The 69,552-nt window shown below is 46.7% G+C and overlaps 4 protein-coding genes across 4 annotated transcripts; 3 read left to right on the forward strand and 1 right to left on the reverse strand.

Moving 5' to 3' along the window:
- Window positions 1–1,598: 1,598 nt before the first annotated feature.
- EFCAB14 (EF-hand calcium binding domain 14) lies at window positions 1,599–17,902 on the reverse strand. The gene is made up of 11 exons (XM_088536533.1): window positions 17,632–17,902; window positions 17,146–17,294; window positions 13,702–13,847; window positions 11,354–11,452; window positions 8,313–8,423; window positions 7,340–7,420; window positions 6,247–6,438; window positions 5,502–5,579; window positions 4,668–4,782; window positions 3,593–3,721; window positions 1,599–2,801 (listed from the first exon to the last, which is right to left on the reverse strand). The coding sequence occupies exons 1-11, from the start codon at window positions 17,805–17,807 to the stop codon at window positions 2,626–2,628; spliced, it is 1,452 nt and encodes a 483-aa protein (XP_088392659.1). The 5' UTR covers window positions 17,808–17,902; the 3' UTR covers window positions 1,599–2,625.
- An 878-nt stretch (window positions 17,903–18,780) lies between these two features.
- On the forward strand, window positions 18,781–31,377 carry LOC148595949 (cytochrome P450 4B1-like). The gene is made up of 12 exons (XM_088536875.1): window positions 18,781–18,993; window positions 22,484–22,628; window positions 23,364–23,408; window positions 24,019–24,146; window positions 25,152–25,276; window positions 25,670–25,821; window positions 26,896–27,002; window positions 27,467–27,657; window positions 27,858–27,991; window positions 28,547–28,611; window positions 30,690–30,772; window positions 31,196–31,377. The coding sequence occupies exons 1-12, from the start codon at window positions 18,790–18,792 to the stop codon at window positions 31,362–31,364; spliced, it is 1,548 nt and encodes a 515-aa protein (XP_088393001.1). The 5' UTR covers window positions 18,781–18,789; the 3' UTR covers window positions 31,365–31,377.
- Window positions 31,378–33,642: 2,265 nt separating this feature from the next.
- On the forward strand, window positions 33,643–44,511 carry LOC148595950 (cytochrome P450 4B1-like). Its single transcript, XM_088536445.1, has 11 exons — window positions 33,643–33,855; window positions 37,053–37,197; window positions 38,630–38,757; window positions 39,765–39,889; window positions 40,283–40,434; window positions 41,498–41,604; window positions 42,067–42,257; window positions 42,458–42,591; window positions 43,147–43,211; window positions 43,815–43,897; window positions 44,321–44,511. The coding sequence occupies exons 1-11, from the start codon at window positions 33,652–33,654 to the stop codon at window positions 44,487–44,489; spliced, it is 1,503 nt and encodes a 500-aa protein (XP_088392571.1). The 5' UTR covers window positions 33,643–33,651; the 3' UTR covers window positions 44,490–44,511.
- Window positions 44,512–53,791: 9,280 nt separating this feature from the next.
- Window positions 53,792–67,053, forward strand: LOC148595951 (cytochrome P450 4B1-like). The gene is made up of 12 exons (XM_088536535.1): window positions 53,792–54,004; window positions 58,026–58,170; window positions 58,933–58,977; window positions 59,590–59,717; window positions 62,155–62,279; window positions 62,675–62,826; window positions 63,900–64,006; window positions 64,471–64,661; window positions 64,860–64,993; window positions 65,549–65,613; window positions 66,204–66,286; window positions 66,710–67,053. The coding sequence occupies exons 1-12, from the start codon at window positions 53,801–53,803 to the stop codon at window positions 66,876–66,878; spliced, it is 1,548 nt and encodes a 515-aa protein (XP_088392661.1). The 5' UTR covers window positions 53,792–53,800; the 3' UTR covers window positions 66,879–67,053.
- The last annotated feature ends 2,499 nt before the right edge of the window (window positions 67,054–69,552 follow it).

Below are 69,552 nucleotides of genomic sequence, written 5' to 3' on the forward strand. Positions count from 1 at the left end.
CCAGCCCATCTGGGGGCTCAAGAGCCCGTGTGCAGGTGGGGGAAGCACAGGGAGGAGAGCAGGAGGCCTCTCCTGCTTCACCTCCCATGACACGGCCCTTGGGCTCCCAGTGCAGAGCTCCCCCGTGTGAGCACCAGCACCTTCCTGCTGTAGATCCCCACAGGTATTTAGTGCATCTGCAACTTTTGTACCTCTGCAGTGCTGGATAAAAACAAACAGCAAAAGCCTGCTAGTGTCCAGCACCAAGACTTTGGAAGGAAAGTATGGGAGAACATGACAGCAAGCACAGCAGAGCAACATGTACAAGCAAAAGAGCTGGCTGGGGAGCAACATTTTAAGGTTGCAAAGTGCTACCAGAAAGTCTAGGTCAAGCAAAAGCTATTGGTGTACTTAACACGATCTGATTTTTTTTAGATTCGTAGCACAAGCCCATCCTACCTTTGCAGTGACAAGGGCAGCTGGCAGTTGAACAGAAACCCCACGACTCACTTGCCATGCCAGTTCAGCAGCACTGCAGGACAGCAGCGTCCTAGTGCCCCATGACAGAGCAGCTCGGTTCCCTGGCCGCACACAGGGCAGCAAAGCAGCGGCAGGAGCAGCACCAGTCCCAAAAGGAGCTCAGCTGGTAACTCCACTGCTGCTGTTGAAGAGCCTTGGCAACGTAAAGCAGACTGCAACAAACACACTAGTAGATTTACATGGCAATACAAGAATTCTTTAAATTTTAAGATATGTTAAATTTTATACAAATCAAACTTTCAAAAATACTTTGCAAACTCTGAAATATGGCTATGATACAGTATGTACAAATAATATAATGGTTACATTTTATTGCTAGTTTTATTATTTGGTTAGAGAATCACACAGAAGTGTATAAAAGTGTGTGGAGAAATGGCAAGAAGCACATGTTGGCTTCTTGTCCTTTTAAAGCCAAGGTTGCTTGTTCGTCATCTTTGTTGTTGTTTAAATACTGTGTTTTAAAATGTCAACAAAGCATCTTCTTATTGGGTAACCTCTGCATTACCCAAAGAGGATAGAAGAGCAACAGTGAGAGAAGCCTAGGCAATGGATAAGTGTTTCATTTTGTAAAATCTTTCACTGATTTATACTTCCAGTATACGATTATTCATAAAGCTACAAACATCCAGTCTGAAGTTACATCAAATTCAATAACTATGAACAGACTGCCCTACATATTGATAATTCAGTGAGGTGAACACTCTCAATTCCCTAATTATGCAAGACTCACAATGCGATCAGTGATATTTGTGGGCAAAGTCACACGATTTGTTCCTGATCGGGCCCTGCAAGAGAATCTCTTCTGCAAAAGTCATTTTTTATGTTTCAGAAGGAATCCCTGGGTTATAAAATGCTCTGCATTTACATCTGTTAGTATGAATACACTCAAGCTCCTCTGCAGATATAGCTAACAGGCCATGAATGTAACTATACTAATGAAACCTCACTAAGATGCATTTATCAGCAGCAAATGCTTACATGACTGCACACTATCCTGCCTTTTATATCCTCTTGCCAACAAGAACACACGGGTTTAGGTATCAAGCAATTAGCCCAGGAAACAGCATGAAGTTCTCTGCAGAGCTTCCCCAGCTGCTCACAAAAGGACAAGGAGCTTTACTCAGAGTGACACAAAGAACAACGAGTGGAAGAAACCAGCAGCATCGGCAGCGCAGCAGAAAGATCTGCAGGGACCAGTGAGCAAACCAAGAGCACTCCTGATCCTGCCTCTGCACAGCGGAGACGAGAACTATTTGGGGGACATTCAGCAAGCCACTCTGCAAACTTCTACCTCTTAAACATTTGTTAAAGTTCTCCAATATTTTTGATTATCATCTCCATCTCAAAAAGCAACAACCACAAAAAGGCAATCTGAATGCAATACAGCAAAGCTAAAAGAAATGCTGAAGTGAAAACCCAAGTGCTGGGTAGGTAATTGCTCCTATAGACTCATGATATAAAAATTTTCACCCCTTCTCTAAAAATAAGTTCTGCTATAGGTGGGCATAATTTACCAGCCCCACCTTCCTCCACCTGAGTCCAAACTCATTCAAGGACATACTTAAACAAAATTAAAACTTTAGCTGAAGCTCTCAATGACCCAGTTTAGGTTCAGTCTATCTAATAAACATGTTTACTAGCAACAAGTCCCAATAGAAACTTCTCCTTAAATATGCATAATTTACTCTATTTCAAATATTTACAAGCAGAAAAAGCCCATCTTTACAAGACAGATTTCTTTCTGCTCTACATAAAGTGCAGCTCTCTAATTTAAGGCAAATTTCAGTGAAATAGAAAACCATGGGTTTGTTTTTATATGTACACATTCTAAATTAAAAACCTAGAGCTCCTTTGGAAAGGAAAAGTGACAGGAAAATGTTTCTGGTAAGTTTGGGATATTTCTGGATTTTGACACAGTCCCAATATCATATCCTATCTACTTTAAATTAGTAAATTTCTTTTTATCAAACACAAATGAAGGAGTGGCAATGTGTACAGTAATTCAGCTCAAAAAAATGAGAAAGTGCAGACAATGTTTTTATCTCCTGTAGTTTCCTTCAGCTACAGTAGCATCCATCAGTATTACATTTCTTAATACTCTATACTCTATACACCTAAAGCTAATCTCAGTTCTTGTAATGAGTATTTTTCATCTCCATCTGCATCAAATTTCTTAAAGCTCTGCAACTCTTCGACTGTAAAATCAAGTAGCTTTTGAAGATCTTCATAGGATAGTTTTCCATCAGCATCACCAGTTGCTTTTTCAAACCAATTTTGAAGATCTGCAAAGAGAACAATGCCTTAAAAGTAATTTTTGAAGCACACAAGAATATCCTGTATGCTGCTCTTCCAGTTTTACTGCATTAGGTGTTAAGTTATATAAAGCATCTCCAAGTATGTTGCTTTCCTTCTGTGTTGTGTCAAGCTGCAAGTAAAAGTTTAGGAGAAAAAGCACAAAGATTTATGTATTAAATTATAGTTATTCTGGAAAAATAATCTCCATTTCAAGCCCACAACTAATAACCCACTCTATAACCACTAGCTGCATAAAGATGCAGTTGTCTTCCACAAAAGCAAGCTCTGAGTGACTGTTGCTATACCAACAGAGCAGATCATGTAAGGGAAAAGTGTCTATTCATTTCCTGGTGCAAAGCATTGCCCTTTTAGCAGCTGAAAAGGCTGAACAGCAAGATCCAGAAGCCATTCATTCCAGGCAGTTCTCAAAAAAAAAAAAGTTACTGCACACCCACACCTACTTCATTTTTCTTCAGCACTAATTCAACTCTTAATTACTCCTCCAATCTTTGCTTTAACACTTGGCACAATAGTTCCGAACTAGAAACATTTAAAATTCACCTTAGTGCACACTCGTCTGTAAATTATAATTTCTTCTATTTTACAGGCTAGGGTCCATTTCCTCCGCTCCTTTTTCACAAGACCAAGCTTCTCAAAAGTTTTGATTTTTTTTTTTTAATCTGTACTGACACGTTTCCATAATTCCCCATGCACTTACCTCCTCCTAAGCATTTAGGCAAACTATTTAGGAAAGAAAAGGATAGGTTAGAAGACAAACCTTGTATGCTTGATACTCCTGGTAAGGACAGACGTCTCAGCTGTTGGTTCTCTCTGTTGTCATCAGCTGACCTTGAAGTCAGCCTTGGAAGGTCTGTGGGCTTTGCTGTAGCAGTCGTACTACTTCCAACTGTTGCAAAACAATTTCTATTAGTCTTACTAATGCCACAGAATTCAAGTAATAGAAACAAAAAGCCAGTAAAATTAAGAAACTTTGCATTGTGGATACAACATTGTATGGGATAAGAATGGTGTGAAAACGTTTAGCAGAAATATAGCAGGATGCCACCCAGTCTCATCAACAGCATGAAGAGCAGAAGGAAAGAACATATGCTTGTACACCTCATACACAGAATAGTTGTTTGGAAAATGGCACCTCCCAGTCAGAAAGTCTTCAACAAGCTTTACTAATTTAATGTGCATCTGTCCACCTGGGGCTGCTTTTATCTTCTCCCCCCTCTATGAGGGAAAAAATACTTGTCTATACCTCAAACAAGCAATTATTATAGACAAACAGTAAGAGTAATTTTGCAAAAGGAATTCTAACATTAACTATCCTTCCAGTGAGGTGCAAACTTCTGATTTTGGTAATTAATGAAAGAACAGCAGAATTCTAATGCAGCAAACTGCTTTGAGTCTTCTCATCCTCAGCACTGTCCAAATACAGACAGCAGAATGTGCAGAATTGAGGTAAGTTAATGCAAAGTTAGACTTTTCCTCTGTTACACTAAGCTTTTGAAAAAGTAAAATAGATAACAGTACCAGGGACAAACTTTCACAAATGGCCTGACATATTTTGATGAGTCTGACAATCGAGCATTTAATCACCATATGCCTTCAAATACGTTCAGTTAAATACAAGTAATAACACACATCAATCCTACTACGCAACGGAAAGCCGTCTTCAAACTACAGAGTTTTCAGTTTTAGAGGCGCTACATTCCTACCACTTTGAATTAATGAATCCTCACCAAATTCCTAAGAAAACATTCTGAATTATTTACCTTCATTAAATATTCTTTGAATTACATAATGAAACTTCAGCTTTAGGGATTACTGTTACATTTGGTTCTTACCATTCGTTGATGCCTCAGCAGATCCGTCATTTGCTGACTTGCTGACTGAGAGAGCAGTGATCATCTGAAGCTCCTCTTTTAGTTTTAATACCTGAGAATTTCTAATTCCTGTTTCCTGCATATGTAGAGAATATTTTTCTTAAGAACAACCCTTCATGTAAATCAGAAAGAATTCATTTTAGGCATGTCTGTACTTTTCAATGGGTTTCTAATTTCCAGGCTGATCAAGTTTTAAATAACTAAAAATTAAAAAGAAAAACAACAACAAAACAACCTCACAAACACACTATGGAAAGAACAAATTCACACAGTTCGTAAGACGACGACAGAATCAGAACCTCAACCTGAAAAGGTACAGTAATTCTTTAGAATTTGCTGAATTTTGCACATACATGAGATTGTGACATTTTATTAGGATTCTGGAAACTCCTAATAAATCCATCACCATGAATGTACATGGAATGAGCAGTCAAAACATTAACTGAATTACATAGTTGTTACAAACGTTTGCCTGCAACACTGAATACACTGACGTAGGAGCTACCGCATGCCCAAAGCAAACCTACCATATTCTGCATCTGGACTGATGTTTTGCTCATTCTCTGAGTGGGTTCCAGATTATAGTTCGAGTTAAGAACTCCTAAAGCCCTCTGAGCTTGTCTTATTACGTAGTCACATTAACCTAAGCCTAGAACTGATAGTGCAACTAGTTCACTCACCTGCCTAAGCAGGCTTAGCTTGCTTACAGGTTACTCCCCAATTAATTCCTATTTGAAATAATTATAAAGACAATGGCAGGGTCTACTAATCCAGCAGAATTTTCCCTTATTTTACCTTCAATTCTTTATCTGAATGAATTCCGTTGTTGAGCTGATCTTCCTTTTCCACATTTAGAGAGGTAGTTACATCATTCTACAAAAAAGATGAAGAGCAGAGTTTATTCATTTGCTTACTGTTTTATAGTTTTCCTTCAATTTTGGCAGGCATGATGCAAGAACAAAGCAGAGCAAATGCAAACTAGAAAAAAATACTATGAAAGAGTTGGTTATGTAGTTTACCATAGCAACATCAGCATATTTCTTGTTGCTATACCTGCAGAATGAATGTTCAGTGATTAATCCCAGTAGGGCATACAGAAAACACTGGAAGGACCCAAAAGAATATTTAAATCCTTTTTGAGCTTTTAAGTACTGATTGCTGAAAAATCCAGAGGCCCATTGAACGCCTCACTGGCGTTAACAGACTCTTCACATGTCAAAGTGCTTTTCCCCAACATAGTTCAACAGGTTTGTGAATCCTCTCCCATTGCAAAGTTTAAGACTTGGGCAACTGTGCAGTGTTTTGCGCATTTTTCTGTAACTTCTGCAGGGACAAAATGACTTTCTGAGATTTTCCTAATGTTGCTACTTGTTTTTAAACAGATAAAGCAGTTTCCGGCCTTTTAATATGAAATACTAATCCTCTCAAGTTTCACTTTGAGATTTTCTTTCAGTTAGGCTTTGAAAAGCTACGTATTTACCATATGGAAAGTATTCAGATTACTTTCTTGAGCAGATACCCACAGATACCAAACACTTACCACACTGGTAGACGAGTTGTCTCTTTTGTCCAGGTTATTCACAGCAACCAGAGAGCTTTCCAACAGTGTAACCCGCTGGCTTAGATTACCAATGGCAGAATCCACGTGTAGAAGCTTTATGTCATTCAACTTCTGGTACATCACTGCAGTATTATTTAGCTCCTCCAAAACTGTATGCAGGGACTGGCTTTCCTGAAATATAAAACCAGAACACGTGAGTTTACTCAACTGGTGCAACATTCTTGCTGTTAACAAGATAATGACTGACCCAGTTAAATCAGGCAGACTTCAGACCGGCTTCCCACAGAAACTGCCAAAACCATCCAACTGGAAGCTTAAAGGAAGTTATTCCAGCTTTCAAAGTCTGAAACTGAAATTTTCCTCAGGGCTAACCTCTTTGCTGCTAGTGTAATCAATTCAACTGTGCCAGCAAACAACACACAAAGCCCATTCATTCGTTTTTCCAGGTCAAGCTTTGTTAGTAACTGTACAAACGACTTGGTTCCCCAAAGAAGCATGTGCAGGGTTTATGGTAAGAGATTCACTTTTGAGGAAAAAAATGACTATATTAAATATAAACACACATATGTGTGTCTGTATATACACATATATATACACATATATATACACATATATATATATATCAATGTACCATACTTCACTCCAAGGCATTCCAGCTAACCACTCAGTCATTTTCTCTTCCTGAAGTCCTGCTTTATGTGCCTTAGTCACCTTGAGGGTGACTCAACACGTGCCACTCCCAGATTTGCTCAGATCACCAAATACCTACCATAAACCCCTTTCAATATAAAGTCATTTATAACACTGCCATTTACATGAGCAAAGTACATCTATATCTTGTTTGATAGGCACGGCAGTCCTACTCCTCACCCAGTGAAAGCACACAGAAAGTAATTCCACACTACCATGTTGTCAGACATACAGAGGAACAAACTACAATAAAATTATCTTGCACTTGGTTTTGAAAAACGTCACTGGCATTCGGCCTTCACAAAACTACTTTTTTGACACTATAATTTATCAAAAATAGTGGTACTTGTACCAATATTCCTTATGCAAGGAGGAAAAATACCTGTTTGCAGTTTTCTGTCTGATTTATCTGAGTGCTTGGTGTAACGATGGAAGGAAGCGAAGGCATCTGCTTTAATTCCTTCTAATGAAAGAAGCAGAAAGTTATGTACCAAATATCTGTAACAGAACACTAAGCTTTTAAGATCAGGAAGATCATAGCTAAGGGTGTTTTGATACAACTACTAAGCTCACATTTGTAATACATGCAATATTTTAACTAAAGAAAATAGAGAAGAGCAATTTTTCTCCTTCAAATACCTAGTATCTAAAGTAGTTTTTTTAAAAAAACAACTCCCAAATTAGCTATCCTCCTTTAATGAAGTTTTATGATGCACATTTCTTTGTTACTATACACACTGTCATATCTACAACATTTTGCAGCATTCACTGCAGACATAACTCAGTCGAGCTTTATAACATACAAGAAAAATTGCAGATAAAAATAATATTTTAAGTAATCCCATAGAGTTGCTTAACTGAAGAATTCTTTTTTATTTACTTTATTTCCATTAAGTATTTCCACCCTAAGTGGTAGAAGCAGGAAGTAACTTCTGGTAATGACTGTCACTAATTTCTTCCTTGCTCGGACCCTTAATGCTACCAGAAGCTCCACAAACTATCCCTAAACAATTTTACCATCCCCTGTTGTTAAGGCAGTGTGGATAGTTACCATAAGCAGCATCCTGCAAAACAAAGAGCTCCACATCTGCAGAGTGGGAAGCAACAAATCTGCATCATGAAAATTGCAATGGGAATCAATGATTTTTGGCTCTAAAAAATACATACTTGGTACCTTATAGCAGATGCCACACAGGTCTTATGGGATTAGTGGAGATTAACATACCAACCCAGCCCCTACCCAGACTTGCAAAGTATTCTTGGCACAAGGCAGAACCTCATGCAATTTTAAAATTTGTTTCTAATTAGACAGATAAGCTTTAAAGATGCAGGCTTAAATTAGCACATTTTCTTACCACATCATTTTGGAGTGCTTCTATGGATTTCTTGTATTCTTCAATTGCTGTCTGCAGATTTTCAACATCATGAGAAACACTGGTTAGTGTGCTACCTATGTTTGCTACCGTCTGGAAGAAAGGAGTAGACATAAAACCTCAGTGCTCCTCCACTTCAAAGTTGCAATCAGCTAAACACAATAATTAATGAAGCTATAAGAAGATTGCCACAAAAATATGCAACTGAGTTGGAGCATTCAGAGCTTCCTTTGCATGAAAAGCTGCCAATTATACCCACCACAGCTCAGGGCCTCAAAATGAACAAACACTCTTTATACCTTCAGAGTGAGTGAATGCATGTGTATAAATATAAATATCTTCTTTTTCCTAGATAACCAAAATGGTGTGTTTGCTATTCCCAAAGCAATGTAAACATTCATTAATAAAAATGCTGACTTAAAGACAGTTTATCCCCTCTCTATAGGCAGTATTTTTACTAAATATGATGTCAACCTCCATTTATCCTGCTTTAACATTCTCTAAAAATGACACGTCGCTATTCTCCCAAAGATTGTTGATCAGATTTCAAGCAACTATTGACTTTTCTAAAGTGAAAGAACTACTGTGAAGTATCAGGAAAGCCACCTCTATCCCCACAAAATCAGCACCTACAGCCATAATGGTTTGCTACCTTTCCTTAGGCTACTGCATCCTATGTCTTCACCCATTTGCATCCTCCTTTTTGCCTTTTACTTTAGAAACTATTCTAAAATGCTGCAGTTTATTAGATGACCACATGGCACCCAGCACAGTCAGACTCTATCAGCTAAAACACCCATGAACAGGTTCATATAAATTAATGTATTGAGACACAGAGCACACCTCTATGCTTCTTACTCCCCTGTTTTTTAATGTTGGATTCTCATTAGAACAAACAACCCATGTAAAATCCAGTCTTCCTATGACCCTCTTATATCCATAGGCTTTCAGGACACTCTCAGAGATTCTCTACCTGCCCAGAACATATTAAATGACACCTACACATCTTCCTCCAGCTCCATCTTCTCCAAGCCTGAGCCGTTGTTCAACACACCATCTCTGTGTCCCAAGGGACCTCAGGAAGTCTTTAGCAGCTTTCATTATTTTGAGAACCCAATGTCTGTGCCAGGGCAACTCTCTCAGCAATACTTCAGGACACTCATAGCAGCAGCTCCATATTTTCAGGAATTTTGTCTTCGGGGAAGGCTTGTGAAAGCCCAATTTCAACAGGAGTAGCCTTTCTTCAAAAGAGGTAGGCAATTGCAAAGACAGGGGAATAGAGTTAATAGTTGAGCAAGACATTTTCCCCAGGATTATCAAAGGACAGGCTACCACCTACACCCTCGGACATTCTCCTGTGATTAAAGGCATTGGGGGGACACACACTACCAAAAGTCAAAAGAAGCTTGAGTCTTTGGAACCTATTGCTTTAACACAAAACTTAAACTTTATAATTGCTGCGTTGAAACCCTGGAACAGCTTTCCTATGCTCAATATCTCATCACATACTTTCTGGAAAGATTCCAGATGAGTTTTTATTACATCAGCCTTCCAGTGTACATGCAAAACAGCCATCACGGAGTGTAAACACCACACACTGGCTCAGCAGCAGAGACTCCAACTCAAATTTTCTAACACTATATTCAAGGTCTTCAACTTCTGTGAAATGTGACCAAAGATGGACTTATCTCAACAGGAAACATGACCTACTTGGCAGTCACTGCATGATGGAACTTATTGACCCCAGGACTGCTTTGTATTGCTAATACTATTCTAAAGGCAGCAAGAAAAATGACACCAAATCTGTCACTCTTTTCCATATGTATGTTAAAAGTTGGTGCAGGTTCTGGACTTCAAGTACTACCTTAAGACAGACCTCTGAAATGACAGCGTAAAAGATCCAGTATGCTCATAACAGTAAATTATAAATTTAGGAAACAGTTCCATATTCCTCTTCAAAAAGAAATCCTAGCAGCCTGACTGGCCAAACCACATTAATTACTTAGCATATTAGATACATATGAACTAGCTTGTTCGTATGTGTTAATTTTGTAGCAACAAGAAATTATGGTAAGTGGAAACTCGAAAAAGCCACAAACACAAATGGGCTGCCATTAGCACAACTTTTTTTTTTTTTTTTTTTTTTTTTAAACTGTAATAAATAAGCCAGATCTTTGATAAGTCACTTTAAGTGCACTTCTGTCACTCACTTGGCCTTTCTTTCAAGAGATGATATAAAAAAAAAATCCTACCACAGTTTATGGTGAAATATGCTCTGCAAGTAGAGACTATAAAGCTTTTTGTCATTTTTAGAAAAAGTTTAGAACAGACTAGCCTTAAAATATAAGAAAATCTGAGATGTTTTGGAATGGTAAAATACACCCTATTCTAGTTTAGAGGAACATGACAGACAACTGTTAGTATAAAGAAACATATATAACTGATATTCTGATTTCTGTTGTGTACCCTAGACACATTAGCGTTATCTTTACTGTGCACATGCTGAATATTAGAATGCCAGGCAACTACTCCTGATTTTAGACTTCTGCTTTACTCAAGACAACAAACACAGAGCCAGACAGAGGACTACACTGCTCAAGTTCAAAACACTTTGCAAAAACCAATCTGTTTCCTTTTCTGTTAAAACAAGCCACCAAAATATCAAAACTTAAACACAATATCTATTCACATTCAGAATTACTGAGTTGCAGACAGACCTTCTGGGAGGATGAGAAATTTTGAAGGATATCAATTAGAAAGATCATCTCCAAGGTGAAGATGCGACAACATTGCACAGTCAGAAACATACACATCTCCAAAAAGGGAGAGCCAAGAGCTTTGAGTTCTCATCTGCCATAAGTTATTTTAGGATTATCCAAAATATATGAAAAGCAAAAACAAGAGAGAAGCAAATATTTCACACAGGAATTTCAAGTAACTTCTATTATTGCTGTCCCAAACAGCCCAGCTGCAGCTTAGTGCTACAGGATGCATTTACAAATAGCCACACGTGCATTACTTGCCTTCTGGAGTTTCTCTACAGTGACAGGAAGAATAATCAAATCAGAAGCAGACTTGATACTGGTTTTGAGATGATTTACTGTTGAGGTCAATAGTGATACCTAAATCCAAAGAGGAATATTAGAATTAGTCAAGAATTCTGATTCTGACCTTCCCAACAAAAGTAGATTAACTGCTGGCATAGAAACAAAAAAAACAAAACAAAAAAAAGGAAACACTAAACACCTCTGTTTCTGTAAGTTAGAAGCCCTACTTAAACTATATTAGGGATCAGTTTTGCCTCTTACAATTGGAGCAAGTTTATTTTTGCCCTCCTCAAAAAATGAATAAAAAACAGAAGGGGAAAAGGAAGAGCTTCTGCAATAGGGAGTACTATTGTGTAAGCTGTTGCCCAAGAAAAATTTAAAGAGTGCAACACCTTTAAAAGGAAGAAACACGTCATGTATTTGGCAATCACACCTGCTCAACAGAAGCCATGCAACTTCTCTATGCAGATCTCTATCTCTATCCTCTCTCCGGTGAGTGAAGGGCAGACAAAGTACATGGGTCATTCAAATTCTTTGCAATAGAAGTGGAAAATCAAGAAACTGTATAATGGATGAGTTCAGTGCCAAGAGGCTGCCAATTAAACTATAAGCAGCTACAAGTTGCTCATTAATTGCTAAAGCTATCATTGAGATCAGTTTGCAGTCATTAGTAATTGAAATAAATGGACAGGTATTTCTTCTCACATTTGACAGCCCTGAAGCAGAACAGATAAAACTCTCTTTCTTTGGGGAAGCAGCAGTTGTCTCCCAAGCTGAGGAATTGTTTTACAATAGGCCAACTTGGTCCAGTTGGCTTGTAGCATCTCTAGTTCCACAGCTGTGAATATTGGCTGAACTCAATTCCCAACAGTACATCCCAAAAACTCACAGAAAATAGTAACTAAGTTTTGTTCCTCAGAAAAGCTGGATCGGATTGTAACCAGAACCTGAAGGAACTGGGAGCCTGCAAGAGCCATGTGCCAAAGGTCTTTAACATCCAGGTGCAGACAACAGCATTTTGAAAGTCCTACTAAGCACATAAGTATCTGTGGAGAGCACATATTGTCACAAGCAAAAGAAAACAATTGCTTGCCTCAGGTTTTCAAATATATTTGTGCGCTCCATTAAACACCTAATCACCCCTGTACTAAAATACTCTTAAATACTCTTGTACCTAAATACTCTTTAGATTTCAAGACAAAGCACCAACAGCAGGCAGGGTTTTATTTGGCTTGGGGTTTTCTTTTTTTTTCTTTTGGGTTAGTTTTGTTGTTTCTGTCTCACATCCCTCCCCACCTCCTGACAGTCACCAGCTCCAAACTTCTACTCTCCAAGGCATGAACTTCAGGAAGAGCCTTGCTGGGTGCTCCATTTGGAGCACAAACACACACACCATCTGAAGAAATAACTTTGTTAGGTGGCTTAGTTCCACCCCAGTAAATAGAGCTAAGACTTACACCAGCCCACAGAATGGCTGAGGTTGGAAGAGACCTTTGGAGATCACTCAGTGCAACCCTCTGCCACTGGGCAGTCCTTCCTCTGTTACTGGGGCAGTCTAAATTTGTGCCTTCCCTTCAGATGCTCACGTGCACTGATAAAATCTGCTTCCTCCATCCTCTGCCAAGTCTTGCCTTCTCTAGGCAAAACAACCCCAGCCTTTTCTCATATGAAAACACTCTCATATGCTCCGGTCCCTTAACCACCTTCTTGGCCTTGGCTGGGCTCACTGCAGGAGCCCCCCATCTCTCTTGCACTGTGGAGGCCAGCACCAGACCCACCATCACCAGGGCCAAGCAAAAGGGAAGGATCCCCTCTCTCAACCTGCTGGCAACACCCTTCCTTATTCCTCAGGTTCTGAGTATGCATGAGCACAATTCAGATTCACAAAACATCAGTATAGCATTCTGAGTTTTCATTGTCCGATTCTTGCAGCTTCTTTCCACACTCGTGAAAAGTGTTTGCAGATACTCTCCTCAGAGCTGAAATGTCAAATATCAGGAAACTAGAGAACTGTAAAGCTGTGAGGTTCCTTTAAACTCTGCCTTAAGCCTTCTCATGAGTTGCTTAATTTCTCCTCTTTGTAATCAGGGTCCAGTGCAACCAGATGTTCTACTTTTTTGTTTTGTTAATAGTGAGACTAAAATCCCATTTTAAATTCAAAAGAAAAGTTAGCACATGTTTGCAGAAGTCCTTAGAGAACAGCTCAGCACTACACTTGATGAAAACAGTACTCAAGTTTGTTAGCAGCTTTACATTTTATATAAACAAGTAAATTTGAAGTGAGCACTTCGACTTTTTCAAAGTCGGACACTGATTCCTCTCACCTGTTTATTGATTTCTGTAATATTTATCCAAATTTTATTTAGCCCTAGCTCTCCAGTCTCAATTTGTTCTAGTTGTTTTTGCTTCTGCAGCAAATCTTCATTCAGTTTAGGAATTTCCTGGAATGATGTCTTCTGATTAGATTCCACTAAAAATAAGAAAAAAAGAAGTCCAGCTAAACAATCCTGTAAAGGCAATAAACTTTACAAGCAGCAGCATCTACATATCCACAACAATCAAAGACAACACAGTCTACAACAGTTCATTGCCTGTTCTGAAGATGCTTGTTTGGAGCAGCACCTGTTTTTTAGTCCAAGAAGCATTTGTATTTGTAGAGACTGCACTAAACTTAACACTTTGCAAGCTACATATTATAGTACCGTCATTCTGGTAACCCTCAACAGCTAAGCAGTGCATTTATCCTGTATTACTGCCACAGAAGGACATGGAATAGTAACAGAATTATAAATAAGAACTGCCAACAGTACTAGTGCAAAGGCAGCCTGTGATGTGAACCTTTATGCCCTTTTCAAGCCTACAAAGGGGCTGCTGACCATAAAGTGAATTCCAAACAGATTAAGGTGATTACAGTTCTCCCATGAGACAAAGACAATTAAATTACTTTCAGAAAATACTGCAGAAGCTTACATACTAAAGTCTGTTGGTAAAAGAAATCACAAGTTCCCTGGTAATAAAGTCAGTTCATACTACCTGAAGTGGGAAACATGGCCCAAGCCTCAACAATGCAACTCTTCCAGGTCAGCAGTGACAAAGCTGTTCAGCTGCAAATGCTATTAGGCAATGCTAAACCCCAGGGCCTGGGAGGAAACGAGTCAGCAAAGGTCTGGAGATGGAGATGACAGGGTTCTCCCAACCTGCAACTCCAACCCGCCCACGCAGAGCTGGAGTGCTCCAGAGCAGCAGGACCTACACAATACACAGCTGGCAGCTCCCTGCACAAGCATCCATGTGTGATCCACAGGGTCAAAGGGGAATGCCTTTAGGCTTGTGGGTTCTTGTAAATACATAACTAGGAACATGCACCTTCAAAACACACACTTCATTTTTAATGAAGCAAATTCTGCAAGATATTTTTAGGCATTGATAGCTTAAAAGCCAAACAACACTTCTGTGAAGTGTAACCTTGAAAAGATGATTAACAAGGTCCATTTTAGCTGAAACAGATTGAGAGCTGATTCTGCATTTGTGTACCTTCTCCACAAGAGTTCATACTGAATCTGGTGGCTCCTCGTCAGATTTCAGAGCCTTGTGTACCAAACATCTTCCATAAGACCACTCTTACTGTGCTCATCACCATATGTTTCAATAACCTACTCAGAGTTTTCTGCTGTACTTGGAAAGTGCATTATTAAACACTTTCTGAGCAACACTTAAAAACTGAATGGAAACACTACAGTAATTTTTACCCTTCTAACTGTACTACCAGATGCAAAGAAGTCTTGTATAAAAATAAATAAATAAAGCTTTCATACCATACTTGCTTTGTTCTAAGCAGAGGAGAATACAAAGAAATACTGCCAAGGTAAACTTCTTATGAAGAAAGACTTTAGATGAAGATTGAGAAGATGATGTTTTTCAAAACCTGCCATAGCAGAAACTGATCTGGGCACCTTAATCTCTCCCTCCACCCATCTGCTTCCCTGAAGTAGGAGGTTACATTTTGGAACCAGGTTATTCTTGCTGTATGAGTTGGTTGTTTTTCTCTTGTTTAATGCTATGTCTCAGTGCGGTTCCAACACAGTTTTCAGACACAACTATTATAGTGACAAGGAAATATGGGACCATTTCATTACTATCTGAAGGATTAAATGTACTCTTTTTCTATCACTGCTCTTAAGGAGAAGACAAACACGACTGTAACTGCTGGATGGTAAGCTCAAAGCAAACTCTTTAACAAAGAGGTCTATGTACAACAGGTATGATGCAACTTAACTACACTGAAGCCAATCAACACCATCATCATGCAAAACTCTTTCTGCCAGTACATGCTATTGCTTTAAATAGACCAATGTGAAGACCAACAGCTAGCTTATTCAGAACAAGGCAAAACCTGCTACTGAAGAGCAGAGCTGTTCAGCACAGTCAGGGGCACAAGGCAGCGCCTGTAACTGAAAGTGTCTTCCCAAACTGGCAAATTCCAGGCATAACTAACTCTTCAGGAGTTGGGTATAGCTGAGTGTAAAAGCACAACTACCAGCAGGGCTTTCCCACACTTCTAACCAGCCAGAAGGTTCCACCTTGGCAGGCGGATCAGTCACCAGTTACTCATCGCTCTCAGCAACACTATGTACCTTACCAGGATGCCTCAGGCTCCAACAGCAAAGAACATCTAAACATACTCCTTTGACATCATATTCTAGGAAAAGCACATCATGCCTTCTCCTCACCTTCAGCCCTAGCTTCCTCATACTTTTAAAATCAATTTCAAGGGCTTTGGTCATATTTTTAAGGGTAATTTTTTCCAAGTCCAGCACACAAAGTTCTAAGTGAACTAACAGGACAAAAGCTGCAGTCAGCAATGATGCTCCTTGGGTAAAACTTAACAAGTTAACTTTCCTGAAGTGGCTAGAGAAGCCTTGGCCTTGCTACCTTCTGCTCCACTCACAAAGCTCTTCTGTTTGCCCTCACATTAATCAATATATAGGATTTTTAAATACCACTAAAATAAAGCACACCAAAACATCTCTCTCCAGAGGTGAATCATAGAGAACCAACTGCACATTACATGCAAATTTTACTGTTTGTTTGTTATACTTCAGCACTATAGGGGCAGTTACAGTCCTGATATCTAACATGCACAGAGAAAATCCAAGTCAAGCAAGCAGAAAGCTTCATGTAAATTCTACACATGATACACACTGCATTAGACCAAAGTTAAATAAAAATGGGCCAGTGCAAGATGGTATTAGAAAGATGTACAGGAAAAAAAAATGCAATATTGAAGTAGCATTTAAATTACAGCTATCTATGCAGAAATATTAGAAGTCTTTAAAACAGCTCAAGACAAGGCAGAATATTTTCTATTAAGTTTACAGAAAAGCAGCAAAATTTTGTAGACTATTTTTACATGAACAACTAGTACTTTTTCAGTAGGGACTCCCTTTGGAAGAGGGCATTCCCAAGGGAAAGTCAGGAATTTTATAAGAGTACATGCAAGCCACCTCAGGCCCACCTGGCCAAGTGCTGCTGCTCCTCTCAGGAAGCACAGACAGACAAGCACATATGATACCTGCCTGAGATCCCGCAGGCTCTTTGAGGCAAGTTCCTCAAGACAAACGAGGCAAATAATTTTGTCTCAGGGAACTCTTTGAGTCAGGAGTACTTCATCTGCTTAGTATTTCAACGATCTGAATAAGCATACAGGCCACTGAAACGGTTATAACGTCCAAGGCAAGTCTGAGTGCTATAGTTACATCAATACTTACTAGTTCTAAACTTTTCCTTTAACGCATCCAGATCTTCCTTGAGAGCTACCTGCATCCAGACTAAGCCAACACAGGCGACCACACAAGCAGCAAGGATGACAAAAGCACAGAGCGGGTAACAGAACTTGCAGCATCGTAGATAATCTCCCCTGGGGAAAACAAACACAACGGGTTGTGAATATTCAGCAGTGCCTACAAAAGTTTCAAGGGCCGTCAGTCCATTCACGGAGCGGCACTGGAAAAGCACCCACGCTTCGGCTGGAGAAGCCCAAGAAGTTTTGCGGGAAAAAAAAAAAAACACGCCTAGGGCACGCAGACACGGCTGCTGCCGGTGGGCTGCTCCCAGCGAGGCTTCCCTGGAAGCCGCGCCAGGAACAGCTGCTCCACGGCCGGGAGGCGGCGGGACGCGCTACGGGAGCTCCCTGCGGTGCCGAGGCGGCCCGGGGCGCCCCGGTGCCGGGGGGATCGCGCGACAGCCCCGCTCACCGCGCGATGCGGCCCCGCGCGCCGGGCGCCGCGAACTCGTCCTCCTCGGAGCTCGACTCGGAGTCGGAGGCGGGCGGCTCGGTGCGCAGAAGCCGGTGGCCCGAGCCCTTCTTGGCGGGCTTCTTGCGACGGCCGTCGAGGCCGATGAGGGCGTTGAGCTCCTTGCGCTTCTTCATCCTCTTGTGCGGTGTGGGCGGCGGCGCGGCCGGCGGCTCCTGCTGCTCCCCCCCGCCCGAGCCCGCTCCCGCCGCCGCTCCCGCCGCGTCGCGGCTCGCCAGGGTGCGGGCGCCGCTCGCCGGCTCCGCGGGCCCCGCCGCGGCTGCGGGCGCTCAGCGGGGCCGCGGCCGCTGCCCCCCCGGCGGCCACACACCCGGCGCCGCCGCGCGCCCCGCCTACGCCATGGCCGCCCCGCCGCCCGCCTGCCAGCAAGCGGCGCTCCCATTGGCCCGCTCTCGCCACGCCCCCGCCCCGCCTCGTCCCCGCGCTGTAAGGGCGCAGGCGCCCCGCGGGGCGGGGAAGACGCGTGTTCGAGACCCGCCCCCGGTGGGAGAGCCGGTGCCGCCGGGAAACCGGGCCGGGAAGGGCCTCGGGAGCCGGGCTTGCACCGCGGTCCTGTGTGCAGCGGTCCCACGGATACATGGGATACATGGATGCAGGAGTCACACAGATGTAGGGATCACGTGGACGCTGGGGATATACAGATGCAGGGGCCACACGAATATATGCGATACGGATGCTGCAGGGGATACACTCCTGATAAAGGATCATACAGAGATACAAAGATCACACAGATGCAGGGATCACACGGATCCAGGGGATACACGGATGTAGGGATCATGCATATGAAAGGATAACATGAATGAGATACACATGCATCACAAGCATGAGATACACGGATGCAGGAGTCACAGAAATGCAGGTGTGTCGGGGAGGCGTGTGGGGCCCGGTGCCCACGGCTGCCCCGTGCTGGAGCTGGTGCCAGGGCCGGTGCCAGCGGCGCCGGAGGCGGGCGCGCTCTGCGCTCGGTGCTCTGCTCCCAACAAGGGCTGCCGTGATTCGGTAGCCGCGCGGACTCCGATCCTGCCCCTCCTCACAACACAGGCTGAGCACGCGGAGCAGGGCCCCAGCCAGGACGGTGGCACCCGCGGCAGCGTCGCGATGAGCGTCGCCCTCGAGCCGGGCATGAAGCCCTCCTGGCTCGGCGTGGACGTCTCCCGCGCGCTGCACCTGGCCGCCGTCTTCTGCCTGACGTGCGTGCTGCTGAAGGGCATCCAGCTCTTCCACCGCAGACGGGAGCTGCTCCGAGCCTTCGCCAAGTTCCCGGGGCCCCCCACCCACTGGCTCTTTGGACATGTCCAAGAGGTAGGAGAGCAGCTGGATCTGCGTCCCCGAGGCGGGAAGGCGAGGGCAGGAATGAACTAGGTGCCTCTCTGCCAGCAAAGCAGTTTCCCCAAGCTGTAGGTGGGGGAGGGCAGAGGGCAGATGAGATTGATAGGAATTATCACTGTCATGCTGGAGAATTCCTTCTCCTTATGCCAGGGCTAAAGGGAAGCTGGGCGTCTTCTTCTCCTATGGCAGATAAGCTGCTTTGTCCCCGCCTCGGTGATGGCTACCGGCTCCCTCCGCTGAGCGCTGCACGAAGGCAGCGCGCGGAGCCTGCTGCAAGGGGCAGCGAGGCAGCCGGCAGGCAAGGCCGGAGCGCCGCGGCCACGGGGCTGCCAGCCGGCAGCCTCTGCTCTCACGGCCCCGCTGCCCTGCAGAGCATTGCACAGAGAGACATGTGCCAGGAGCAGGGCCTGCAATGGGAGCTACGAATCACAGGCATTGCAGCTGGGATTAAACCTGTCATTACCTCTACCTATAAAAAAACAGGAGGCTTGTTTTGGCACTTGCGGCACAGATGATTTTCACCGAAAAAGGCACGTACCCGCAAGGATCAGCATGGCTGCATCTGCAGACATGTTAGTATAATTTACAGGAAGCCCCATAGGATATAAATGAGCTACTTTTGTCCATTGTATGAAGGGAAAGTCTCCTCAGTGCCTGCTAAAGACTATGCAAAATCAAGCACTGCATTTACAGGCATTTTATAAAGCATTTCGTATGCAGCTCTTGCCAACTGCAGCTGAATAAAGTACATTTGCTGGTTTGTCAACTGTGACAGTTGGAATGAGATTCAACATTCTGGTTGCTCACTCACTCATCACACTGCTCTGTTGTTCACAGTTCAGGTTTTACCTTGGACAGCATTTAAGGAGGAAAATTTGCTGATTAAATGCTGCTAAACTCACTTAGTAACAAAAAGTCATTAATCCCCTGTGAAATATGTCAATTTTTAAGCCACATGCAGAATACAGAATTTCCATGCACCTTTATAACAGTAAAGAGGACGTAGTGGAGAGCCTACGTTCAGCTATATTTGGAGAGAACACCGAGATCTCCTATTCTAATCCATTGATTTAAAATAATTCATTACCAATATTAATTCAGATCAAACCCTCTTTTTATCAGATCCACTCAGATCCTACCTCAAATACATATAACAGGCTTCAGCTGTTTCTCTTGGAAATATGTCAGTGTTTGTTTTAAGGCACTCTTAGGTATGAGTATCTATTTAGCCAAATCACCCAGTATATGTATGGATATATATACATATAAATGGTGTAAAATATCTGACGATGTCATGGAAAGCTATTCTATCTCCTTCAGGTCTATTTGGAGAAGAAGTGGAAAATGTAACTTCATTAAAACTCAGAGTCCTGCTTTGGGCAGATAGCATTCCCTGCGGTAACGGTTGTTGGGAATTATAGGAGGGAAAGGGAATATAACCCGGGGTCAAGAAAGGCTGGCAGCCTCCGGTGATTGTCTGGCCTCTTTTAGCACCTGGTAGAGGAAAACAATTTTTGAATAAGCCCAGGGCAGTTTAGTGCTCAGATTGCAGCATTGAAGATTGCAGATTGAAGAGCAAGAGATTTTGTTCCCAGCCTGGAGGACTTTATTCCCTCTGCTCCCTGCACACACTTGGCATGGAGACGTTACAGATAGAGGTTAATCACCTTAGGCTGACATTTCCATTTGGATAAACTCAATACACCCTGTGCCAGCAAGAGGATAATTCCCTCTGACACAGATTAAATTGGATGCTCGTGCTCCAAGATCAAGGCAGGGTCCAAGGTCTTCTCTCCCTTGGACTTCTTCCATCCCTAGAAATTCAGGCACAATAGGGTTTTTTCAGCACCTCTCACTTACTTCCACCATGTTTATGCTTCTTATTGCCTGATGACAAGCAAAAGTGCCAGCAAGCACCTCGATGGGAATTTCTGTTGTTGAAGTGTCACTGCACTGAAGGCATGGGGGCGCGTCCCGTTCCTGCTGACATGGTCAGGGTAAACGCTAGCAGGTGGGTACTGCGGAGAGGTGCCTTCTTTTCAAGGAAATTGTTCAGTTTGGAAGCTGCAACCGGAGAAATGTACGTTTCTTCTCAGTAATTTCCAAGTCTTGAACACAAGAAGTTGAATACATGAACACTGGATGTAGCTCTTAGGACATGGGGCTCTGCCAGATGCAGGGCGGCTGCTGGCTGTGCCACGGGTGCCCACGGCCTGTCTGCAGCACGAAGGGAGCTCCGGGCAGACAGGCCCTCTGCCCACACGGCCACTTTTGCAAGGGTGGCTGGTGCAGGGGTTGTGCCAGCCATGGTCGAGAGAGCTCAGCCACATAGATGTGCCATCTGTGCGTGTTGTTTTGTGCCCTGCAATAGGCCGTCCTGCATCTCTCCGGGGTTAATTTGATTTTTGTAGATCAGAGAAGCCCGGCTTCTTTGATTCTTTGAGTATGAGGGTAGCCAAGCTCAAAGATGAACCAAGATAACCTAGCAATAAAGAAATTGGGCCAACGTTCACTGGACTTGATAAACAGGAGCTGCCGTTGCTAATTTCTACATCAGCATTAATTTTCAAATTTGTGGTAAACGTAAGTAAACTTCAACCTTAAAGTCAGTTCACTGTCATAGCTGGATTGGATCTCTGCACAGATTGCCTGCTTTCACAGACTAATTTTCATTCAAGGAAACAGCTCATCTCCTTTTCTCTTTCTGTGACTTCAGACCTTTCCATTGAGACTTCTGAGTAGTTCTTTGTTTTCTGGTGAAATCGTGTTTCTCAGAAGGAAACTTTCAGAGAACAGAGATGAAGCCTTCTGGGAGTGGGATGGTGGTCCACTGCATATTAAATTAAATTCCTGAAAATCCAAGAAATATTTATTTGAAGTTATGAACCAGTATCCCTTTGTCTGTACTCTCTGGCACTGATTTTAGACTATCAAATTTTACCTGAACTCAGGCCTTCTCCATGTAAATAGCTAGAGATCTGTGGAGCAAGTTTTCCAGTCAAGGACATTGTTGTACCTCAGCAGCCAAAGCAGCCATGCAGCTGACTGCCCTAAAGTGCTGCTGTATTTTGTCATTAACAAAGGGTTCTAATTTCTCACCAATATTCAAGTGAGAACATACCTTGATGTCACAAAACGTAGATGCTGACTGAGGTAAATCTGATTCTCTTCTGGAGTATCCATGGCGATAGAGAATGTAACATACATGCACTGGTAGGCAAGGTAGGCCATCATCTGTAAAGGTATTCTCGATGGTTAAAGTCATTTTATATGGGAGAATTATTTTATATGAATATCTATTTCTCACAATACGCAAAGCCAGTGGGATCACATGTTGTTTGTGATTACCTGTTCTTGTGATGCAGGAAGTCCTAGAGCTTTTTAAGAAAATGTGGGTTTGTTTTTGTTTTTCTTTTTCTTCTCAATCTCAGTGTCCTCTCTTTTTCCTTTTCCGCAATTACAGTTCTTGAAACAGGAAGAGATTCTGGACAAGGCAGAGGCATGGGCACAAAAGTACTCATGTGCACACCCAAACTGGTTTGGGAGTTTCACTGCTATCCTGATTGTCTCAGACCCCGACTATGCCAAGACCCTGTTTGCCAGAGCAGGTAAGGGATGCTGCGTTCAATGGTGGAGCAAGAGCGGCAGAACTGCAAATGCCAAGAGAGCAAGTCACAGCAAAGTGGGGTCTCACAAATGGGTTGTCTTGCAGAAATCCTCTAGAGGTGGCCAATTTTACCATTATTTCACCTGGGTCCCACACCTTTGTGCCTGAATCTTGGCTGCTTCATGCACAGAGTTGCAGTTTCACTAGCAGGGGCTGCCTGGCTTCGACCGAGTCTGTCTACCCAAATAGCGTTCGTCCTCTCAGCTGTCTATCCCCTGAAATCTGAAGCATTTCTGATTTGCAAATCAATTTTCCTCAAGCTCCATCAAAAACAGTGTGTCTTCTTGGTGCCTGATGCCAAGGAGAGAGCTGCTGGGAGGTTTTTATCAGCTACAGGGAAACTTGGCTCATGCCCTCACCTCATACAAGGGAGCAGTATGTTTAGTGCATTCTAAGAGAACGTGCTAAGCAGTGCTGTTAGGAAAGGAAAATCATTTATTGCCCAGCATATTCATTGGACTTTGGATGTATCTGCTCTTATACATGAGTCTTCCAATTGGGCCAAAGAGTGTTTGTTGAGAAATACAGATTAATTCTGATGGGATGATACCAATTCTGTTGCATCCCAACCCAAAGCTGTATCCCAGAGCAAGCTTTAAGGAGAAAACAAGTAGATTGATACTGGTAAAATAGTTACATTTTTTTTTCTTTCTTTCTTGTTGGATTTCTTTTACAGATCCCAAGGATAGCATAAGTTATAAGCACCTTATTCCGTGGATTGGTATGTATTCCCAGGACTTTGGCTACCACGAATCTTTCTGAAGTTAGCCAAAGACATACTATAAAGAAGCATCATTGCACTTGTTTCTTCATACAGTTATAGCTACCCTGAAACTTTCATGTTTATTGAAAAAGATGCTAAATAAAGCTGCATTTTTATGCTTCTCAGAACGGAAGTTCAGATACCAGGCACACGTAAAAATAGGAACCACCTATGTGCCTTTGTCCATGGGAGAAACTCAGATTCAACACCACCTTTCAGAGGACCAATGTAAAATTAATCTGCAAGTTCCTCTTCCTCTAGGAACATGGACTTTCTTTTGCAGCATTAGTGCTGTGTAGTTTTGATCCTGCCAAGAGCCAGGTGTGACAGCTTTTGACTGGTGCTTCCAAGCTGTCCCACCTGGTTGTGCCTGAGAGGTGCAGGAAAGGGTAGATAGTGAAAACAGAAAAGCTTTCTTGGTTTGCAGAAAAGGCCCTTTCAAGATGTGGGTGACGTTCAGTGAGGTTCTTGTTTCGCTTTACTCCAGCTGTGTAGGCACATGAAAGTTGTCTGCCTGCAGCTGCTGAAATCTCAAGTGACATGAGCTCCATTGCCTGTGTTTCCCCAGGGAAAGGATTACTGGTCTTACATGGGCCAAAATGGCACCAGCATCGAAAACTTCTGACTCCAGGGTTTCATTTTGACGTCTTGAAACCTTATGTGTCGCTGATGGCAGAGTCTACTAATGTGATGCTGGTAGGAATGATCCCCACTCCTGTCTTCTGTCCTGCTTTCTTTGTGTTGCTCCTGGCTGGTTAGCAGTGAACTGTTGGATCAGAGTTGGAGTACTCACCACCCGCATAGTTGATAACCGTGAGGACAAGCTTTGGCTTAGTTTAGCTTTCTGAATTGCCATGAGTCACTAGCTGCAAGCTGAAAGGAATTAATGAGCTCAGCTGCTTTTTGGTTTTGCCCTTTCTCAACTTTTGAATCCTCTAGTTCCTCACAGCTCCTTATAGACAGAGAATCAGCACAGTTTGCTTTCTCCCACAAGAGTTTCTCTAGGGATCATCCATGGGAGGAGCTGAGCAAGAGCTCCTCTCTTATATGCTGGGGAAATACCATGGAGGAGAGACAGTAGGATACAGGAGAAGCCTTGAACAGAAGCTGTATCTTATGCAGCGAAGTCCTATGTGCTTGCAAGAAAGACCCATAAAAAGCAGGTTTGATGAATGTCTAGGCAGTATCCAAGAGTGCCCAAGCCCAGTGTGCTATCCAACACGGCACTCTTGGCCCCTGTCAGTCATCAAGAGCTCTCAGGTAAGCGAGAGCAGGTCCTGAGCAGATCGTCTGGGCCATGCGGGAGGCCTGGTGCGGTCTTGGACTCCAGGAAGCCGTACACAGACCCCAGTCCTCCTGAGCACCGAAGCCTCACAGAGCAGAAATGCCTCACTTGTGTCATTGCCCAATCCACAGGGAACGGGGGATACTCACTCCTTGGTGAAGGGCAGCTCATGAGTCTCTGTGATTAGCTAAGAAAAGGCTGTTTGTACCCAGACATGTTTTGACCCCAAACAAGTTGGAGGCTCAGATTGGGTTCTGGCTTCTCCTCTCTGGGATTCCAAGAGAGCCTTCCAAACAGATTTTTTCCATTTTTTTCTGGGACATAGCGCTAGCTGAGCGCTCATTTAACTGGAGGGTCAGGGCAGATCTTGCAGAACAGCTTTTGACCTTCTCACCTGTGTCTCTTCCGGGCACTAGGATAAGTGGGAACAGCTGATCAAGGACGGGAGACCTGTGGAGCTCTTTGAGCACGTCAGCTTGATGACTCTCGATAGCATCATGAAATGTGCCTTCAGCTGCCAGAGCAACTGCCAGACCAACAGGTCAGTGGTAACAGGTCAGTGGTGGCAGCTCCAGCCCGGGCCAGAGGTTTGCTGCTTGTGAGGGCCCTGTGCAGGCTGCTTGTCACGAAAATCTCCTTTTCATTTGAAGGATTCTCCAGCTCACACTAGCAGGACAGTTCAGTGGCAAGAGGGTACAGAAGTCCCCTTTTCCTGCAGGCAGAAGAGCTTCTTCCAAATCCCATATGAATGGGGTTTATTAATTATCAGGCCCTTAACAGCTTTTTCAGTGGGAGGTTCTCTGGGGCACCTCAATGGTTTGGACATCTTGCTGTGTCCCCTGTGGGACTGGGGATCAAGAGAGCTGAGAATGTGGGGACTCATTGTACATCCCACCACAAGCAGCAGAGTAAATCCCATTCGCCCATTTCCCAGGCAAAACAGCTACATCCAGGCTGTGTACGACCTCTGCTTCATGGTGAACCAGCGACTGCGTATCTTCCCCTACCAGAACGACATCATTTACTGGCTCAGCCCCCACGGTTACCGGTTCAGGAAGGCCTGCCAGCTCGCACACCAGCACACAGGTAGTCCCTTCTCTTCATCCTTTCCTGCAGGACAGGTAAAGGCTGTCAGAGCCTTCCAAAGAGCAAGCCTGGTCCAAGCACTGCATCTATCTCATCTCGTGTTGCTGCTCCTGCCTCCATCGTAAAGAAGCTCCATGCAGAACTGGGAAGTATTGAAACTTCATGAGATCCTGCATGGCAGCCAGAGGCGATTTCGTTACTTACCTCCTTGCCAAAGCAATTACACTGCCCAGAGCCTCAGAACAAGGATCTGGAGTCTCTGTGCAGAGCTGCAGTGCATTGAGTGGGGCAACAGCTCTGACCCAGCAGATCTGGCACATTTGGTTGCTGGTTCGGCTCTGGTGGATCCTGTTGTACTCAACAGAATTATTCACGGGCCTTTTGCACCCTCCTGGCAGTGCTGGATGCCACATGCAGCACAGCTGGCTGGATGGCAGCATCTGGGAGGAACCAGCATCTCCAGGAGAGTCTGTGTGACCTGGGCTGCCTGGACATGGTACCAGTGAATACAGTGTGTGCATAGGAGGCTCAGGGGACTCCAAGTCCTTATATTGAGGCTCAAAACTGTTGCTTACCTTCTAGTGTTGAAAGAGTCTTAGAGAACTATTTTCCAGCAATGATTCATGTTGGACATGAAGATTTGCGGGAGTCTAATAACTCTTGGATTACTGGAGTACAATTCCCTCTGGGAACCCTCCTCCTAAAGCACCAGTGAGTGGTGAGAGGGAGACATCAGTCCCACAGACAACAACAGAGGAAGGAACGGTTTCTTTCCCATGCCATGCATGATTTAAATGCAGATTGTGTGGGTAAAATAGGCCAAGGAATCTATGGTAGGCCACGAAGAAGATTGCAAAAAAGAATTGCCTACTGCAGCTGGTGGCAATGTGCACATGATTTGTTGCCATCCTACTGAAAACACGAGACTTCCTGGGGTACAGAAAAGCAAGTGCCAGATGTGAGGAGGTTCATCTAAATGGAGATATCTCCTTACACCCTTGGGTGAGCTCTGCCTTGGAGGAGTGGGCTCAGCATCTCCTGCTGCTACTGAACCTTTCCCTCTTTCTTCCTCAGACAAGGTGATTCAAGAGCGAAAGGAGTCTCTTAAGGATGAGAAGGAATTGGAAAAGATCCAGAAGAAAAGACACTTGGACTTCCTGGACATTCTGTTCTGTGCTAAAGTGAGTGGTGGGGAGTGGGTGTACAGCCCCTCATGGCCATGAGAGGACACAATCTACCAGGGTGGGCAATAGAGTCTGTCACAAACCACCATAGTCCTAGGGACTACAAGAGCCATTAAAACGGATACAATCAGCCTAAAAGTGGGTCCCCTGTTCTAGTCAGCTGAGAAGGGGGCAAGATGGCCTGATTTTCCTCTCCATGTCTCTGAAATGTTGATAGTGTCTGTTGAGGAACATAACAAGGACAGAAATTTCAGAGTCTTGCCAGTTTAAATGTAAAGGGCAAAAGGTGACCAAGGGGTTTTAAAGCAAAGGACAAGGGGTCCTGAGCCAGTCTAAGCAGAGATTTGGATTGCCTTGTATGTATCCCAAGGGCATCCTCACCCTTCCTTGCAATAGCTGGAAGACTGTAATGTTCCCTTGTGGGTTAACCTGAGCCACTGAAAGTGTCTTTGGGCTGTTAGGACGAGAATGGATGTGGTCTCTCCGACGAGGACCTGCGTGCTGAGGTGGACACGTTCATGTTTGAGGGTCATGACACCACAGCCAGCGGCATCTCCTGGATCTTGTACTGCCTGGCGTCACACCCGGAGCACCAGGCGCGGTGCAGGGAGGAGATCCAGGGGATTCTGGGAGACCGGGATACACCTCGGTGGTGAGTTTTCTCAAGGTTGTTCAGAGGTGTCCTGGGATCCCTGGCGCGTGCAGCACCCCATGGAGTGAATGCTGTTGGCCCCTCCATTCCAGATGGTTGGCAAAAGCAAGGGGCCTGCGCAGTCACAAGTCCAGCGTGCCCGTGGGTGCAAGCTGTGCACCTGCAGCGGGAGGAGCCTCACCTCCTGCCTCTGCCTTCAGGGAGGACCTGGGGAAGATGACCTACACCACCATGTGCATCAAGGAGAGCCTTCGCCTTTACCCTCCGGTACCCGGTGTAGCCCGGGAGCTCAGCAAACCCATCACCTTCCCTGATGGACGCACCTTACCAGAAGGTCTGCAAATCCCCGTCCCTCTTTACATCTCAGCCATTACTTCTCCTCTGAGACATCAGATGTGTTCTTACTATGGAGATGTGGTGTGGCATCTCTGTTGCAGCTTTCCTGCTGTAGCTTTGTCCAAAGGCCCATGTTATCCTGAGCAGGAAAGAGGCAGCTGTTCACCAAGTCTGGCAAAGCTGCAGGTGGACGGCAGCAGGTTGCCAGCAAATGGTCCTGCCCTGACTTGCAGAGTGAGGATTAGCCTGTACTGTGCTTTTCCTATTTTTCTTAAGAGTCATAGAAGCAGGCAATCTTGGTGGGGAAGGCGAGGCACCTATGATGCCGGTGCCTGGCTAATCTGCACCTTCTGGCTGCCTACAGAATCCAACAGCTAAGTAAATGGAATATTTGTAGGATGAAATACCCACTCCTTGGAAGTCACTGACAAAACTCTCATAGGCTTTGAGTGGGTCAAGAAGGCTGTGCTGATTTAGACAGACTTTTGTGTAAGCAAGCTGCAGCATTTTGCTTTGTCACTGAGCTCTTTTCTCCTCTTTGGTTGTTTTACAGGTACAGCTGTTGCAGTAAGCATTTATCTTATTCACAGAAACCCAAACATATGGAAAGATCCTTTGGTAAGTTTTCTTCCACCCTTCTAATGCTTTTTCTGCTTTATCCCGTGTCCTCTAAAATGTCTTTGGCATATGTTACTAGGATAGCAGAGGCTTCTTGGTGCCGAGCATCTTTGCCCACAGGAGTCACAGCCCCCAGGAATTTCATGCATTCTCACAAATGATTGCCTTGTTTTTGTCTCTGAGATTGGTTGAAAAGCATATTCAGACTGTGCCAGCCTTCCCCCAAGTCTACCTTGGTAGCTTTAAAGAAAGGACTATTGGATGTATCTAGATAGACCTTCCAAGTGCAGGCTTGTAGCTTTTCTAGCTCTCTGTAGAGCACTTTTTCAAGAATCTCCACTCTGTACTTAAAACGTTCCAAATGATGAAGAGCTGGTCACGTTCCCCAGGTCAGTTGTTACCATGGTTCATTCCACTTATCACAAAAGAAACGTTTTCTTCTCTGTATTTGTCCAACTTTGATTTACAGCCCTGCACATTCTCCCCTCTTTCCAATGGGATTGCTCAGAAATTAGAGGGTTGGATCCAGCGCTTCTGCACATACCAGTGTGAAATGTTGCAGTTTGAAAGCCGTAGTGGTAGTGGTGGTGGGGGGGAAAGGAGATATCAAATCAGTATCAGATTCACGAACACTCCATGGACCGCAGGTCCGATCACCTTCTAGGAGCGAATCAAGTTCCCAAATAGCGTAATCACCTATAAACTCAACTCTGGCAGTATCGGATTCATGAACAGTCTGTCAACTGTAGGTCCGATCGCCTTCCCCAAAACAAGTAGCCGAGTTCACAAACAGTATGATTTGTTCAAATGCAACATTTACAAAGCAGGTTTCGGATGTCAGTACAGGAAATCCTCTACTAGAGCGTGAGGTTTTAGCTAGCTCTGATGTACAAATGTGCAATCAACACTCACCCCAGAAGATGGGAGAGGGCTCTCAGTCTCGAGTCTCCTCAGGCGGCGTCCTGACGCAAGGGGAGGAAAGGGGGATCAGCGCATCAACTGATCCAGAATTTATGATGGTTTCTTCCCTCTCACTCCTTAGTCTCCTCAGGCAGCGTCCCGACCTGAGGGGAGGGAAGGGGGATCAGCCCGTCGACTGACCCAGGAGTTATGATGGTTTCTTCTCCCCTCACTTCTTAGTCTCCTCAGGCAGCGTCCTGACCTGAGGGGAGGGAATGGGGATCAGCCCATCGACTGACCCAGGAGTTATGATGGTTTCTTCTCCCCTCACTTCTTAGTCTCCTAAGGGAGGGGAGGGAAGGGGGATCAGCCCGTCGACTGACCCAGGAGTTATGATGGTTTCTTCTCCCCTCACTTCTTAGTCTCCTCAGGCAGCGTCCCGATCTGAGGGGAGGGAAGGGGGATCAGTCCGTCAACTGACCCAGGAGTTACGATGGTTTCTTCCCCCCAGACTTTTCATCCTTAGTTCACCATTTATACTTTTCTTTACATTCAGTTGGAGCTTGAGTGACTAGAGTCATACTTAATATTGTTATTGATTGGTGAAAAAGTTTCTCGCTTTCAGTTAAAGGTGCAGTCAAGCGAAAATCTAGAGCGCATGCTCAGTGAGGGGTGGTCGTACCTCGGAGGCGGGTAGCTTTTGGGATGGAGGTATGATTTTTACATTATAATGAGCAAAGTTCAGGCAAAGTTCATCTGAAAGAAGTGATTTGCCACCTTTGCTGGCTCAGCACTGGACTTGTTATCGTATATCTCCCATTAGACAGCCACTGTGCAGCTTGGCAGCAGCCCCGCACAGGGAGTGGAGCAGAGTTTAGGCGCGGCGTCTTCACCCTGCTCCAGCCTCCGTTACTCCCCTTTGCAGCTGCGAGGAGGGCAGATTGTGTTGCCTAGGGAACCGTGGAGGAGCTGAGTCCCGGCCTACCAACCATCCTGGAAGTGGCAACTGCGCATCAGCCCAAGCAGGCCTCTGTAATGCCAAGACTTCTGTTAGGCCCTAGTTTTCCTCTCAGTTCCTGCTTTCAAACAATTCTTCCACAAACACTTCTTCCACAACCAGTCAGATCTTTTTTTCCTTAAATGATTGCTGTTTCTTCCTGTGCATACTTCATTTCCAGATGTTTGATCCTTCACGCTTTTCTCCTGAGAATGTGTCTGGCAGACATTCCCATGCCTTTTTGCCTTTTTCTGCTGGAATAAGGTAAAATACATTGAATTGCTGAAGAATTACGGGGAGAGGAATGGTCTCTTCCCTGAAAACTTTAGTCTGATGAGAAAGTGCTGCTCTTATAATTTCCATTGCGGGAGCACATGGAGACCCATCAGAAAGCAAACTGTGGGCCCTGATGTGCTGGCGTGGAGGACAGAGTGGTTTTAGTCGTCCTGTCTCAGCATCTCCTCCAGATACCACCATAATACCTAGTGCAGAAGTCTCCCTCGTCAGCCCACGTGATAGCTCTCCTTAGCAATCACATCTGGCCAGAAGCAGAAGTAATATCTTTCCCGTGCAGTGAGAGAGGCTGAGCTGTAGGATCGTTGGGCCCTTTTGTTAAGGCTCTGTTTGATGGATTCTGCTTGGCTTTGGTTGGTTTCCTGCATCCCCTGAATGTCTGTGTCCTCCCAGGAACTGCATCGGGCAGCAGTTTGCCATGAACGAGATGAAGGTGGCTCTTGCACTGACCCTGCTGCGCTTCGAACTCTCCCCCGATCCCTCCAACCCTCCCTGCAAGATACCTCAGATCATCCTTCGTTCCAAAAATGGGATTCACCTGTACTTAAAGAAAATCCGCTGATGCTGGAAAAAGGGCTCACTGTACATGGAGGAGGCATCGTGGCGACGACGAGTCAATATTTCATCAGGCAAAAAAGGAAAGGCAGGATTCAGGGATCTGGATTCCTGATTTCTGTGCTTCCTCCACCAGCCTTAGAGCCCTTTCTGGCTTGGAAGCCTATCACAACCTTTCCATTTGAGTTACATGATTACCTGCCGTTTCTGCCAGGCTTTTCGTCACCAAACTCTGTCTTTGCTCTCATGTCTTCTCCTGGTCTTTCCCATTGCCTTTCTACCTGCCTACACATCCCTCGGTGCCTAGGCTGGAGCCTCTCTACTTGCATTTACTTCTATGAGGCCTTACAAGAACAGTTCATGTCAGATCTTGCTCTCTCTTTTGTACCTGGTGCATCTCTGTTTTGTTAAAAGCACTGATTATAGTTTGGTTTCTTAACCTATGATCAAAATACAAAATATTATGCCATTTTTGTCTTTTTTGTTTTAATAAACCATTAATTCTTCCTGTAATAGCCGCTGCTTTTTTTTTTTTCACTGTCGATGCCTACGAGTTTGATAGAGATGAATATATAAATAAATACAGATAAACTGTGTCACTCTTCTCTTGCTCTGAACCTATGCACGGATACAGGGATACACAGATACACAGATGCAGGGATCATACATATGAAAGGATCTCAGGGATGCAGGGATACACGGATGCAGGGGTCACACACATCGAGGGGATACACAGATACATAGATGCAAGGATCACGCATATGCAAGGATCACATGGATGCAGAGGAAATACAGATGCAGGGGTCACACGGATGCACGGATACACAGATGTAGGGATCATGTGTATGCAAGGATCACACAGATGGAGGGGATACATGGATGTAGGGATCATGCCTATGCAAGGATCTCAGGGATGCAGGGGATACAAGGGACACAGAGATGCAGGAGTCACATGGATGCAGGGATACCCAGATGCACAGATACACAGGTGCAGGAATCACACATATTTAAGGATCATGCAGATGCAGGGGACACGCGGATGCAGGTGTCACACGTGTGCAGGAAGCAGGCACAAGCGTTGCCGCAGCGCTGCTGCCTTTTAGGTGCAGAGAGCCACGCACGTCACTTGCTCATTGGTCTATCTCCGTTACTAGTTGAATCCCCTCTGTGTTTTGGCAAACACCTGAAAAGTGGGTTGCAAGCAGAGATCTGGCCATTCCCTGTCTCCACTGTTGGAGAGCAGCCAACCACCCAAGTGCAGCCCCGCAGTGTCCATGTTCCCCTCACAGCATCGTGGCTGCATTTCGTCCTTGTCTGGAAAAAGAGCTTATGCCTTGGGTGAGACCGGCCTTTTGGGCTGCAAACCCCCCATTTCTGCTTGCTGTGTGACTGATTGCAGTAACTGAGGCCGCTCTGGGGACTGAGTCCCCAAAATTCGTTCCAGCCATTTTTAAGCTACAGCTTAAAACTATAGTTCACTGCCTATAGGAGCAACAGCAAGGTAGAGTTACTCGGTTCAGGAGTTTGCCTACCAGGGATGTGCCAGCATCCTGGAAAAGAGCCACCACTTCTGTCCCCCAGAGCTCAGTCCCTCCTGGAGCTTCTGCACTGGAGCAAGGGAGCTGCTGACAGCTGCAACGTTGCACAAAGTGTGTGCACCAAGAAGGGGCTCTTCCAGAAAGCTTAGGAAGAGACCCTGAAGCTTCACCTGGAGTTGGTGTTTGTGCCAGACACGGAGCTTGGGATTCCCCTGTTGAAAATTGCTCGTGTTGGGGCAGTTAGGAGCATCTCTGTTGCCTTCCCTGCAGCCTCATGCTGGGGACACATCTGGAGCATCTGCCCTGTGCTCCTGCTGCTTCTGCTGCCTTGAGAGGCAAAGGAGGGAAACCCAGCGGAGCGAGAAGAGCTTGGAGACAAGAGGGGAACCCTGGCAGGCAGGCAGTGTGTGATGAAGACTTTGGAAGGAGGAAGGTCAGGGTATGTCTATTTTCTCCTTCAGGTTTGCTGTACCGAGAGCCTGGAGAGCAGCCCATAAAGTAACGCTGCGCCCCAAAGGTCGGTTGGGGAGGCGTGTGGGGCCCGGTGCCCACGGCTGCCCCGTGCTGGAGCTGGTGCCAGGGCCGGTGCCAGCGACGCCGGAGGCGGGCGCGCTCTGCGCTCGGTGCTCCGCTCCCAACAAGGGCTGCCGTGATTCGGTAGCCGCGTGGACTCCGATCCTGCCCCTCCTCACAACATAGGCTGAGCACGCGGAGCAGGGCCACAGCCAGGACGGTGGCACCCGCGGCAGCGTCGCAATGAGCGTCGCCCTCGAGCCGGGCATGAAGCCCTCCTGGCTCGGCGTGGACGTCTCCCGCGCGCTGCACCTGGCCGCCGTCTTCTGCCTGACGTGCGTGCTGCTGAAGGGCATCCAGCTCTTCCACCGCAGACGGGAGCTGCTCCGAGCCTTCGCCAAGTTCCCGGGGCCCCCCACCCACTGGCTCTTCGGACATGTCCCTGAGGTAGGAGAGCAGCTGGATCTGCGTCCCCGAGGCGGGAAGGCGAGGGCAGGAATGAACTAGGTGCCTCTGGCAGCAAAGCAGTTTCCCCAAGCTGTAGGTGGGGGGGGATGAGATTGACAGGAATTATCACTGTCATGCTGGAGAATTCCTTCTCCTAATGCCAGGGCTAACGGGAAGCTGCTTTGTCAACTGTGACAGTTGGAATGAGATTCAACATTCTGGTTGCTCACTCACTCATCACACTGCTCTGTTGTTCACAGTTCAGGTTTTACCTTGGACAGTATTTGAAGAGGAAAATTTACCGACCAAATGCTGCTAAACTCACTTAGTAACAAAAGTTCATTAATCCCTTGTGAAATATGTCAATTTTTAAGCTACATGCAGAATACAGAATTTCCATGCACCTTTATAACAGTAACGAGGACGTAGTGGAGAGCCTACGTTCAGCTATATTTGGAGAGAACACCAAGATCTCCTATTCTAATCCATTGATTTAAAATAATTCATTACCAATTTTAATTCAGATCAAACCCTGTTTTTATCAGATCCACTTACTACCTCAAATACATACAACAGGCTTCAGCTATTTCTCTTGGGAATAAATGAGTGTTTGTTTTAAGGAACTCTTAGGTATGAGTATCTATTTAGCCAAATCACCCAGTATATGTATGGATATATATACATATAAATGGTGTAAAATATCTGACGATGTCTTGGAAAGCTATTCTATCTCCTTCAGGTCTATTTGGAGAAGAAGTGGAAAATGTAACTGTGTTAAAACTCAGAGTCCTGCCTTGGGCAGATAGGATTCCCTGTCGTAACTGTTGGGAATTATAGGAGGGAAAGGGAATATAACCCAGGGTCAAGTAAGGCTGGCACCCTCCGGTGATTGTCTGGCCTCCTTTAGCCTCCTGGCCTCCTTTTCCTCCTGGTAGAGGAAAACAATTTTTGAATAAGCCCAGGGCAGTTTAGTGCTCAGATTGCAGCTCCTCTGTTTCCTCAATTGCATTTGCTGTCAGTGTGCAGTCATTAACTAACACCTTTAAGGACTTTAGTCATTAACTAATACATTTAAGCCATTCTTTCTGGATGCTTTTCATGTTGGTTCCATTCCCAAACTTGCATTTCAGCAGACTATTAACTTGCTTCCTTAGAATCAAGCAGGGCTTATACTTCCCTTTTAAATCACCCAAGGGAGGAAAAAGTAATGGTGATGGCATTTTAGCCAGATCCTCAAATCTAGAACATTAGTTAGAAAAGTAAGAGCATTCAGTGTGATTGTGTTCCCAGCCTGAAGGACTTTATTCCTTCTGCTCCCTGCACACACTTGGCATGGACACGTTACAGGTAGAGGTTACTCACCTTAGGCTGACATTTCCATTTGGATAAACTCAATCCACCCTGTGCCAGCAAGGGGATAATTCCCTCTGACACAGATTAAATTGGATGCTCGTGCTCCAAGATCAAGGCAGGGTCCAAGGTCTTCTCTCCCTTGGACTTCTTCCACCCCTAGGAATTCAGGCACAATGGGGCTTATTCAGCACCTCTCACTTACTTCCACCATGTTTATGCTTCTTATTGCCTGATGACAAGCAAAAGTGCCAGCAAGCACCTCGATGGGAATTTCTGTTGTTGAAGTGTCACTGCACTGAAGGCATGGGGGCACGTCCCGTTCCTGCTGACATGGTCAGGGTAAACGCTAGCAGGTGGGTACTGTGGAGAGGTGCCTTCTTTTCAAGGAAATTGTTCAGTTTGGAAGCTGCAACCGGAGAAATGTACGTTTCTTCTCAGTAATTTCTAAGTCTTGAACACAAGAAGTTGAATACATGAAAACTGGATGTAGCTCTTGGAACCTGGGGCTCTGCCAGATGCAGGGCGGCTGCTGGCTGTGCCACGGGTGCCCACGGCCTGTCTGCAGCACGAAGGGAGCTCCGGGCAGACAGGCCCTCTGCCCACACGGCCACTTTTGCAACGGTGGCTGGTGCAGGGGTTGTGCCAGCCATGGTCGAGAGAGCTCAGCCACATAGATGTGCCATCTGTGCGTGTTGTTTTGTGCCCTGCAATAGGCCGTCCTGCATCTCTCCGGGGTTAATTTGATTTTTGTAGATCAGAGAAGCCTGGCTTCTTTGATTCTTTGAGTATGAGCGTAGCCAAGCTCAAAGAGGAACCGAGATAACCTAGCAATAAAGAAATTGGGCCAACGTTCACTGGACTTGATAAACAGGAGCTGTCATAGCTAATTTCTACATCAGCATTAATTTTCAAATTTGTGGTGAACGTAAGTAAACTTCAACCTTAAAGTCAAAGCAACAGCAGCCCTTTCAGCACTTGCTTATCAAAATCCTTTCTTCTGTTCACTGTCATAGCTGGATTGGATCTCTGCACAGATTGCCTGCTTTCACAGACTAATTTTTGTTCAAGGAAACAGCTCATCTCCTTTTCTCTTTCTGTGACTTTAGACCTTTCCTTTGAGACTTCTGAGTAGTTCTTTGTTTTCTGGTGAAATCGTGTTTCTCAGAAGGAAACTTTCAGGGAACAGAGACGAAGCCTTCTGGGAGTGGGATGGTGGTCCACTGCATATTAAATTAAAATCCTGAAAATCCAAGAAATATTTATTTGAAGTTATGAACCAGTATCCCTTTGTCTGTACTCTCTGGCAGTGATTTTAGACTATCAAATTTTACCTGAACTCAGGCCTCCTCCATGTAAAAAGCTAGAGATCTGTGGAGCAAGTTTTCCAGTCAAGGACATTGTTGTACCTCAGCAGCCAAAGCAGCCATGCAGCTGGCTGCCATAAAGTGCTGCTGTATTTTGTCATTAACAAAGGGTGCTAATTGCTCACCAATATTCAAGTGAGAACATACTTTGATGTCACAAAACGTAGATGCTGACTGAGGTAAATCTGATTCTCTTCTGGAGTCTCCATGGCGATAGAGAATGTAACATACATGCACTGGTAGGCAAGGTAGGCCATCATCTGTAAAGGTATTCTCGATGGTTAAAGTCATTTTATATGGGAGAATTATTTTATATGAATATCTATTTCTCACAATACGCAAAGCCAGTGGGATCACATGTCGTTTGTGATTACCTGTTCTTGTGATGCAGGAAGTCCTAGAGCTTTTTAAGAAAATGTGGGTTTTTTTTTTTTTTTCTCAATCTCAGTGCCCTCTCTTTTTCCTTTTCCACATTTACAGATGTTGAAACAGGAAGAGATTCTGGACAAGCTGGAGGCATGGGCACAAAAGTACTCATGTGCACACCCAAACTGGCTTGGGAGTTTCACTGGTGTCCTGGTTGTCTCAGACCCCGACTATGCCAAGACCCTGTTTGCCAGAGCAGGTAAGGGATGCTGCGTTCAACGGTGGAGCAAGAGCGGCAGAACTGCAAATTCCAAGAGAGCAAGTCACAGCAAAGTGGGGTTCCACAAATGGGTTGTCTTGCAGAAATCATCTAGAGGTGGCCAACTTTACCATTCTTTCACCTGGGTCCCACTCCTTTGTGCCTGAATCTTGGCTGCTTCATGCACAGAGTTGCAGTTTCACTAGCAGGGGCTGCCTGGCTTTGACCGAGTCTGTCTACCCAAATAGCGTTCGTCCTCTCAGCTGTCTATCCCCTGAAATCTGAAGCATTTGTAATTTGCAAATCAATTTTCCTCAAGCTCCATCAAAAACAGTGTGTCTTCTTGGTGCCTGATGCCAAGGAGAGAGCTGCTGGGAGGTTTTAATCAGCTACGGGGGAACTTGGCTCATGCCCTCACCTCAGACTAGGGAGCAGTATGTTTAGTGCATTCTAAAGGAACGTGCTAAGCAGTGCTGTTAGGAAAGGAAAATCATTTATTGCCCAGCATATTCATTTAACTTTGGATCATTAATATGCTTATTATTCCAGTGCATGTATCTGCTCTTATACATGAGTCTTCCAACGGGGCCAAACAGTGTTTGTTGTGAAATTCAGATTAATTCTGATGGGATGATACCAATTCTGTGGTATCCCAACCAAAAGCTGTATCCCAGAGCAAGCTTTAAGGAGAAAACAAGTAGATGATACTGGTAAAATAGTTACATTTTTTTTCCTTTCTTTCTTGGTGGATTTTTTTTACAGATCCCAAGGATAGCACAATTTATAAGAACCTTGTTCCGTGGATTGGTATGTATTCCCAGGACTTTGGCTACCACGAATCATTCTGAAGTTAGCCAAGGACATACTATAAAGAAGCATCATTGCACTTGTTCCTTGATACAGTTATAGCTACCCTGAAATTTTCATGTTTATTGAAAAAGATGCTAAATAATGCTGCGTTTTTATGCTTCTCAGAAAGGAAGTTCAGATACCAGGCATATGTAAAAATAGGGACCACCTATGTGCCTTTGTCCATAGGAGAAACTCAGATTCAACAGCGCCTTTTAGAGGAGCATTGCAAAATTAATCTGCTTACCTGAACCTCTAGCTCTAGGAACATGGGCTTTCTTTTGCAGCATTAGTGCTGTGTAGTTTTGATCCTGCCAAGAGCCAGGTGTGACAGCTTTTGACTAGTGCTTCCAAGCTGTCCCACCTGGTTGTACCTGAGAGGTGCAGGAAATGGTAGATAGTGAAAACAGAAAAGCTTTCTTGGTTTGCAGAAAAGGCCCTTTCAAGCTGTGGGTGACGTTCAGTGAGGTTCTTGTTTCGCTTTACTCTGGGTCACCTCCAGCTGTGTTGGCACGTGAAAGTTGTCTGCCTGCGGCTGCTGAAATCTCAAGTGACATGAGCTCCATTGCCTGTGTTTCCCCAGGGAAAGGATTACTGGTCTTACATGGGCCAAAATGGCACCAGCATCGAAAACTTCTGACTCCAGGGTTTCATTTTGACGTCTTGAAACCTTATGTGTCGCTGATGGCAGAGTCTACTAACGTGATGCTGGTAGGAATGATCCCCACTCCTGTCTTCTGTCCTGCTTTCTTTGTGTTGCTCCTGGCTGGTTAGCAGTGAACTGTCTGATCAGAGTTGGAGTACTCACCACCCGCATAGTTGATAACCGTGAGGACAAGCTTTGGCTTAGTTTAGCTTTCTGAATTGCCATGAGTCACTAGCTGCAAGCTGAAAGGAATTAATGAGCTCAGCTGCTTTTTGGTTTTGCCCTTTCTCAACTTTTGAATCCTCTAGTTCCTCACAGCTCCTTATAGACAGAGAATCAGCACAGCTTCCTTTCTCCCACAAGAGTTTCTCTAGGGATCATCCATGGGAAGAGCTGAGCAAGAGCTCCTCTCTTATATGCTGGGGAAATACCATGGAGGAGAGACAGTAGGATACAGGAGAAGCCTTGAACAGAAGCTGGCATCTTATGCAGGCAAGTCCTGTGTGCTTGCAAGACAGACCCATAAAAAGCAGGTTTGATGAATGTCTAGGCAGTATCCAAGAGTGCCCAAGCCCAGTGTGCTATCCAACACGGCACTCTTGGCCCCTGTCAGTCATCAAGAGCTCTCAGGTAAGCGAGAGCAGGTCCTGAGCAGACCGCCTGGGCCATGCGGGAGGCCTGGCACGGTCTTCGGCTCCAGGAAGACGCACACAGACCCCAGTCCTCCTGAGCACTGAAGCCTCACAGAGCAGAAATGCCTCACTTGTGTCATTGCCCAATCCACAGGGAACGGGGGATATTCACTCTTTGGCGAAGGGCAGCTCATGAGTCTCTGTGATTAGCTAAGAAAAGGCTGTTTGTACCCAGACATGTTTTGACCCCAAACAAGTTGGAGGCTCAGATTGGGTTCTGGCTTCTCCTCTCTGGGATTTCAAGAGAGCCTTCCAAACAGATTTTTTTCCATTTTTTTCTGGGACATAGCGCTAGCTGAGCGCTCATTTAACTGGAGGGTAAGGGCAGATCTTGCAGAACAGCTTTTGACCTTCTCCCCTCTCTCTCTTCCGGGCACTAGGATAAGTGGGAACAGCTGATCAAGGACGGGAGACCTGTGGAGCTCTTTGAGCACGTCAGCTTGATGACTCTCGATAACATCATGAAATGTGCCTTCAGCTGCCACAGCAACTGCCAGACCAACAGGTCAGTGGTAACAGGTCAGTGGTGGCAGCTCCAGCGCTGGGCAGAGGTTTGCTGCTTGTGAGGGCCCTGTGCAGGCTGCTTGTCATGAAAATCTCCTTTTCATTTGAAGGATTCTCCAGCTCACACTAGCAGGACAGTTCAGTGGCAAGAGGGTACAGAAGTCCCCTTTTCCCACAGGCAGAAGAGCATCTTCCAAATCCCATACGAATGGGGTTTATTAATTATCAGGCCCTTAACAGCTTTTTCTGTGGGAGGTTCTCTGGGGCACCTCAATGGTTTGGACATCTTGCTGTGTCCCCTGTGGGACTGGGGATCAAGAGAGCTGAGAACATGGGGACTCATTGTACATCCCACCACAAGCAGCAGAGTAAATCCCATTCGCCCATTTCCCAGGGAAAACAGCTACATCCAGGCTGTGTACGACCTCTGCTTCATGGTGATCCAGCGCCTGCGTATCTTCCCCTACCAGAACGACATCATTTACTGGCTCAGCCCCCACGGTTACCGGTTCAGGAAGGCCTGCCAGCTCGCACACCAGCACACAGGTAGTCCCTTCTCTTCATCCTTTCCTGCAGGACAGGTAAAGGCTGTCAGAGCCTTCCAAAGAGCAAGCCTGGTCCAAGCACTGCATCTATCTCATCTCGTGTTGCTGCTCCTGCCTCCATCGTAAAGAAGCTCCATGCAGAACTGGGAAGTATTGAAACTTCATGAGATCCTGCATGGCAGCCAGAGGCGATTTCGTTACTTACCTCCTTGCCAATGCAATTACACTGCCCGGAGCCTCAGAACAAGGATCTGGAGTCTCCGTGCAGAGCTGCAGTGCATTGAGTGGGGCAACAGCTCTGACCCAGCAGATCTGGCACATTTGGTTGCTGGTTTGGCTCTGGTGGATCCTGCTGTCCTCAACAGAATTATTCACGGGCCTTTTGCACCCTCCTGGAAGTGCTGGATGCCACATGCAGCACAGCTGGCTGGACGGCAGCATCTGGGAGGAACCAGCATCTCCAGGAGAGTCTGTGTGACCTGGGCTGCCTGGACATGGTACCAGTGAATACAGTGTGTGCATAGGAGGCTCAGGGGACTCCAAGTCCTTATATTGAGGCTCAAAACTGTTGCTTACCTTCTAGTGTTGATAGAGTCTTAGAGAACTATTTTCCAGGAATGATTCATGTTGGACATGAAGATTTGCGGGAGTCTAATAACTGGAGTACAATTCCCTCTGGGAACCCTCCTCCTAAAGCACCAGTGAGTGGTGAGAGGGAGACATCAGTCCCACAGACAACAACAGAGGAAGGAACGGTTTCTTTCCCATGCCATGCACGATTTAAATGCAGATTGTGTGGGTAAAATAGGCCAAGGAATCTATGGTAGGCCACGAAGGAGATTGCAAAAAAGAATTGCCTACTGCAGCTGGTGGCAATGTGCACATGATTTGTTGCCATGCTACTGAAAACACGAGACTTCCTGGGGTACAGAAAAGCAAGTGCCAGATGTGAGGAGGTGCATCTAAATGGAGATATTTCCTTACACTCTTGGGTGAGCTCTGCCTTGGAGGAGTGGGCTCAGCATCTCCTGCTGCTACTGAACCTTTCCCTCTTTCTTCCTCAGACAAGGTGATTCAAGAGCGAAAGGAGTCTCTTAAGGATGAGAAGGAATTGGAAAAGATCCAGAAGAAAAGACACTTGGACTTCCTGGACATTCTGTTCTGTGCTAAAGTGAGTGGTGGGGAGTGGGTGTACAGTCCCTCATGGCCATGAGAGGACACAATCTACCAGGGTGGGCAATAGAGTCTGTCACAAAGCACCATAGTCCTAGGGACTACAAGAGCCACTAAAACGGATACAATCAGCCTAAAAGTGGGTCCCCGTCCTAGTCAGCTGAGAAGGGGCAAGATGGCCTGATTTTCCTCTCCATGTCTCTGAAATGTTGATAGTTTCTGTTGAGGAACATAATAAGGACAGAAATTTCAGAGTCTTGCCGGTTTAAATGTGAAGGGCAAAAGGTGACCAAGGGGTTTTAAAGCAAAGGACAAGGGGTCCTGAGCCAGTCTAAGCAGAGATTTGGATTGCCTTGTATGTATCCCAAGGGCATCCTCACCCTTCCTTGCAATAGCTGGAAGACTGTAATGTTCCCTTGTGGGTTAATCTGAGCCACTGAAAGTGTCTCTGGGCTGTTAGGACGAGAATGGATGTGGTCTCTCCGACGAGGACCTGCGTGCCGAGGTGGACACGTTCATGTTTGGGGGTCACGACACCACAGCCAGCGGCATCTCCTGGATCTTGTACTGCCTGGCGTCACACCCGGAGCACCAGGCGCGGTGCAGGGAGGAGATCCAGGGGATTCTGGGAGACCGGGATACACCTCGGTGGTGAGTTTTCTCAAGGTTGTTCAGAGGTGTCCTGGGATCCCTGGCGCGTGCAGCACCCCATGGAGTGAATGCTGTTGGCCCCTCCATTCCAGATGGTTGGCAAAAGCAAGGGGCCTGCGCAGTCACAAGTCCAGCGTGCCCGTGGGTGCAAGCTGTGCACCTGCAGCGGGAGGAGCCTCACCTCCTGCCTCTGCCTTCAGGGAGGACCTGGGGAAGATGACCTACACCACCATGTGCATCAAGGAGAGTCTTCGCCTTTACCCTCCGGTACCCAGTGTAGCCCGGCAGCTCAGCAAACCCATCACCTTCCCTGATGGACGCACCTTACCAGAAGGTCTGCAAATCCCCGTCCCTCTTTACATCTCAGCCATTACTTCTCCTCTGAGACATCAGATGTGTTCTTACTATGGAGATGTGGTGTGGCATCTCTGTTGCAGCTTTCCTGCTGTAGCTTTGTCCAAAGGCCCATGTTATCCTGAGCAGGAAAGAGGCAGCTGTTCACCAAGTCTGGCAAAGCTGCAGGTGGACGGCAGCAGGTTGCCAGCAAATGGTCCTGCCCTGACTTGCAGAGTGAGGATTAGCCTGTACTGTGCTTTTCCTATTGTTTTTAAGAGTCATAGAAGTAGGCAATCTTGGTGGGGAAGGCGAGGCACCTATGATGCTGGTGCCTGGCTAATCTGCACCTTCTGGCTGCCTACAGAATCCAACAGCTAAGTAAATGGAAGATTTGTAGGATGAAATACCCACTCCTTGGAAGTCACTGACAAAACTCTCATAGGCTTTGAGTGGGTCAGGAAGACTGTGCTGATTTAGACAGACTTTTGTGTAAGCAAGCTGCAGCATTTTGCTTTGTCACTGAGCTCTTTTCTCCTCTTTGGTTGTTTTACAGGTACAGCTGTTGCAATAAGCATTTATCTTATTCACAGAAACCCAAACGTATGGAAAGATCCTTTGGTAAGTTTTCTTCCACCCTTCTAATCCTTTTTCTGCTTTATCCCGTGTCCTCTAAAATCTCTTTGGCATATGTTACTAGGATAGCAGAGGCTTCTTGGTGCAGAGCATCTTTGCCCACAGGAGTCACAGCCCCCAGGAATTTCATGCATTCTCACAAATGATTGCCTTGTTTTTGTCTCTGAGATTGGTTGAAAAGCATATTCAGACTGTGCCAGCCTTCCTCCAAGTCTACCTTGGTAGCTTTAAAGAAAAGACTATTAGATGTATCTAGATAGACCTTCCAAGTGCAGGATGGAGCTTTTCTAGCTCTCTGTAGAGCACTTTTTCAGAATCTCCGTTCTCTACTTAAAACGTTCCAAATGATGAAGAGCTGGTCACGTTCCCCAGGTCAGTTGTTACCATGGTTCACTCCACTTATCACAAGAGAAACGTTTTCTTCTCTGTATTTGTCGAGCTTTGATTTACAGCCCTGCACATTCTCCCTTCTTTCCAATGGGATTGCTCAGAAATTAGAGGGTTGGATCCAGGGCTTCTGCACATACCAGTCAGATCTTTTTCTCCTTAAATGATTGCTGTTTCTTCCTGTGCATACTTCATTTCCAGGTGTTTGATCCTTCACGCTTTTCTCCTGAGAATGGGTCTGGCAGACATTCTCATGCCTTTTTGCCTTTTTCTGCTGGATTGAGGTAAAATACACTGAATTGCTGAAGATTTATGGGGAGAGGAATGGGCTCTTCCCTGAAAACTTTAGTCTGATGAGGAAGTGCTGCTCTTATAATTTCCATTGCGGGAGCACATGGAGACCCATCAGAAAGCAAACTGTGGGCCCTGATGTGCTGGCGTGGAGGACAGAGCGGTTTTAGTCGTCCTGTCTCACTATCTCCTCCAGATACCACCATAATACCTAGTGCAGAAGTCTCCCTGGTCAGCCCACGTGATAGCTCTCCTTAGCAATCACATCTGGCCAGAAGCAGAAGTAATATCTTTCCCGTGCAGTGAGAGAGGCTGAGCTGTAGGATCGTTGGGCCCTTTTGTTAAGGCTCTGTTTGATGGATTCTGCTTGGCTTTGGTTGGTTTCCTGCATCCCCTGAATGTCTGTGTCCTCCCAGGAACTGCATCGGGCAGCAGTTTGCCATGAACGAGATGAAGGTGGCTCTTGCACTGACCCTGCTGCGCTTCGAACTCTCCCCCGATCCCTCCAACCCTCCCTGCAAGATGCCTCAGATCACCCTTCGTTCCAAAAATGGGATTCACCTGTACTTAAAGAAAATCCGCTGATGCTGGAGAAAGGGCTCACTGTACACGGAGGAGGCATCATGGCGATAACGAGTCAATATTTAATCAGGCAAAAAAGGAAAGGCAGGATTCAGGGATCTGGATTCCTGATTTCTGTGCTTCCTCCACCAGCCTTAGAGCCCTTTCTGGCTTGGAAGCCTATCACAACCTTTCCATTTGAGTTACATGATTACCTGCCGTTTCTGCCAGGCTTTTCCTCACCAAACTCTGTCTTTGCTCTCATGTCTTCTCCAGGTCTTTCCTATTGCCTTTCTACCTGCCTACACATCCATTGGTGCCTAGGCTGGAGCTTCACTACTTGCATTTACTTCTATGAGGCCTTACAAGAATAGTTCATGCCAGATCTTGCTCTCTCTTTTGTAGCTGGTGGATCTCTGTTTTGTTAAATCACTGATTATAGTTTGGTTTCTTAACCTATGATCAGATTACAAAATATTGTGCCATTTTTGTCTTTTTTGTTTTAATAATCCATTAATTCTTCCTCTAATAGCTGCTGCCTTTTTTTTTTTTTTCCGCTGATGCCACGAGTTTGATAGAAATGAATATATAAATAAAAACAGATAAACTGTGTCACTCTTCTCTTGCTCTGAACCTATGGACGGATACAGGGATACACAGATACACAGATGCAGGGATCATACATATGAAAGGATCTCAGGGATGCAGGGATACACGGATGCAGGGGTCACACACATCGAGGGGATACACAGATACATAGATGCAAGGATCACGCATATGCAAGGATCACATGGATGCAGAGGAAATACAGATGCAGGGGTCACACGGATGCACGGATACACAGATGTAGGGATCATGTGTATGCAAGGACCACACAGACGGAGGGGATACATGGATGTAGGGATCATGCCTATGCAAGGATCTCAGGGATGCAGGGGATACAAGGGACACAGAGATGCAGGAGTCACATGGATGCAGGGATACCCGGACGCACAGATACACAGGTGCAGGAATCACACATATTTAAGGATCATGCAGATGCAGGGGACACGCGGATGCAGGGGTCACACGTGTGCAGGAAGCAGGCACAAGCGTTGCCGCAGCGCTGCTGCCTTTTAGGTGCAGAGAGCCACGCACGTCACTTGCTCATTGGTTTATCTCCGTTACTAGTTGAATCCCCTCTGTGTTTTGGCAAACACCTCAAAAGTGGGTTGCAAGCAACAATCTGGCCATTCCCTGTCTCCACTGTTGGAGAGCAGCCAACCACCCAAGTCCAGCCCCGCAGTGTCCATGTTCCCCTCACGGCATCGTGGCGGCAGTTCGTCCTTGTCTGGAAAAAGAGCTTATGCCTTGGGTGAGACCGGCCTTTTGGGCTGCAAACCCCCCATTTCTGCTTGCTGTGTGACTGATTGCAGTAACTGAGGCCGCTCTGGGGACTGAGTCCCCAAAATTCGTTCCAACCATTTTTAAGCTACAGCTTAAAACTATAGTTCACTGCCTATAGGAGCAACAGCAAGGTAGAGTTACTCGGTGCAGGAGTTTGCCTACCAGGGACGTGCCAGCATCCTGGAAAAGAGCCACCACTTCTGTCCCCCAGAGCTCAGTCCCTCCTGGAGCTTCTGCACTGGAGCAAGGGAGCTGCCGACAGCTGCAACGTTGCACAAAGTGTGTGCACCAAGAAGGGGCTCTTCCAGAAAGCTTAGGAAGAGACCCTGAAGCTTCACCTGGAGTTGGTGTTTGTGCCAGACACGGAGCTTGGGATTCCCCTGTCGAAAACTGCTCGTGTTGGGGCAGTTAGGAGCATCTCAGTTGCCTTCCCTGCAGCCTCATGCTGGGGACACATCTGGAGCATCTGCCCTGTGCTCCTGCTGCTTCTGCTGCCTTGAGAGGCAAAGGAGGGAAACCCAGCGGAGCGAGGAGAAGAGCTTGGAGACAAGAGGGGAACCCTGGCAGGCAGGCAGTGTGTGATGAAGACTTTGGAAGGAGGAAGGTCAGGGTATGTCTATTTTCTCCTTCAGGTTTGCTGTACCGAGAGCCTGGAGAGCAGCCCATAAAGTAACACTGCGCCCCAAAGGTGCGTCAGGGAGGCGTGTGGGGCCCGGTGCCCACGGCTGCCCCGTGCTGGAGCTGGTGCCAGGGCCGGTGCCAGCGACGCCGGAGGCGGGCGCGCTCTGCGCTCGGTGCTCTGCTCCCAACAAGGGCTGCCGTGATTCGGTAGCCGCGCGGACTCTGATCCTGCCCCTCCGCACAACATAGGCTGAGCACGCGGAGCAGGGCCACAGCCAGGACGGTGGCACCCGCGGCAGCGTTGCGATGAGCGTCGCCCTCGAGCCGGGCATGAAGCCCTCCTGGCTCGGCGTGGACGTCTCCCGCGCGCTGCACCTGGCCGCCGTCTTCTGCCTGACGTGCGTGCTGCTGAAGGGCATCCAGCTCTTCCACCGCAGACGGGAGCTGCTCCGAGCCTTCGCCAAGTTCCCGGGGCCCCCCACCCACTGGCTCTTCGGACATGTCCCTGAGGTAGGAGAGCAGCTGGATCTGCGTCCCCGAGGCGGGAAGGCGAGGGCAGGAATGAACTAGGTGCCTCTGGCAGCAAAGCAGTTTCCCCAAGCGGTAGTGGGGGGGGATGAGATTGACAGGAATTCAGTGAGATTGTTTTTCAGTGAGATTGACAAATCTTGCTTTTATCGGATCAATTTAGTAACTCAAATACATATAACAGGCTTCAGCTGTTTCTCTTGGGAATATATCAGTGTCTGTTTTAAGGAACTCTTAGGTATGAGTATCTATTTAGCCATATCACCCAGTATATATATGGATATAAATACATAAGCATGGTGTAAAATATCTGAAAAGGCCATGGAAAGCTATTCTATCTCCTTCAGGTCTTTTTGGAGAAGAAGTGGAAAATGTAATTTTGTTAAAACTCAAGAGTCCTGCCTTGGCCGAATAGCATTCCCTGTGGTAACTGTTGTTGGGAATTATAGGAGGGAAAGGGAATATAACCCAGGGTCAAGGAAGGGTGGCAGCCGCCAGTGATTGCATGGCCTCTTTTAGCACCTGGTAGAGGAAAACAATTTTTGAATAAGCCCAGGGTAGTTTAGTGCTCAGATTGCAGCTCCTCTGTTTCCTCAATGGCATTTGCTATCAGTGTAGAGTCATTAACTAATACGTTTATGCACTTCTTTCTGGATGGTTGGCTCCATTCCCAAACTTGCATTTCAGCCTCAGAGCAGACTATTAACTTGCTTCCTTAGAACCAAGCAGGGCTTATACTTCCCTTTTAAATCACCCAAGGGAGGAAAAAGTAATGGCGATGGCCTTTTAGCCAGATCCTCAAATCTAGAACATTAGTTAGGAAAGTAAGAGCATTCAGCGTGATTTTGTTCCTAGCCTGGAGGACTTTATTCCCTCTGCTCCCTGCACACACTTGGCATGGAGACGTTACAGGTAGAGGTTACTCACCTTAGGCTGACATTTCCATTTGGATAAACTCAATCCACCCTGTGCCAGCAAAAGGATAATTCTCTCTGACACAGATTAAATTGGATGCTCGTGTTCCAAGATCAAGGCAGGGTCCAAGGTCTTCTCTCCCTTGAACTTCTTCCATCCCTAGAAATTCAGGCACAATGGGGCTTATTCAGCACCTCTCACTTACTTCCATTATGTGTATGCTTCTTATTGCCTGATGACAAGCAAAAGTGCCAGCAAGCACCTCGATGGGAATTTCTGTTGTTGAAGTGTCACTGCACTAAAGGCATGGGGGCACGTCCCGTTCCTGCTGACATGGTCAGGGTAAACGCTAGCAGGTGGGTACTGCGGAGAGGTGCCTTCTTTTCAAGGAAATTGTCCAGAGAGAAATGTATGTTTCTTCTCAGTAATTCCCAAGTCTTGAACACAAGAAGTTGAATACATGAACACTGGATGTAGCTCTTGGAACCTGGGGCTCTGCCAGATGCAAGGCGGCTGCTGGCTGTGCCACGGGTGCCCACAGCCAGTCTGCAGCACGAAGGGAGCTCTGGGCAGACAGGCCCTCTGCCCACACGGCCACTTTTGCAACGGTGGCTGGTGCAGGGGTTGTGCCAGCACAGTCAAGAAAGCTCAGCCACATAGATGTGCCATCTGTGCGTGTTGTTTTGTGCCCTGCAAGAGGCCTGCAGCAAGAGGTGCTGCATCTCCCCTGGATACATTTGTGTTTCCTAGCTGAGAGAAGCCCAGCGTCATTGATTGTTTGTGTATGGGCATAGCCAAGCTCAAAGAGGAACTGAGATAACCCAGCAATAAAGAAATTGGGCCAACGTTCACTAGACTTGATAAACAGGAGTTGTGCTAGCTAATTTCTACACCAGTGTGAGTCACCTACAGCACGTGGCACAGGACTGCGTCCAAGCAGGTTTTGAAGAACACCAGAAAAGGAGATTCCACCACCTCTCTTGGCAACCTGTTCCAGTGCTCTGTCACCCCCACTGTCAAGATTTTTTTTCTTAAGTTTCTGTGGAACTTTTGGTGTTTCAGTTTGTGTCCATTACTTCTAGTTCTGTCGGTGTCCACCTCTGAAAAGAGGCCGTCCCCATCCTCTTCACTCCCTCCCTTGAAGTATTTGTATACACTCATTAGATCCCCTCTCAGCCTTCTCTTCTCCAGGCTGAACAGGCCCAGCTCCCTCAGCCTCTCCTCATAGGGCAGATGTTCCAGGCCTCTGAGACTCCTTGTAGCCCTGTGCTGGACTCTCTCCAGAAGCTCCACATCCCTCTTGTACTGTGGAGCCCAGAACTGGACACAATACTCCAGATGCGGCCTCACCAGGGCTGAGTAGAGGGGCAGGATCACCTCCCTCGACCTGCTGGAGACGCTCTTCTTAACACACCCCAGGATCCCATCGGCCTTCTTGGCCACGAGGGCACACTGCTGCCTCATGGTCAACTTGTGGTCCACCACAACGCCCAGGTCCCTCTCTGCAGAGCTGCTCTCCAGAAGGTCAATCCCCAGCCTGTACTGGTGTCTGGGGTTATTCCTCCGCAGGTGCAGGACCTTGCGGCCTTGTTGCATTTCATAAGGTTTCTTACTGCCCAGTTGTTCAGTCTGTCCAGGCCTCTCTGGATGGCAGCGCAGCCCTCTGGGGTATCAGCTACTCCTCCCAGTTTGGTAGCATCAGCGACCTTGCTGAGGGAGCGCTCTGTGCCTTAGTACGGGTCAGTGTTTCAGTTCAGTAAATCGAACAGAACTGGACCGAGGACTGACCCCCAGGGGACACCGCTAACTACAGGCCACCAACAGGACTCTGCGCTGCTGATCACCACCCTGTGGGCTCTGCCACCCAGCCAGTAATGGCGGCAGCCACCTCAGCACTAGTCTACCAAAATCCTTTCTTCTGTTCACTGTCATAGCTGGATTGGATCTCTGCACAGATCGCCTGCTTTCACAGACTAATTTTTGTTCAGGGAAAAGGCTCATCTCCGTTTCTCTGCCTCTGACTTTAGACCTTTCCTTTGAGACTTCTGAGTAGTTATTTGTTTTCTGGTGAAATAGTGTTCCTCAGAAGAAGACTTTCAGGGAACAGAGATGAAGCCTTCTGGGAGTGGGATGGTGGTCTACTGTATATAAAATTAAAATCCTTAAAATCCAAGAAATATTTATTTGAAGTTATGAATCGGTATCTCTTTGTCTGTACTTTCTGACAGTGATGTTAGACAAGTTTTCCAGTCAAGGACATTGTCACACCTCAGCAGCCAAAGCAGCCATGCAGCTGACTGCCCTAAAGTGCTGCTGTATTTTGTTATTAGCGAAGGGTGCTAATTGCTCACCAATATTCAAGTGAGAACATAATTTGATGTCACAAAATGTAGATGCTGACTGAGGTAAATATAATTCTCTTCTGCAGTCTCCATGGCAATATAGAATGTAACATACATGCACTGCTAGGCAAGGTAGGCCATCATCCGTAAAGGTATTCTCGATGGTTAAAATCAGATTATATGGGAGAACTATTTTATATGAATATCTATTTCTCACGATACGTAAAGCCAGTGGGATCACATGTTGTTTGTGATTACCTGTTCTTGTGATGCAGGAAGTCCTTGAGCTTTTTAAGAAAATGTGGGTTTTTTTTTGTTTTTCTCAATCTCAGTGTCCTCTCTTTTTCCTTTTCCACAATTACAGTTCTTGAAACAGGAAGAGATTCTGGACAAGGCAGAGGCATGGGCACAAAAGTACTCATGTGCACACCCAAACTGGTTTGGGAGTTTCACTGCTATCCTGGTTGTCTCAGACCCTGACTATGCCAAGACCCTGTTTGCCAGAGCAGGTAAGGGATGCTGCGTTCAACGGTGGAGCGAGAGCGGCAGAACTGCAAATGCCAAGAGAGCAGGTCACAGCAAAGTGGGGTCTCACAAATGGGTTGTCTTGCAGAAATCATCTAGAGGTGGCCAACTTTACCATTCGTTCACCTGGGTCCCACTCCTTTGTGCCTGAGTCTTGGCTGCTTCATGCACAGAGTTGCAGTTTCACTAGCAGGGGCTGCCTGGCTTCGACCGAGTCTGTCTACCCAAATGGCGTTCGTCCTCTCAGCTGTCTATCCCCTGAAATCTGAAGCATTTCTGATTTGCAAATCAATTTTCCTCAAGCTCCATGAAAAACAGTGTGTCTTCTTGGTGCCTGATGCCAAGGAGAGAGCTGCTGGGAGGTTTTTATCAGCTACGGGGGAACTTGGCTCATGCCCTCACCTCAGACTAGGGAGCAGTATGTTTAGTGCATTCTAAAGGAACGTGCTAACCAGTGCTGTTAGGAAAGGAAAATCATTTATTGCCCAGCATATTCATTGGACTTTGGACCATTAATATGCTCATTATTCCAGTGCATGTATCTGCTCTTATACATGAGTCTTCCAACTGGGCCAAACAGTGTTGGTTGTGAAATTCAGATTAATTCTGATGGGATGATACCAATTCTGTTGCATCCCAACCAAAAGCTGTATCCCAGAGCAAGCTTTAAGGAGAAAACAAGTAGATTGATACTGGTAAAATAGTTACATTTTTTTTTCTTTCTTTCTTGGTGGATTTTTTTTACAGATCCCAAGGACAGCATAACTTACAAGCACCTTGTTCCGTGGATTGGTATGTATTGCCAGGACTTTGACTACCACAAATCATTCTGAAGTTAGCCAAGGACATACTATAAAGAAGCATCATTGCACTTGTTCCTTGATACAGTTATAGCTACCCTGAAACTTTCATGTTTATTGAAAAAGATGCTAAATAATGCTGCATTTTTATGCTTCTCAGAAAGGAAGTTCAGACACCAGACACAAGTAAAAATAAGAACCACCTATGTGCCTTTGTCCGTGGGAGAAACTCAGATTCAACAGAGCCTTTTAGAGGAGCAATGCAAATTAATCTGCTTACCTGAACCCCTTGCTCTAGGAACATGGGCTTTCTTTTGCAGCATTAGTGCTGTGTAGTTTTGGTCCTGCCAAGAGCCAGGTGTGACAGCTTTTGACTAGTGCTTCCAAGCTGTCACACCTGGTTGTACCTGAGAGGTGCAGGAAATGGTAGATAGTGAAAACAGAAAAGCTTTCTTGGTTTGCAGAAAAGGCCCTTTCAAGCTGTGGGTGACGTTCAGTGAGGTTCTTGTTTTGCTTTACTCTGGGTCACCTCCAGCTGTGTTGGCACGTGAAAGTTGTCTGCCTGCGGCTGCTGAAATCTCAAGTGACAGGAGCTCCATTGCCTGTGTTTCCCCAGGGAAAGGATTACTGGTCTTACATGGGCCAAAATGGCACCAGCATCGAAAACTTCTGACTCCGGGGTTTCATTTTGACGTCTTGAAACCTTATGTGTCGCTGATGGCAGAGTCTACTAACGTGATGCTGGTAGGAATGATCCCCACTCCTGTCTTCTGTCCTGCTTTCTTTGTGTTGTTCCTGCCTGGCTAGTGGTAAAGTGCCGGATCAGAGTTTTCTTGGAGTACTCACCTCCTGCATGGTTGATAACCATGAGGACAAGCTTTGGCTTAGTTTAGCTTTCTGAATTGCCATGAGTCACTAGTTGCAAGCAGAAAGGAATTAATGAGCTCAGCTGCTTTTTGGTTTTGCCCTTTCTCAACTTTTGAATCCTCTAGTTCCTCACAGCCCCTTATAGACAGAGAATCAGCACAGTTTCCTTTCTCCCACAAGAGTTTCTCTAGGGATCGTCCATGGGAAGAGCTGAGCAAGAGCTCCTCTCTTATATGCTGGGGAAATACCATGGAGGAGAGACAGCAGGGTACAGTAGAAGCCTTGAACAGAAGCTGTATCTTATGCACCAAAGTCCTATGTGCTTGCAAGACAGAGCCATAAAGAGCAGGTTTGATGAATGTCTAGCCAGTATCCAAGAGTGCGAAGCCCAATGTGGTATCAAACATGGCACTCTTGGCCCCTGTCAGTCATCAAGAGCTCTCAGGTAAGCGAGAGCAGGTCCTGAGCAGACCGCCTGGGCCATGCGGGAGGCCGGGTGCGGTCTTGGACTCCAGGAAGCCGCACACAGACCCCAGTTCTCCTGAGCACCGAAGCCTCACAGAGCAGAAATGCCTCACTTGTGTCATTGCCCATCCACAGGGAACAGGGGATACTCAATCCTTGGCGAAGGAGTCCCCCAGAGCTCAGTCCCTCCTGGAGCTTCTGCACTGGAGCAAGGGAGCTGCCGACAGCCGCAACGTTGCACAAACTGTGTGCACCAAGAAGGGGCTCTTCCAGAAAGCTTGAGACCCTGAAGCTCCACCTGGAGCTGGCGTTTGTGCCAGACACGGAGATTGGGATTCCCCTGTTGAAAATTGCTCGTGTTGAGACAGTAAAGAGCATCTCTGTTGCCTTCCCTGCTGCCTCATGCTGGGGGCACATCTGGAGCATCTGCCCTGTGCTCCTGCTGCTCCTGCTGCCTTGAGAGGCAAAGGAGGGAAACCCAGCGGAGCGAGGAGAAGAGCTTGGAGACAAGAGGGGAACCCTGGCAAGCAGGCAGTGTGTGATGAAGACTTTGGAAGGAGGAAGGTCAGGGTATGTCTATTTTCTCCTTCAGGTTTGCTGTACCGAGAGCCTGGAGAGCAGCCCATAAAGTAACGCTGCGCCCCAAGGTGTGTCGAGGAGGCGCGTGGGGCCCGGTGCCCACGGCTGCCCCGTGCTGGAGCTGGTGCCAGGGCCGGTGTCAGCGACGCCGGAGGCGGGCGCGCTCTGCGCTCGGTGCTCCGCTCCCAACAAGGGCTGCCGTGATTCGGTAGCCGCGCGGACTCTGATCCTGCCCCTCCTCACAACACAGGCTGAGCACGCGGAGCAGGGCCACAGCCAGGACGGTGGCACCCGCGGCAGCGTCGCGATGAGCGTCGCCCTCGAGCCGGGCATGAAGCCCTCCTGGCTCGGCGTGGACGTCTCCCGCGCGCTGCACCTGGCCGCCGTCTTCTGCCTGACGTGCGTGCTGCTGAAGGGCATCCAGCTCTTCCACCGCAGACGGGAGCTGCTCCGAGCCTTCGCCAAGTTCCCGGGGCCCCCCACCCACTGGCTCTTCGGACATGTCCACGAGGTAGGAGAGCAGCTGGATCTGCGTCCCCGAGGCAGGAAGGCGAGGGCAGGAATGAACTAGGTGCCTCTCTGCCAGCAAAGCAGTTTCCCCAAGCGGTAGTGGTGGAAGTGGGGGCGGACGAGATTGACAGGAATTATCCCTGTCATGCTGGAGAATTCCTTCTCCTTATGCAAGGGTTAAAGGGAAGCTGGGCGTCTTTTTCTCCTATGGCAGATAAGCTGCTTTGTCCCCGCCTCGGTGATGGCTACCGGCTCCCTCCGCTGAGCGCTGCACGAAGGCAGCGCGCGGAGCCTGCTGCAAGGGGCAGCGAGGCAGCCGGCAGGCAAGGCCGGAGCGCCGCGGCCACGGGGCTGCCAGCCGGCAGCCTCTGCTCTCACGGCCCCGCTGCCCTGCAGAGCATTGCACAGAGAGACATGTGCCAGGAGCAGAGCCTGCAAGGGGAGCTACGAATCACAGGCATTTCAGGTTGTGTTAAACCCGTCATTACCTCTACCTATAAAAAAACAGGAGGCTTGTTTTGGCACTTGTTGCATGGATGACTTTTCAAATCAAACCTTGTTTTTATCGAATCCATTTAGTACCTCAAATACATACAACAGGCTTCAGCAATTTCTCTTGGGAATATATCAGTGTTTGCTTTAAGGCACTCTTAGGTATGAGTATCTATTTAGCCAAATCACCCAGTATATATATGGATATATATACCTAAACATGGTGTAAAATATCTGACAATGTCATGGAAAGCTATTCTATCTCCTTCAGGTCTTTTTGGAGATGAAGTGGAAAATGTAACTTCGTTAAAACTCAGAGTCCTGCCTTGGGCAGATAGCATTCCCTGCGGTAACGGTTGTTGGGAATTATAGGAGGGAAAGGGAATATAACCCAGGGTCAAGGAAGGCTGGCAGCCTCCGGTGATTGTCTGGCCTCTTTTAGCACCTGGTAGAGGAAAACAATTTTTGAATAAGCCCAGGGCACTTTAGTGTTCATATTACAGCTCTTTTGTTTCCTCAATTGCATTTCCTGTCAGTGTGCAGTCGTTAACTAATACCTTTAAGGAGTTAGGTCATTAACTAACACATTTAAGCCATTCTTCCTGGATGCTTTTCATGTTGGTTCCATTAACAAACTTGCATTTCAGCCTGAGACCAGACTATTAACTTGCTTCCTTAGAACCAAGCAGGGCTTATACTTCTCTTTTAAGTCACCCAAGGGAGGAAAAAGTAATGGTGATGGCCTTTTAGCCAGATCCTCAAATCTAGACCATTAGTTAGAAAAGTAAGAGCATTCAGTGTGATTTTGTTCCTAGCCTGGAGGACTTTATTCCCTCTGCTCCCTGCACAGGCTTGGCATGGAGACGTTACAGGTAGAGGTTACTCACCTTAGGCTGACATTTCCATTTGGATAAAATCAATCCACCCTGTGCCAGAAAGAGGATAATTCTCTCTGACACAGATTAAATTGCTCATGCTCCAAGATCAAGGCAGGGTCCAAGGTCTTCTCTCCCTTGAACTTCTTCCATCCCTAGAAATTCAGGCACAATGGGGCTTATTCAGCACCTCTCACTTACTTCCACCATGTTTGTGCTTCTTATTGCCTGATGACAAGCAAAAGTGCCAGCAAGCACCTCGATGGGAATTTCTGTTGTTGAAGTGTCACTGCACTAAAGGCATGGGGGCACGTCCCGTTCCTGCTGACATGGTCAGGGTAAGCGCTAGCAGGTGGGTACTGCGGAGAGGTGCCTTCTTTTCAAGGAAATCGTTCAGTTTGGAAGCTGCAACCGGAGAACTGTACGTTTCCTCTTAGTAATTCCCAAGTCTTGAACACAAGAAGTTGAATACATGAACACTGGATGTAGCTCTTAGGACCTTGGGCTCTGCCAGATGCAGGGCGACTGCTGGCTGTGCCACGGGTGCCCACAGCCAGTCTGCAGCACGAAGGGAGCTCCGGGCAGACAGGCCCTCTGCCCACACGGCGACTTTTGCAACGGTGGCTGGTGCAGGGGTTGTGCCAGCCATGGTCGAGAGAGCTCAGCCACATAGATGTGCCATCTGTGCATGTTGTTTTGTGCCCTGCAAGACCCGGTGCTGCATCTCCCCTAGATACATTTGTATTTCCTAGCTGAGAGAAGCCCGGCGTCATTGATTGTTTGTGTATGGGCATAGCCAAGCTCAAAGAGGAACTGAGATAACCCAGCAATAAAGAAATTGGGCCAACGTTCACTGGACTTGATAAACAGGAGTTGTGCTAGCTAATTTCTACACCAGTGTGAGTCACCTACAGCACGTGGCACAGGACTGCGTCCAAGCAGGTTTTGAAGAACACCAGAAAAGGAGATTCTACCACCTCTCTTGGCAACCTGTTCCAGTGTTCTCTCACCCCCACTGTCAAGAAATTTTTTCTTAAGTTTCTGTGGAACTTTTGGTGTTTCAGTTTGTGTCCATTACTTCTAGTTCTGTCAGTGTCCACCTCTGAAAAGAGGCCATCCCCATCCTCTTCACTCCCTCCCTTGAGGTATTTGTATACACTCATTAGATCCCCTCTCAGCCTTCTCTTCTCCAGGCTGAACAGGCCCAGCTCCCTCAGCCTCTCCTCATAGGGCAGATGTTCCAGGTCTCTGATCATCCTTGTGGCCCTGTGCTGGACTCTCTCCAGCAGCTCCACATCCCTCTTGTATGGCCCAGAACTGGACACAATCCTCCAGATGCGGCCTCACCAGGTCTGAGTAGAAGGGCAGGATCACCTCCCTCGACCTGCTGGAGACGCTCTTCTTAACACACCCCAGGATCCCATTGGCCTTCTTGGCCACGAGGGCACACTGCTGCCTCATGGTCAACTTGTCGTCCACCACGACGCCCAGGTCCCTCTCTGCAGAGCTGCTCTCCAGAAGGTCAATCCCCAGCCTGTACTGGTGTCTGGGGTTATTCCTCCGCAGGTGCAGGACCTTGCGGCCTTGTTGCATTTCATAAGGTTTCTTACTGCCCAGTTGTTCAGTCTATCCAGGTCTCTCTGGATGGCAGCGCAGCCCTCTGGGGTATCAGCTACTCCTCCCAGTTTGGTATCATCAGCGACCTTGCTGAGGGAGCGCTCTGTGCCTTCATCCAGGTCAGTGTTTCAGTTCAGTAAATCGAACAGAACTGGACCGAGGACTGACCCTCAGGGGATACCGCTAACTACAGGCCACCAACAGGACTCTGCGCTGCTGGTCACCACCCTGTGGGCTCTGCCACCCAGCCAGTAATGACGGCAGCCACCTCAGCACTAGTCTACCAAAATCCTTTCTTCTGTTCACTGTCATAGCTGGATTGGATCTCTGCACAGATCGCCTGCTTTCACAGACTAATTTTTGGTCAGGGAAAAGGCTCATCTCCTTTTCTCTGCCTGAGATATCCAAGATTCTCTGCCTGAGATATCCTCTTCCTGACAATCCAAGAAACATTTATTTTAAGTTACGAACCAGTATCCCTTTGTCTGTACTCTCTAACAATGATTTTAGACTATCAACTTTTACCTGAACTCAGGCCTCCTCCATGTAAACAGCTAGAGATCTGTGGAGCAAGTTTTCTAGTCAAGGATGTTGTTGTACCTCAGCGGCCAAAGCAGCCATGCAGCTGGCTGCCCTAAAGTGCTGCTGTATTTTGTCATTAACAAAGGGTGCTGATTGCTCACCAATATTCAAGTGAGAACATACCTTGATGTCACAAACTGCAGATGCTGACTGAGGTAAATCTGATTCTCTTCTGGAGTCTCCATGGCGATAGAGAATGTAACATACATGCACTGGTAGGCCAGGTAGGCCATCATCCGTAAAGGTATTCTCGATGGTTAAAATCATTTTATATGGGAGAACTATTTTATATGAATATCTATTTCTCACGATACGTAAAGCCAGTGGGATCACATGTTGTTTGTGATTACCTGTTCTTGTGATGCAGGAAGTCCTAGAGCTTTTTAAGAAAATGTGGGGTTTTTTTTGTTTTTCTCAATCTCAGTGTCCTCTCTTTTTCCTTTTCCACAATTACAGTTTTTGAAAGAGGAAGAGATTCTGGACAAGGCAGAGGCATGGGCACAAAAGTACTCATGTGCACACCCAAACTGGTTTGGGAGTTTCACTGGTGTCCTGGTTGTCTCAGACCCCGACTATGCCAAGACCCTGTTTGCCAGAGCAGGTAAGGGATGCTGCGTTCAACGGTGGAGCAAGAGCGGCAGAACTGCAAATTCCAAGAGAGCAAGTCACAGCAAAGTGGGGTCTCACAAATGGGTTGTCTTGCAGAAATCATCTAGAGGTGGCCAACTTTACCATTATTTCACCTGGGTCCCACTCCTTTGTGCCTGAATCTTGGCTGCTTCATGCACAGAGTTGCAGTTTCACTAGCAGGGGCTGCCTGGCTTCGACCGAGTCTGTCTACCCAAATAGCGTTCGTCCTCTCAGCTGTCTATCCCCTGAAATCTGAAGCATTTCTGATTTGCAAATCAATTTTCCTCAAGCTCCATGAAAAACAGTGTGTCTTCTTGGTGCCTGATGCCAAGGAGAGAGCTGCTGGGAGGTTTTTATCAGCTACGGGGGAACTTGGCTCATGCCCTCACCTCAGACTAGGGAGCAGTATGTTTAGTGCATTCTAAAGGAACGTGCTAACCAGTGCTGTTAGGAAAGGAAAATCATTTGTTGCCCAGCATATTCATTTGACTTTGGATTATTAATAGGTTTGTTATTCCAGTGCATGTATCTGCTCTTATACATGAGTCTTCCAACTGGGCCAAACAGTGTTGGTTGTGAAATTCAGATTAATTCTGATGGGATGATACCAATTCTGTTGCATCCCAACCAAAAGCTGTATCCCAGAGCAAGCTTTAAGGAGAAAACTAGTAGATTGATATTGGTAAAACAGTTAAATTTTCTTTCTTTCTTTCTTGGTGGATTTTTTTTACAGATCCCAAGGACAGCATGACTTATAAGCACGTTGTTCCATGGATTGGTATGTATTCCCAGGGCTTTGTCTACCACGAATCATTCTGAAGTTAGCCATGGACATACTATAAAGAAGCATCATTGCACTTGTTCCTTGATACAGTTATAGCTACCCTGAAACTTTCACGTTTATTGAAAAAGATGCTAAATAATGCTGCGTTTTTATGCTTCTCAGAAAGGAAGTTCGGACACCACGCATATGTAAAGAACCACCTTTGTCCATGGGAGAAACTCAGATTCAACAGAGCCTTTTAGAGGAACAATGCAAAAATAATCTGCTTACCTGAACCTCTTGCTCTAGGAACATGGGCTTTCTTTTGCAGCATTAATGCTGTGTAGTTTTGATCCTGCCAAGAGCCAGGTGTGACAGCTTTTGACTAGTGCTTCCAAGCTGTCACACCTGGTTGTGCCTGAGACGTGCAGGAAATGGTAGATAGTAAAAACAGAAAAGCTTTCTTGGTTTGCAGAAAAGGCCCTTTCAAGCTGTGGGTGACGTTCAGTGAGGTTCTTGTTTCGCTTTACTCTGGGTCACCTCCAGCTGTGTTGGCACGTGAAAGTTGTCTGCCTGCAGCTGCTGAAATCTCAAGTGACATGAGCTCCGTTGCCTGTGTTTCCCCAGGGAAAGGATTACTGGTCTTACATGGGCCAAAATGGCACCAGCATCGAAAACTTCTGACTCCGGGGTTTCATTTTGACGTCTTGAAACCTTATGTGTCGCTGATGGCAGAGTCTACTAACGTGATGCTGGTAGGAATGATCCCCACTCCTGTCTTCTGTCCTTCTTTCTTTGTGTTGGTCCTGGCTGGTTAGCAGTGAACTGTTGGATCAGAGTTTTCTTGGAGTACTCACCTCCTGCATGGTTGATAACCGTGAGGACAAGCTTTGGTTTGGTTTAGCTTTCTGAATTGTCATGAGTCACTAGCTAAAAGCTGAAAGGAATTAGTGATTTGAGCTTCTCTAAGAGGGACCGTGCCTCTGTCACTGCTTTGGGCTGTTTTTCTAAGATTTCATGATTAATATAGCATCATCTCCAAACTTTGTGCAATCCCAGTCCCAATTACAGTTTCATATAAGGCATTTATATAAATGAAAACCCTAAGCAATGAAAAGCGTCTCCAGCAGGTCGAGGGAGGTGATCCTTCCCCTCTACTCAGCCCTCATGAGGCCGCATCTGGAATATTGTGTCCAGTTCTGGGCCCCACAGTACAAGAGGGATGTGGAGCTGCTGGAGAGAGTCCAGCGCAGGGCCACAAGGATGATCAGAGGCCTGGAACATCTGCCTTGTGAGGAGAGGCTGAGGGAGCTGGGCCTGTTCAGCCTGGAGAAGAGAAGGCTGAGAGGGGATCTGATCAGCGTCCATAAGTACCTCAAGGGAGGCAGTGAGGAGGATGGTGCTGGCCTCTTTTCACTGGTGGCCACTGACAGAACTAGAGGTAATGGCCAGAAACTGAAGCACCAAAAGTTCCACAGGAACTTAAGGAAAAATTTCTTGACAGTGAGGGTGACAGAGCACTGGAACAGGCTGCCCAGAGAGGTTGTGGAGTCTCCTTCTCTGGAGATCTTCAAAACCTGCTTGGACGCAGTCCTGTGCCACGTGCTCTAGGTGACCCTGCGTGTGCAGGGGGGTTGGACTAGATGACCTCTGGAGGTCCCTTCCAACCTTAAGCATTCTATGATATTATGATTCATTCTATGAAAAACTTATCATAAATCCTAGAAAATAAGGGTCAGAGCATAGCTGCTCTGTGACCTAGGATTTGATGTCATTTAACGTGAGCGTACCCAGGTCTGGATTGCAATCCCTGTCTTGCCCGATGAACAGTGAGGCTGCACTGCCAGTTATCTGGTGATGCTGGGTGGGATAGAAACCCATGCAACTACAAAGTCTGGGGCATGAGGCCTTGCGCACACCCGGGTCTGCACCAGCAGGAGCCTGGGTGCAAGCAGGATGCTTCTCGGGTTCAAGCCAAGGATAGACAGCAGTAATAAAGGGGCCTGAGTTGTGTTTCCACCCCAAATCATTTAAACATACCAAACTTCTGTGATGTTTGTCCACAAAAACTGCGTTGCAGGCTCGACTCTGCTCCCTCGAGCCTTGGCAGCTTCCAGCTTGCTGTCCTCTGTCCTCACGAGCCCTGGGAGCCCACAAGGCTGGGGCTAGCTAGGGAGCCCAGAGAACTTCTTCAATGCTTGGTAGTGCCTGCAATTTAGAGCTGCTTTCAGACAACACAAAAGTGCCTCATGAATAGCACATGCCACCAGGTGGCAATATTTATATATGCAAAAGATGCAAATCTGGAGATAAAGACACTGCTCTCCAGCCCAGATCTGCACTGTGTGAGCTCAGGTGAGGCTGAGCTGCTTTTTGGTTTTGCCCTTTCTCAGCTTTTGAATCCTCTAGTTCCTCACAGCTCCTCATAGACAGAGAATCAGCACAGTTTCCTTTCTCCCACAAGAGTTTCTGTAGGGATCATCCATGGGAAGAGCTGAGCAAGAGCTCCTCTCTTATATGCTGGGGAAATACCATGGAGGAGAGACAGCAGGGTACAGGAGAAGCCTTGAACAGAAGCTGTATCTTATGCACCAAAGTCCTATGTGCTTGCAAGACAGAGCCATAAAAAGCAGGTTTGATGAATGTCTAGGCAGTATCCAAGAGTGCCAAGCCCAATGTGGTATCAAACATGGCACTCTTGGCCCCTGTCAGTCACCAAGAGCTCTCAGGTAAGCGAGAGCAGGTCCTGAGCAGACCGCCTGGGCCATGCGGGAGGCCTGGTGCGGTCTTGGACTCCAGGAAGCCGCACACAGACCCCAGTTCTCCTGAGCACCGAAGCCTCACAGAGCAGAAATGCCTCACTTGTGTCATTGCCCAATCCACAGGGAATGGGGGATATTCACTCCTTGGTGAAGGGCAGCTCATGAGCCTCTGTGATTAGCTAAGAAAAGGCTGTTTGTACCCAGACACGTTTTGACCCGGCATCAAAGTGACTGACCCCAAGCAAGTTGGAAGCTCAGGTTGGGTTCTGGCTTCTCCTCTTCGGGATTCCAAGAGAGCCTTCCAAACAGATTTTTTTCCATTATTTCTGGGACATAGCACTAGCTGAGCGCTCATTTAACTGGAGGGTAAGGGCAGATCTTGCAGAACAGCTTTTGACCTTCTCCCCTCTCTCTCTCTTCCGGGCACTAGGATAAGTGGGAACAGCTGATCAAGGACGGGAGACCCGTGGAGCTCTTTGAGCACGTCAGCTTGATGACTCTCGATAGCGTCATGAAATGTGCCTTCAGCTGCCACAGCAACTGCCAGACCAACAGGTCAGTGGTGGCAGCTCCAACCCGGGCCAGAGGTTTGCTGCTTGTGAGGGCCCTGTGCAGGCTGCTTGTCATGAAAATCTCCTTTTCATTTGAAGGATTCTCCAGCTCACCCTAGCAGGACAGTTCAGTGGCAAGAGGGTACAGAAGTCCCCTTTTCCCGCAGGCAGAAGAGCTTCTTCCAAATCCCATATGAATAAGGTTTATTAATTATCAGGTCCTTAACAGATTTTGCAGTGGGAGGTTCTCTGGGGCACCTCAATGGTTTGGACATCTTGCTGTGTTAGTCACCTGTCTCACACCCTGGGAGACTGGGGATCAAGGGAGCTGAGAACGTGGGGACTCATTGTACATCCCAGCACAAGCAGCAGAGTAAATCCCATTCACCCATTTCCCAGGGAAAACAGCTACATCCAGGCTGTGTACGACCTCTGCTTCATGGTGATCCAGCGCCTGCGTATCTTCCCCTACCACAACGACATCATTTACTGGCTCAGCCCCCATGGTTACCGGTTCAGGAAGGCCTGCCAGCTCGCACACCAGCACACAGGTAGTCCCTTCTCTTCATCCTTTCCTGCAGGACAGGTAAAGGCTGTCAGAGCCTTCCAAAGAGCAAGCCTGGTCCAAGCACTGCATCTATCTCATCTCGTGATGCTGCTCCTGCCTCCATCTTAAAGAAGCTCCATCCAGAACTGGGAAGTATTGAAACTTCATGAGATCCTGCATGGCAGCCAGAGGCGATTTCGTTACTTACCTCCTTGCCAATGCAATTACACTGCCCGGAGCCTCAGAACAAGGATCTGGAGTCTCCGTGCAGAGCTGCAGTGCATTGAGTGGGGCAACAGCTCTGACCCAGCAGATCTGGCACGTTTGGTTGCTGGTTTGGCTCTGGTGGATCCTGTTGTACTCAACAGAATTATTCACGGGCCTTTTGCACCCTCCTGGAAGTGCTGGATGCCACATGCAGCACAGCTGGCTGGATGGCAGCATCTGGGAGGAACCAGCATCTCCAGGAGAGTCTGTGTGACCTGGGCTGCCTGGACATGGTACCAGTGAATACAGTGTGTGCATAGGAGGCTCAGGGGACTCCAAGTCCTTATATTGAGGCTCAAAACTGTTGCTAACCTTCTAGTGTTGATAGAGTCTTAGAGAACTATTTTCCAGGAATGATTGATGTTGGACATGAAGATTTGCGGGAGTCTAATAACTCTTGGATTACTGGAGTACAATTCCCTCTGGGAACCCTCCTCCTAAAGCACCAGTGAGTGGTGAGAGGGAGACATCAGTCCCACAGACAACACCCGAGGAAGGAACGGTTTCTTTCCCATGCCATGCATGATTTAAATGCAGATTGTGTGGGTAAAATAGGCCAAGGAATCTGTGGTAGGTCAAGAAGGAGATTGCAAAAAGGATTGCCTACTGCAGCTGGTGGCAATGTGCACATGATTTGTTGCCATGCTACTGAAAACACGACATTTCCTGGGGTACAGAAAAGCAAGTGCCAGATGTGAGGAGGTTCATCTAAATGGAGATATCTCCTTACACCCTTGGGTGAGCTCTGCCTTGGAGGAGTGGGCTCAGCATCTCCTGCTGCTACTGAACCTTTCCCTCTTTCTTACTCAGACAAGGTGATTCAAGAGCGAAAGGAGTCTCTTAAGGATGAGAAGGAATTGGAAAAGATCCAGAAGAAAAGACACTTGGACTTCCTGGACATTCTGTTCTGTGCTAAAGTGAGTGGTGGGGAGTGGGTGTACAGTCCCTCATGGCCATGAGAGGACACAATCTACCAGGGTGGGCAATAGAGTCTGTCACAAACCACCATAGCCCTAGGGACTACAAGAGCCACTAAAACGGATACAATCAGCCTAAAAGAGGGTCCCCTGTCCTAGTCAGCTGAGAAGGGTCAAGATGGCCTGATTTTCCTCTCCATGTCTCTGAAACGTTGACAGTGTCTGTTAAGGAACATAACAAGGACAGAAATTTCAGAGTCTTGCCAGTTTAAATGTAAAGGGCAAAAGGGTGACCAAGGGGTTTAAAAGCAAAGGACAAGGGGTCCTGAGCCAGTCTAAGCAGAGATTTGGTTTGCCTTGTATGTATCCCAAGGGCATCCTCACCCTTCCTTGCAATAGCTGGAAGACTGTAATGTTCCCTTGTGGGTTAACCTGAGCCACTGAAAGTGTCTCTGGGCTGTTAGGACGAGAATGGATGTGGTCTCTCCGACGAGGACCTGCGTGCTGAGGTGGACACGTTCATGTTTGGGGGTCACGACACCACAGCCAGCGGCATCTCCTGGATCTTGTACTGCCTGGCGTTACACCCGGAGCACCAGGCGCGGTGCAGGGAGGAGATCCAGGGGATTCTGGGAGACCGGGATACACCTCGGTGGTGAGTTTTCTCAAGGTTGTTCAGAGGTGTCCTGGGATCCCTGGCACACATCACCCCATGGAGTGAATGCTGTTGGCCCCTCCACACCAGATGGTTGGCAAAAGCAAGGGGCCTGCGCAGTCACAAGTCCAGCGTGCCCGTGGGTGCAAGCTGTGCACCTGCAGCGGGAGGAGCCTCACCTCCTGCCTCTGCCTTCAGGGAGGACCTGGGGAAGATGACCTACACCACCATGTGCATCAAGGAGAGCCTTCGCCTTTACCCACCGGTACCCGGTGTATCCCGGGAGCTCAGCAAACCCATCACCTTCCCTGATGGACGCACCTTACCAGAAGGTCTGCAAATCCCCGTCCCTCTTTACATCTCAGCCATTACTTCTCCTCTGAGACATCAGATGTGTTCTTACTATGGAGATGTGGTGTGGCATCTCTGTTGCAGCTTTCCTGCTGTAGCTTTGTCCAAAGGCCCATGTTATCCTGAGCAGGAAAGAGGCAGCTGTTCACCAAGTCTGGCAAAGCTGCAGGTGGACGGCAGCAGCTTGCCAGCAAATGGTCCTGCCCTGACTTGCAGAGTGAGGATTAGCCTGTACTGTGCTTTTCCTATTTTTCTTAAGAATCATAGAAGCAGGCAATCTTGGTGGGGAAGACGAGGCACCTATGATGCAGGTGCCTGGCCAATCTGCACCTTCTGACTGCCTACAGAATCCAACAGCTAAGTAAATGGAAAACTTATAGGATGAAATACCCACTCCTTGGAAGTCACTGACAAAACTCTCATAGGCTTTGAGTGGGTCAAGAAGGCTGTGCTGATTTAGACAGACTTTTGTGTAAGCAAGCTGCAGCATTTTGCTTTGTCACTGAGCTCTTTTCTCCTCTTTGGTTGCTTTACAGGTACATTTGTTGCAATAAGCATTTATCTTATTCACAGAAACCCAAACGTATGGAAAGATCCTTTGGTAAGTTTTCTTCCACCCTTCTAATCCTTTTTCTGCTTTATCCCATGTCCTCTAAAATCTTTTTGGCATATGTTACTAGGATAGCAGAGGCTTCTTGGTGCAGAGCATCTTTGCCCACAGGAGTCACAGCCCCCAGGAATTTCATGCATTCTCACAAATGATTGCCTTGTTTTAGTCTCTGAGATTGGTTGAAAAGCATATTCAGACTGTGCCAGCCTTCCCTCAGGTCTGCCTTGGTAGCTTTAAAGAAAGGTCTATTAGATGTATGTAGATAGACCTTCCAAGTGCAGGCTTGTAGCTTTTCTAGCTCTCTATAGAGCACATTTTAAGAATCTCCGCTCCCTACTTAAAACATTGCAAATGATGTTCCCCAGGTCAGTTGTTACCATGGTTTATTCCACTTATCACAAAAGAAACGTTTTCTTCTCTGTATTTGTCCAGCTTTGATTTACAGGCCTGCACATTCTCCCCTCTTTCCAATGGGATTGCTCAGAAATTAGAAGGTTGGATCCAGCGCTTCTGCACATACCAGTCATATCTTTTCCTCCTTAAATGATTGCTGTTTCTTCCTGTGCATACTTCATTTCCAGGTGTTTGATCCTTCACGCTTTTCTCCTGAGAATGTGTCTGGCAGACATTCCCATGCCTTTTTGCCTTTTTCTGCTGGAACAAGGTAAAATACCTTGACTTGCTGAAGAATTACGGGGAGAGGAATGGTCTCTTCCCTGAAAACTTTAGTCTGATGAGAAAGTGCTGCTCTTATAATTTCCATTGCAGGAGCACATGGAGACCCATCAGAAAGCAAACTGTGGGCCCTGATGTGCTGGTGTAGAGGACAGAGTGGTTTTAGCCACACTGTCTCAGCATCTCCTCCAGATACCACCATAATACCTAGTGCAGAAGTCTCCCTCGTCAGCCCACGTGATAGCTCTCCTTAGCAATCACATCTGGCCAGAAGCAGAAGTAATATCTTTCCCGTGGAGTGAGAGAGGCTGAGCTGTAGGATTGTTGGGCCCTTTTGTTAAGGCTCTGTTTGGTGCATTCTGCTTGGCTTTGGTTGGTTTCCTGCATCCCCTGAATGTCTGTGTCCTCCCAGGAACTGCATCGGGCAGCAGTTTGCCATGAACGAGATGAAGGTGGCTCTTGCACTGACCCTGCTGCGCTTCGAACTCTCCCCCGATCCTTCCAACCCTCCCTGCAAGATACCTCAGATCACCCTTCGTTCCAAAAATGGGATTCACCTGTACTTAAAGAAAATCCGCTGATGCTGGAAAAAGGGCTCACTGTACATGGAGGAGGCATTGTGGCGACAACGAGTCAATATTTCATCAGGGGAAAAACGCAAGGCAGGATTCAGGGATCTGGATTCCTGATTTCTGTGCTTCCTCCACCAGCCTTAGAGCCCTTTTTGGCTTAGAAGCCTATCACAACCTTTCCATTTGATTTACATGATTACCTGCCGTTTCTGCCAGGCTTTTCCTCCCCAAACTCTGTCTTTGCTCTCATGTCTTCTCCAGGTCTTTCCTATTGCCTTTCTACCTGCCTACACATCCCTCGGTGCCTAGGCTGGAGCTTCTCTACTTGCGTTTACTTCTATGAGGCCTTACAAGAACAGTTCATGTCAGATCTTGCTCTCTCTTTTGTACCTGGTGCATCTCTGTTTTGTTAAATCACTGTTTATAGTTTGATTTCTTAACCTATGATCAGATTACAAAATATTATGCCATTTTTGTCTTTTTTATTTTAATAATCCAGTAATTCTTCCTGTAATAGCCGCTGCTTTTTTTTTCGCTGTTGATGCCTACCAGTTTGATACAGATAAATATATAAATAAATACAGATAAACTGTGTCACTCTTCTCTTGCTCTGAACCTATGGACGGATACAGGGATACACAGATACACAGATGCAGGGATCATACATATGAAAGGATCTCAGGGATGCAGGGATACACGGATGCAGGGGTCACACAGATGCAGGGGATACACAGTTACATAGATGCAAGGATCACGCATATGCAAGGATCACATGGATGCAGAGGAAATACAGATGCAGGGGTCACACAGATGCACGGATACACAGATGTAGGGATCATGTGTATGCAAGGATCACACAGATGGAGGGGATACATGGATGTAGGGATCATGCCTATGCAAGGATCTCAGGGATGCAGGGGATACAAGGGACACAGAGATGCAGGAGTCACATGGATGCAGGGATACCCGGACGCACAGATACACAGGTGCAGGAATCACACATATTTAAGGATCACGCAGATGCAGGGGACACGCGGATGCAGGGGTCACGCGGATGCAGGGGTCACACGTGTGCAGGAAGCAGGCACAAGCGTTGCCGCAGCGCTGCTGCCTTTTAGGTGCAGAGAGCCACGCACGTCACTTGCTCATTGGTTTATCTCCATTACTGGTTATATCCGCTCTGTGTTTTGGCAAACACCTGAAAAGTGGGTTGCAAGCAGAGATCTGGCCATTCCCTGTCTCCACTGTTGGAGAGCAGCCAACCACCCAAGTCCAGCCCTGCAGTGTCCATGTTCCCCGCACGGCATCGTGGCGGCAGTTCGTCCTTGTCTGGAAAAAGAGTTTATGCCTTGGGTGAGACCGGCCTTTTGGGCTGCAAACCCCCCATTTCTGCTTGCTGTGTGACTCATTGCAGTAACTGAGGCCGCTCTGGGGATTAAGTCCCCAAAAATCGTTCCAGCCACTTTTAAGCTACGGCTAAAAACTAAAGCTCACTGCCTACAGGAGCAACAGCAAGGTAGAGTTACTCGATGCAGGACAAGTGCAGGAATGAACTAGGTGCCTCTCTGCCAGCAAAGCAGTTTCCCCAAGGCGTAATGGGGGGAGGATGAAATCGGCAGGAATTATCCCTGTCATGCTGGAGAATTCCTTCTCCTTATGCCAGGGCTAACGGGAAGCCGGGCATCTTCTCCTATGGCAGTTAAGCTGCTTTGTCCCCGCCTCGGTGATGGCTACCGGCTCCCTCCGCTGAGCGCTGCACGAAGGCAGCGCGCGGAGCCTGCTGCAAGGGGCAGCGAGGCAGCCGGCAGGCAAGGCCGGAGCGCCGCAGCCACGGGGCTGCCAGCCGGCAGCCTCTGCTCTCACGGCCCCGCTGCCCTGCAGAGCATTGCACAGAGAGACATGTGCCAGGAGCAGGGCCTGCAATGGGAGCTACGAATCACAGGCATTTCAGGTTGTGTTAAACCCGTCATTACCTCTACCTATAAAAAAACAGTAGGCTTGTTTTGGCATTTGTTGCACGGATGACTTTTCAAACCTTGTTTTTATCAGATACATTTAGTACCTCAAATACATATAACAGGCTTCAGCTATTTCTCTTCGGAATATATCAGTGTTTGTTTTAAGGCGCTCTTAGGTATGAGTATCTATATACTGAAATCACCCAGTATGTATATATGGTTATATATACATATAAATGGTGTAAAATATCTGAAGAGGTCATGTAAAGCTATTCTCCTTCAGGTCTTTTTGGAGAAGAAGTGGAAAATATAACTTAGTTAAAACTCAAGAGTCCTGCCTTGGCCAAATAATACGTTTATGCACTTCTTTCTGGATGCTTGGCTCCAATCCCAAACTTGCATTTCAGCCTGAGAGCAGACTATTAACTTGCTTCCTTAGAACCAAGCACGGCTTATACTTTCCTTTTAAATCATCCAAGGGAGGAAAAAGTAATGGTCATGGCCTTTTAGCCAGATCCTCAAATCTAGAACATTAGTTAGAAAAGAGCATTCAGTGTGATTTTGTTCCTAGCCTGGAGGACTTTATTCCTAAGCTCAAAGAGGAACTGAGATAATCTAGTAATAAAGAAATTGGGGCAACGTTCACTGGACTTGATAAACAGGAGTTGTGCTAGCTAATTTCTACACCAGTGTGAGTCACCTACAGCACGTGGCACAGGACTGTG

This window comes from Tinamus guttatus, unplaced genomic scaffold, assembly GCF_059628265.1.
Source record: "Tinamus guttatus ecotype Peru unplaced genomic scaffold, ASM5962826v1 Tinamus_guttatus_pri_ptg000044l, whole genome shotgun sequence".
NCBI classification, from domain to species: Eukaryota; Metazoa; Chordata; class Aves; order Tinamiformes; family Tinamidae; genus Tinamus; species Tinamus guttatus.

Excerpts from the sequence above, each read along its gene's own strand:
- LOC148595951 (XM_088536535.1), top strand. The coding sequence starts at position 53,801 with ATGAGCGTCGCCCTCGAGCCGGGCATGAAGCCCTCCTGGCTCGGCGTG. Across the intron at positions 62,280-62,674 it reads AGCAACTGCCAGACCAACAG|GGAAAACAGCTACATCCAGG; the intron begins GTCAGTGGTGGC and ends CCCATTTCCCAG. Across the intron at positions 65,614-66,203 it reads ACGTATGGAAAGATCCTTTG|GTGTTTGATCCTTCACGCTT; the intron begins GTAAGTTTTCTT and ends CTTCATTTCCAG.
- EFCAB14 (XM_088536533.1), bottom strand. The coding sequence starts at position 17,807 with ATGAAGAAGCGCAAGGAGCTCAACGCCCTCATCGGCCTCGACGGCCGT. Across the intron at positions 8,424-11,353 it reads CTGTAGAGAAACTCCAGAAG|ACGGTAGCAAACATAGGTAG; the intron begins GCAAGTAATGCA and ends CCTTTCTTCCAG. Across the intron at positions 7,421-8,312 it reads AAGCACTCCAAAATGATGTG|AAGGAATTAAAGCAGATGCC; the intron begins GTAAGAAAATGT and ends TTCTTTCATTAG.
- LOC148595949 (XM_088536875.1), top strand. The coding sequence starts at position 18,790 with ATGAGCGTCGCCCTCGAGCCGGGCATGAAGCCCTCCTGGCTCGGCGTG. Across the intron at positions 18,994-22,483 it reads TCTTTGGACATGTCCAAGAG|TTCTTGAAACAGGAAGAGAT; the intron begins GTAGGAGAGCAG and ends CCGCAATTACAG. Across the intron at positions 22,629-23,363 it reads GACCCTGTTTGCCAGAGCAG|ATCCCAAGGATAGCATAAGT; the intron begins GTAAGGGATGCT and ends TTTCTTTTACAG.
- LOC148595950 (XM_088536445.1), top strand. The coding sequence starts at position 33,652 with ATGAGCGTCGCCCTCGAGCCGGGCATGAAGCCCTCCTGGCTCGGCGTG. Across the intron at positions 42,592-43,146 it reads TGGACGCACCTTACCAGAAG|GTACAGCTGTTGCAATAAGC; the intron begins GTCTGCAAATCC and ends GTTGTTTTACAG. Across the intron at positions 43,212-43,814 it reads ACGTATGGAAAGATCCTTTG|GTGTTTGATCCTTCACGCTT; the intron begins GTAAGTTTTCTT and ends CTTCATTTCCAG.